We start from the raw sequence: 72089 nt of genomic DNA, 5'->3' as shown, positions 1-72089 counted from the left end.
GAGATAGAGAATTATAGATCAATGGAGTCCAAAAATAAATTAAAAGTAAAAAATAAAAATAATACCCCATTAATGTTGTAAAATAAAATTTACATAACTGGTAGGGGAATAACCACATCCACGTCACTAACGGTAGATCCACGTGTATTCACATGATCATCATCTCCACCGTCGATTTCATCATGTAATCTCTTACGATCGGACGGTGAGGAAGAAGCTGATTTCTTCTTGATAAACTCTATACAATCCGCTAACGCTTCAATATGGTACGGATCATATAAGTAACATGACCTACGTACACTTTCATGACCATGATTATTATTATTACTACTACTACTATTATTACGACGATAATCATGATTATTAGTAGATAATCTAGATGATGATGATAATGTTGTTGAAGAAGAAGAATTATTGTTGTTAGCTTTGGAGAGGGCGGTAGCCATGATTAACCTAAACACGGCCTCTCGGAATCTATCTAGCAATGAGGATGACCCCGGTGATGAAACCCGGCCATTCGTGGCGGTTGATGATGTAGGAGAGGTGGAGGAAGTGGTGGTGGTAGGTTTTGTGTTTAAGGGAAAACATAGATATTGAGTCTTCATAGTATAGTACAATATGTTGATGAATAATAATGTGTGTAATAATGTGTACTTTGGTTTGTAAGTAAGCTATATATATATATGCAAAGGAAATAAGGAATCAAAAGGTATTATTTTGGTTTGTTATATGATGAAATTTATAATATGATATATTATCATATGGGAAGGGAATATAAGAGACAGCTCTCCTTTTGTATAGGTAGTGTTGTTTAATTTGTGACTTATAATGAGGAGGTTTGACTTAATTGTGGAGTATATTTATTGAAATCTGATTATTTGTGTGATTGGCTTCATGTCATTACGAAATTAAGTGTATTTAAATTATACATTCATGTCATCACATGTGATAATTAACAACTTGTAAGCTTTTACTTATTAAGAATTAATCACAATTTATTGTTGATGAGACTTTGACAGAAAACTGTCATAAGAAAATGATTACGTAATTTTATTGCGTTATATTGAGTGATTGGATTTTTTTAAGATGCAAAACATTCTATGTTTAGATCGCGATAATTGTTTAGATTTATTGTACTATGGAAAGGGAAACGTTAATTTTTCCCAACTCTTAATTGATACTAATAAGAGGAACCTCAAATTACAACGGTATCGTTACAAAGTTTAGGGGAGTGGAGTGGGATGCACAAATTAAAAGATATATGATGGAGAAATTGACTTTCTAAATTTATTGATATGTTTAGGTTTCAAAATATTATGTTAAAATTATCATCACTTTAATTCCCATGTACTTAATGGTGAAAATTGATTATCTAATTAATCATACCATTTAGATGTTCTAGTACTATAATCAGATCATTAATTAAATAATAAATTTTCATCTAACACACTAACTAGTAATAAACTCTATTGAAACAACGATTTCCTGAAAAACAATACGTATTTTCTATGTTCAAACAAATAACGACTTTCTATATCCAATATAATCAATATAATTAAAATAAATAAATAAATAAATGAAGTATATGAATGCATGAGATTCAACCAACTCTACCTTCTTTCAATTTTTACTCCGTATAATTATGGCCACCACCTTGAATATGAAATAACCGTATCTTCCGCAACAAAAGCTGGAACTTTTAATCTGGTCACAAGAAATTCAAATGAAAGACACCGCCCTATTTGATTGTCTTCTACACAAGTGTGAGTATATGACCACATTGATACATAATAAAGCCCGCAAATTAAAAAGTTCGACCTTGAGGGTTAGGTTGCACTAAAATGGGTACGGAATTGGACACGCACACAAACCGGATACGCAATACTAGGTGATCATTGCATATCGCATAAAGAAACACCTAATGCATATCAAAGGCTATTCAAAGGTGATTAAATTAAGCTAAGCCGAGGTTAGTTAGCTGAAAGAAAAGGTCATTCACATGAGTGAAGATAGTAAACAAGTTGACTGATTATGTAAATCACGTGTTTACATGTGCAACTCCCCTCCATTTATGTATTTTCATGCCTACGCATTCATTGTTATTCAATTAAATTCAACCGAACCTTTATTTTCGACCACTTAATATTTTTAATTAATTACTTGATAATTGATCGGAGAGAAAAAGACAATATGATTTATTAAATGAATTCCTAAACTTCAATTTAGCTAGTTATCATATGTCAGAGGACAAACAAATTAAATCATTTACTTGATCGTCAATTATTGGTTAAAGTATTAATAATAATATGAATTTAAGCATGTCAGCATATTATTGGTAAAAAAAAAAATAATAATAATAATTAATTAATTAATTAAAAAATAAAGAGCTATATCCAGTTAATTCCCCAGATAAATAAATTTTGTTTATCTAGGGGTATAATTGTCTTTTCAAATACCAGTGGAGGAGTATATGCGTCTTTTCATGTACTAGTTGAGGGGTATATGTGTAATTTCCTCACCAAACAGTAAAAGCAAAAGGCAAACAGTAATTGGACAGCTCACCAAAAGTACTGAATAAATGACCCTGTTTTTTCAATATATTTACAAAAATATCATCAGATTAACAAAAATTCGTTTATCTCGCAGATTAACTTGTATTTTCCCAAAAATAAATAATTAAAAAAAAAAAACAAACCCCACCCCCTTCCCTAGCAAGTAGGGGTGGCAATATCATCCAAACCCGATGGATAACCATCCACCCGATCCAAATGTATGGATGAAAACCCGAACTTAAGCGGATGATGGATGGGTCGGGTGACGGATCGGGTCGGATACGGATGATGATACATCCAACCCATCCATCTACCCATTAAATTTATATATAAAAAAATAAAATCTTTTTTAATAATTTAATGTCTATTGTAGTGTTAGGAATTGATATTTGTTTTAATTTAGTAAAAAGGAACAAGTATTAGAAAGATGTATCAAAGTTTTAATAAAATTGATCACTTTTTTTTTCAAATCTTGATTTTAATTATGAAAATGAAAAGATATATTTATATATTTATTTCACCCGAATTATCACCCGATTCATCCATGGATGACGGATGGATCAGATGTGGATGAAAAAAAAAATAGGTGATGGATGGATCGTTGGTGGATGGAGGCGGATGAAGCATCATCCAACCCACCTCCGATCCATTTCCATCTCTACTAGCAAGCACCCCACCCCCGTCGGAACCCCCCTTCGGGAACCTCCTTCCCAGACCCCTGTGCCGTCGACGAACGTCGATCAGGTGGCCCCTACCTTCGAAACCCTCCCCCTCCCCTCCATTGCCCCTCGAAATGGCCCCACTTTACTCCCATAATCGCCACCCTTTAAACTTCCCCCCTCCCTTCCCCCACCTCTGAAAACGACCCACGTTTTTAGCCTTACTTGTATTTTCAGAATTTGATATACCAACGACAACAGACACATCTTTATAGCTTAAACCTAACTTCTTTATCACTTGGTTATTCTCATACTGTTCTTGAGCTTTGTTGTTAGTAGCAAGACTAGCAACCTCTCTAACCAGCGCCGAAAGTTTGTGATAGGCGTGTCGCGTACCTAACAAAAATAAACCTAACTAGACCACTACTATGTAGACGGGCAAGCAAGGGTCGGATCCTAAGAGACTATGGTTCAACTAATTAAATAGACTCAAGTAAATACTAAGCAAGTAACCCAATCAAATAATTGAGAATTAATAACTAAATATCAAGAGCGACGATTAAACTAAAAAAAATGATAATCAAATACTAAAACACATCCAAGATCAAGCATTACCACGAATACAATTAATGCAATAATAGTTTTACCCCTAACATATAATTCAATTGATTAAAGAGGAAAAGTAATCCCTGAATATTACCAATGGTCTCTCCCGAGTTATCAATGGCTTCCCTAATCACAATCAAGCCTACTTCCGTGGAATCATGTAAATTAAAGTCTTTGAGCACATTACTCTAACTTCCTAATCATCCATTCAACTACTCCCATGATGAACTTCAAACCCTTAATTGATTTATTCAAACCCGTCAAAACCCAACTCCCGTTGCGATTAAAACAATGGATTAATAACAATACCAATTATCCCTAATATAGTATTGGCATGAGCACAATCAATTAAGCATATCAATTGCAATTATCATTAGAGAATTTAAAGAATTAAATCAAGCATTAATCATATTCGGGTTCCGCTAGATCTTGGAATAGGGAAACTACTCACACATATTAATGAAATCAAGAATAATAATCAATAAAGAAAACATAATTAACAATAATAAAATAGAGAATTGAGAGAAGAAATCAATACTTGGAATTAATTATGAAATCTTTAATCTTGAAAGAAAAACCCTAGAAAATAATATGGAAGAACGTAATACCCAAAAAGAAGTCTAAAATAATATTTGAAAAAGTGATAAAGTGATAAATAAAAGATTATCTAAAACCTATTTATATCCTAGCATAAAAGTAGATATTTTTATCTAAATAGGACTCTCAAACGCCACCGAAACGAGCTGCCACAGGTAGGTTGTGGCACGAAGAAAACCGCCACAATAACCAGGCTGTGGAGCGGGCTGTCTTCGCCTTTCCTTTGCTCCAATAATGGACGCCCACAGCCAGGTTGTGGCCATAAGGTTGCACGCCACAACCAAGCTGTGGAGTAGGCTGCCGAAATGCTCCATTGGTGCTAGAAACGCTCCATATAAAGAAATATCTCGCGATCAAAATGAATTCCATGCAAATCGAGCCCTATTCCTATAAAAACAAAAACAAACAAACCGAGAAGAGTAGTATCGAAATAGAAAGAATAATATCTCAAAAAGATTAGGAGAATGAAGAAAACACAATAAAACATGACCAAATATCAAATATAAATCGTGTATATTATCGTGTTATCAGTTTGCCCAAGTTGTGTTTAAATTTTTCTGTCTTTCATTTAACACATTCTCCACATTATCTTCAAAGGTAAAAAATATAAAATCTTCTACTTCCTTATTAAATCGAACCCCTTCCATAATGTGAATAATGACCACAGGAAAAAAACAAAAAAAAAAAACAAAAAAAAAAAAAAAAACAAAAAAAAACAAAAAAAAAAACTTGTGAAACTGATCCAAAACCAAATTTTTCTTCTGATCATTTTTCTTCTTATCCAAAATTTTCTTCTCTGTCTGTAAAAAAGTAATGTAATTGGATTACTGCAGTTTCCAATGGTTCAGGTCCTACCTTAACAGGCCGTGAAAAATCATAGCTGATTTTTGGGGTGGGAAACCAATTTTTTGTCCTATCTTATCTTGCATGAGCTATAATACAAATCATCCATTTTGATTTCCCACGTAACTTCAATTGTTTCCCTTATAAAGTAACATAGAATTATTTATCCTGATTTTGGTTTGACAAAGACGGTATGCCTTGAATCAATTCTACCCCCAATTTTGTTCTAATATCAAATCACTAAATCTCTTATCTAGCCCTTTTGGCTAAGCAATTGACATTGAAATTAACTTCGAGTATGCTCCTTCAATAAATAATATGGATTTTTCATCATATATCCCTGTGTTTTTTTATTTATTCACCATATACCCATGAAAATTTTTGGATTCACTATATACCCATGAGTTATAACAATAATATAATATACCTCTTATAAAAACAAGATGAGTGGAATTTGATTAATTATATATAAGGGCGGATCCATAATTTATTTATAGACCGGGCCGAAGTTATAAATAATTTCAATTAATTAATCCATAAAGAAATACGAGTATAAGAAATCTACACGAAAAAAGTGCAAACAAGGGGAATTGAACCATTGACCTTCCCACATCTATACACATCTATACATCAAGCAACTAACCAACTACACAAGATTTTTTATTTATATGTATCAAAATCTGGGCATAGGTGGGCCAAGGCCCAGGTAGGCCACCCCTACATCCGCCTATGATTATATATGGAAACTACCTTAGGTCTCTTCCCCCATCCTCGAAATCAATTTTCTCCTTTATAAAATCCCTAAAACTAGTTCAAATCTCCATAACCATATCCGTAAGGATGATTTTGGGATAAGAAAAGGAAATTTGGAGTTGTTTTGGGAGTGGGAAAAAGAAATTTAGGTGATTTTGGATTAAAATTAGCCCTAATGATTCAAAAAGTTACAAATCATTAGTCATTAAAGAGTATATGATATATTTTTGTGAAAACTCGGGGTATATTATAATGAATTTTAAAAAGTTCATGAGTATATGGTAAATAAACAAAAATCTCATGGTATATGGTGAAAAACCCGTAAATAATAATTGATAGTTTGGATTATTAAAAATAAATTAGTGAAAGTTGGAATTATTAATACCAATTTTTCCTAAAAATTATGAGTATTCTAATATTTAATCCATATCAACACACCTGATTATATATATGTAAAAAATTGTAAAATTTAATTTTTTTTTTTTGTAATATACAATTTATTAAGTATTAAAATTTATCCACTTTTTCGTGTATATATATATATATATATATATATATATATATATATATATAATTCATTAATATACAAAATTAAGTATAAATGCATAATAACCTTTATCACTTTTTCGCATATATATTCACGTAATTTGTTAATTTATAAATAATTTTCATATGTTTGTTTATGTTATTTGAAATCACTTATAAAAAAAGATACATTCAACATTGTCCCTACTTTTTCGTTTTGGGTCTTTCCTCATCTTTTGTATTTTCATAATTTAAATATATCAATAACAGCCCAAACATATTTATACCTTATACCCAATGTCTCTATTACATCGTTATTCTCAAATTGTTGTGTATTGATTCTTTTTATCTTTCATTTAAAACAAGACTCATTACTAACCCGACTCAAATTCAACCCGACTTTTTATTGACCTGACCCGAATTTAAACTCGACCTATTACTAACCCGAATTTTAGGATTTAGGAGTTTTTAGGATAAAAAGAGTACTCCGTATTGACTATTGAGTTTCAGGCTTTTTTCAATTTATTAACATGGATTCCAATTATGAAACAAAGTGACCTTTCTCATCTTATTTGACGTATCTCTTACATAATCCTCGTAAAAAAAAAAACTGAACTGGACAACAGCCAAAAAAAAAAAAAACAAAATCTTGAATCTTAGTATATTAAAGAAGGTTGCACTCTAATGGCGAGATTGACGAAATTTTCCACCATGATAGTGATTTTGTCTAATTAAATCAGCCAAATGTATTTTTTTCTTTTTTGAAAGATAGTGATTTTGTCTAATTAAATCAGCCAAATGTATTTTTTTTTTATAAATTTATCTTATAAATAACCTTTTTTTTTTTAATAGCAAAAACATTTCGTTAATTAAAAGTCACACGGCATCTACAATAGAGATTCGACGTTAACAAATAATAAGATTATAACCCGTAAATAAACTTCCATATAACTACTTATATTTTTTTTTTTCAAATTTTAGTATTCACTTGTTTATTTTAATTTTTTTAAATGTTTTAAATTATACAATTTGATTTGGAGCTTTAAATTTTTTTTTTTTAAAATTTTATTGACTTGAACTGAACCCGACTCGAACCCAAGAATGACCCGACTTGATTATAACCCACAAATTATTGACTTGAACCGAACCCGACTCGAACCTAATAATGACCCGACCTGATTATAACCCATAAATAATTAACTTGAACCGAACCCGACTCGAACCCGAACAGGACCCTAACTCGTTTAAACCCGTAAAAACCCGAATGTAACCCGACCTGTTATTGACCCGACCTAAACCCGACCCAATCCTGATAAGATGTATGACCCGACGTGACCCGACTCAAGCATGACCCAACCCGAACCCGACCCGCATAAGTCCCGACATTAACCCGTACTGACTCGACCCAAGATTTACCCGAATTGACAGCTCTATATATATATATATATATATATATATACATATATATATATATAATTAAGTATAAATGCATAATAGCCTTTATCCACGTTTCCGCATATATATTCACATAATTTGTTAATTTATAAATAATTTTCATATGTTTGTTTATGTTATTTGAAATCATTTATAAAAAGAGATACATTCAACATTGTTCCTACTCTTGCGATTTAGGCATTTAGCATATATGTATTCATCTTGATTTTCATTTGACAAATTAAAATGGAACGCCTTGAAACAATTCCACCCCTAATTTTGTTCTAAAAATCCCGAATAAAATCACAATACCTATTCTCTATTCCTTTGGCCGAGGAACTAATAACATTGAAATTAACTATGCTCCTACAAAACTGATTAGATTACAATAATTAACCATTATAATTAAGGAGTAATCTATATATATTAGGTTTAATACGCTTTTACTCTCCCAACGTGATTCCTTTAAAAAGTTACAATAATATAAAACAAAACGAGTACTCAAACGTAACTTAGTACTAATGGAGTTTATAAAATCATAAATGACCAGCTATTATAGGTTTAGAATTTCATGTTGTACTTTTTCTTTTCCTTAATATTTGACATAATTGATATATCTCATTACTTCAAAAAAATAAGGTACTATAAGTAGATCAAAATTAGATAATAATCTATTTCAAATCACGATTATCTATTTCAAAAAAAAAATTAGACAATAATCTTGTAGGTGCTTTAGACTTTCTTGTCATGCGCCTAGCTTTCTTGTGGAGTTCCACGTCCACCTAAAAAAATTCATATACCAATTTAATATAGTAAGTAAGAATATTATGTACTATTAACCAACTTCAAACTAACAAATAAATAAGGGTAGAGTGCCCGCCAATCCAGAAATTTTAAAATTACGTAATATTATTACTTTAAAATTCATATTTATTCATTAAAGCCTACATAATCCTTCGTTCCTATAACATTATTAATCATTTTATATGGTGAATATGTTATTGTGAAGTAGCCACATAAGAATTTGTAAAATGGGAGTAACTAATTTCAATTATGTTATAACTTACAAAGTAGTTATCATTATTTTTTTCAAAAAAAAATGGTAACACCCAAGCTAATGTCGGCTATAATGTGTATAGGTATACGTGAATCCAGTAAAAAAACCCCACAAAATCAAAAGAAATATCACTAGAAAAACAACCAATCTGGTGCAAAGAAAATCCTTCGAGGTTATCACTATAATGACGAATCAATTTGTTTGCGTTAACAATAATGATGAAAAATTGATCTTCTCTCTCTCTCTTTTTTTTTTATTTTTTACAACAAATTGATCTTCTCTATAATAATACATTTCTTCAATTTAAAATTCTTTTGAAACCCAATAGTAAAGTCGAAAACCACATATCAAAAGCAAATCATCACCAGGAAAAAAAAAACCCAAGCTAGTGTAAAGAAAATCCTGCTTTGAGCTTACTGTAATGGAGATTCAATCTTGATAGAATATAAAAACATATTTCTGGGCCTCAATTTTCAGTTTAAGTTTTTGGTTGAGTTGGTCCTCTAATATAGTATCAGAGCCAGCGTGACACAAAGGTGGGCATGTTAAGCTTTTGGTTGAATTGGTCCTCTAACATGTTTGCATTTACATTGATGGTATACTTCATTTCTTCAAATACTCAATTTCTCTTTAATAATGCATATCATCCTACATTTCTTCGATTTTATTTTCTTCAAATCATCTATTTTCTGTTTAATGCTTCATTTCTTTAATTTTCTTATGCATAAATTGTTTATTCATTTTCTTCAAAAAATAATGTGTAAGAGATGAAAAAGCAAGATTGAAAGCGGGTATTACCTTCGTGTAGACATGTCGGGAGCGAACTAAATTATAAAACGAAACTGTTTCAAAAATAATACTTCGTAATAATAATTAATAAAACGAAACTTGAATATGAACAACATAGTTAAACTGGCACCACCATCCATTGATTTCATCTTTCCAAACACATACATGATCCATGACCAATTGGTTGTTGGTGTAGTGGTGATTGAGACTACACTTGGAAAGTTGGAAGAGAGGACTCGTGTTCGATCCCCCGCAACAACAATCGGGAGGGGACTGGAACCTAACCTCCAAAAACTGATCTCCAAATTCGGATTAGCCCAAAGGGTGAACCGGTAGAACCAAAAAAAAAAAAAAAAAAAAACATACATCATCCATGCAATTTTATTTTATTTACTGTATTTATTAATGTTGGAACAAGTGTGTTTTGGTGTAAATTTTGTGGAAAACAAAAAGTCCCACATTGGTGGGAAATAGAAGTTTGTCCTCCCTTATATTGGAGAATGTGGAGTATTTGGGTGTGGCCCTTGGGCTACCCACATTTTGTGGAGAGGGAGGACTTACCTACCAAGCCCACTTATCACACTTAATTTTTGCTCAGTTTTTGAACAAGGCTTAATTACGTAATTAGTGCCTTGATTTTTGCTAAACGGTTTTGACTGGTTATCTCTCTAACGTTTATTTCCAGATTAATTAAACTTTGGCCGTTTTACTAGCTGTTTTGACTGGGTAAATTAACGTTTTAATTGACCGTTTTTGGCGTTAATCACGCTGGTGTTGGAACGGTTTTTGCTACCGTTATACCATTGTTTTGCCTATAAAACATCATGTTATGTTCACTGTTTTGATATAACAAAAAATCACAGAATTTTTCTAATCCCTTTTTTCTCTTACAAAATATTCGAGCAGTGTTCTTTATATTTTTTGGTGGTTAGTTGTCCACTGGTTCTGTGCAAATCCACTGGTATTTTCCTTGCTTAGACAGACTGTTTTATCCTGGGGAACATCCGGTTGTTGTACGAGCTGCTTGCACAAATTAAAGGGCAGTACCGTGAATGTTCTAAAGAGAGCGACATAGTCCGCGACTCAGTCTAATTCCCGGTAACTTTGTTCTGTTTTTATTGTTTACAGCAGTTCGGTTTATAACAATTTTAGAACAATTTTTTCTGCCTTTATAATCATCATGTCTACCGAGGAAATAACTATGTCCAATGACCTTAACAAGCCCTTCCGTTTTGAAGGCGCTCATTTTAAAAGGTGGAAACAGAAAATGCAGTTTTTCTTAACTGTTAAAAAAGTGCATTCTGTATTGACTGTCCCTAGGCCTGTTATTCCTGATAATGCTGAACAATATGATCTAGTGTATTGGAATTCTGAAATTGAAACTTGGAATGAAACCGATTTCATGTGCAAAAACTATATTCTTAATGGTCTGTCTGATAACCTGTATGACTATTATAATCTGGAAAACACCGCTAAGGATTTGTGGGATGCCCTGCAAAAGAAATATGACACCGAAGAAGCCGGTGCCAAAAAGTATGCTGTTAGCAGGTACCTGAAATTCCAGATGACTGATGATAAGTCCGTGGAAGTGCAGTCCCACGAACTTCAGAAAATTGCCCATGAGATAATTTCCGAAGGTATGGCTCTTGATGAACAATTTCAGATTGCTGTTATAATTGACAAGTTGCCTCCTTCTTGGAAAGATTTCAAAAACAGTCTCAGGCACAAGACTAAGGAATTTTCCTTAGAGAGTTTGATTACTCGGCTCCGTATAGAGGAAGAATCCAGAAAACAGGACCAGAAAGAAGAAGTCTTACAGCTCTCTGCAAACAATGCTCCTAAGCGTTCTGCTGCAGTTCTCAAGCCCGCTGGTAAGAACTTCAAGCCTCAGAACCGGAAGAATAACTTCAACAAAAATAAACAGAATGTTCAAAAGAACGATGGAAAGCAACAAATTCAACCCCCTAAGAATGGTACTGGTCAATTCCTATGTTATAGGTGTGGAAAACCAGGCCATATGGCACGAAAGTGCAGGAACATGCCTAACCCTGTACCACAGGCTAGCATGATAGAAGAGCCACTTGTGGCTATGATTACTGAGATCAACCTTATTGGTGGATCAGAAGGGTGGTGGGTAGACACTGGCGCTACACGCCATGTCTGCTATGATCGTCGGATGTTTAAAACTTATTCTGAAAACACCGATGATAAGAAAGTGCTGTTGGGTGATTCCCATTCCACTAATGTTGCTGGTATTGGTAATGTTGAGTTGAAGTTTACTTCTGGCAGGACTCTCATTCTGAAGGATGTACTGCACACTCCGGAAATGAGAAAGAACTTAGTTTCTGGTTTTCTTCTTAATAAGGCTGGTTTTACACAAACCATAGGTTCCGATTTATTTACTTTAACTAAGAATGGAATGTTTGTAGGGAAAGGTTATGCTACTGATGGCATGTTTAAACTGAATGTTGAGATTAATAAAATTTCTGATTCTGCTTATATGTTGTCTTCTTCTGTTAATATTTGGCATGCTAGACTCTGTCATGTGAACAAAAGACTCATAAAAAATATGAGCAATTTAGGCATTATCCCTAATGTTTCCCTCAATGACTTTGATAAATGTGATTTTTGTAGTCAGACTAAGATTACAAAAACACCTCATAAGTCTGTTGTTAGAAACTCAGAACCGTTAGATTTAATTCATTCTGATATTTGTGAATATAATGGAACGCTGACCAGAAATGGACAACGATATTTCATCACCTTTATTGATGATTGTTCTGATTATACTCGTGTTTATTTGATGAAAAATAAGAGTGATGCTTTTGATATGTTTAAGTTGTTTGTGACAGAGTTTGAGAATCAGTTCAACAAGCAAATAAAAAGGTTGCGTAGTGATCGTGGAACTGAGTATGATACTGATGCTTTTGTAGAGTTTTATAACTCACATGATATCATACATGAAAGATCAGCTCCTTATTCTCCAGAAATGAATGGTAAGGCTGAAAGGAAAAATAGAACCTTTACTGAGTTAGTAGTTGCTATTTCCTTAAATTCTGGTGCTGCTGATCATTGGTGGGGAGAAATTCTTCTCACTGTTTGTTATGTCTTGAACCGTATTCCAAAGACTAAGAGTAAGATTTCTCCTTATGAATTACTTCGTAACAAACAACCTAACATTTCTTATTTCAGAACTTGGGGTTGTCTGGCATATGTTAGGATTCCTGATCCTAAAAGAGTTAAGTTAGCTAGTAGAGCTTATGAATGTGTATTCATTGGCTATGCTGTTAATAGTAAAGCATATAGATTCTTTGATTTAAGTGCACGAGTAATTATTGAATCTAATGATGTTGATTTTTATGAGGACAGGTTTCCTTTTAAATCTAGAAATAGTGGGGGTTCGTCCTCCTCTTTTATTCCTGCAGTCAGGTCTAACTCACAGGATTTAGATGCTGAACCCGAATTAAGAAGGAGCAAGCGGGCTAGAGTGGCAAAAGACTTTGGCCCGGACTTTGAAGTTCTCAATGTAGAGGAGGATCCTTCTACCCTCCAAGAAGCCTTAGCCTCAGTTGATTCAGATTTATGGCAAGAAGCCGTGAATGATGAAATGGACTCACTTGAGTCTAATCGAACTTGGCATCTGACTGAGTTGCCACCAGGATGCAGAACAATTGGCTGCAAATGGGTCCTAAAAAGAAAGCTAAAAGTTGATGGGACCGTTGATAAGTATAAAGCTCGTTTGGTAGCTAAAGGCTACAGACAAAGGGAGAATGTTGATTTCTTTGATACTTATTCACCTGTTACTAGAATAACTTCTATTAGAGTGCTAATGTCTCTTGCTTCTGTTTTTAATCTTGTAGTACATCAGATGGATGTAAAGACAGCATTCTTGAATGGTGAATTGGAAGAAGAAATCTACATGGATCAACCAGAGGGCTTTGTCATCCCAGGAAAAGAACATCTGGTATGTAAATTAGATAAGTCTCTTTATGGTCTCAAACAAGCACCTAAACAATGGCATGAAAAATTTGATAACTTAGTCATTTCACATGGTTTTAAGATAAATGGTAGTGACAAGTGCATATATGTAAAATTTGAGAATGACATTTGCACTATAATTTGTCTGTATGTGGATGACTTGTTAATTTTTGGCTCGAATATTCACGCTGTGAATAATGTGAAGCTATTGTTAAATGCTGAGTTTGATATGAAAGATCTAGGAGAGGTGAATGTAATCCTTGGTATTAAGATTACTAGGACAGTAAATGGAGTTTCTTTGGATCAGTCTCATTACATTGAGAAAATCCTAAAGAAATATGGTTACTTTGACTGTAAACCTGTTAGTACACCTTATGATCCCAGTGTAAAGTTATTTAAGAACACTGGTGAAGCCGTAAGGCAATCTGATTATGCGAGCGTCATTGGCAGCCTTCGGTATGCCACTGATTGCACTAGACCCGACATTGCCTATGTCGTGGGATTATTAGGCAGGTTTACTAGTTGTCCTGGTAATGAGCATTGGCATGCTATTGAAAGGGTCATGAGATACCTTAAGAGGACCATGAACCTAGGATTACATTATGAGAGGTTTCCAGCTGTACTAGAAGGCTATAGTGATGCCGACTGGAACACCTTATCAGACGACTCTAAGGCTACTAGTGGATATATTTTCTCTATAGCCGGTGGAGCTGTATCTTGGAAGTCTAAGAAACAGACTATTTTAGCTCAGTCCACCATGGAGTCAGAGATGATAGCACTAGCTTCAGCTAGTGAAGAAGCAGGTTGGTTAAGAGACCTGCTAGGTGAGATTCCCTTGTGGGAAAAACCATTACCTGCTGTCTTGATCCATTGTGATAGTACCGCGGCTATTGCAAAAGTTCAGAACCGTTACTACAACGGTAAGAGACGACAAATACGTCGTAAGCACAGCACTGTAAGAGAATATCTTTCTATTGGAGCTGTGAGAGTGGATCATGTACGCACGGAGAATAATTTGGCTGATCCTTTGACGAAAGGATTAGCTAGAGAGAAAGTCCATAATTCGTCTAAGAAAATGGGACTATTGCCGTTGAAATGAGTTACACATAATGGTAACCCAACCTATAGACTGGAGATCCCAAGAAATAGGTTCAATGGGTAATAACAAGTTATGGAGTGATATGAGTTGATTATGTTTAAATAAACATAAAATTCCTGAAGCGATCAAGGATGAGTTAATAGGAACTCTTAATGAAATCTATACTCCATTTAGAGTGGAGTACCTAGCTACAGGAGTACTCTTGATAGATTCACCTATGTGAATGTGGAAGTGAGGCCGCTTCCTATGAAATGTGTGGCAGCATTTCTAGAGCATTCACTATACTGGGATAGACGTGCATGGCCGTAATAGCACGGGTCTTTAACAACACCAAGAATAGGTCGTGTGAGGTACGTTGTCAGAGATAGGGTTCAAAACTTCGAGTTACCCTTGTTAAATCTGAATCGTATTGACTATGCAGAAGTTCAAGTTGAAAAACACTTCTGTGTATGCACAATCTATATGTGTAAGGATTCTGCTCGAAAATGTTTTCAAAAAATTCAAGTGGGGGATTGTTGGAACAAGTGTGTTTTGGTGTAAATTTTGTGGAAAACAAAAAGTCCCACATTGGTGGGAAATAGAAGTTTGTCCTCCCTTATATTGGAGAATGTGGAGTATTTGGGTGTGGCCCTTGGGCTACCCACATTTTGTGGAGAGGGAGGACTTACCTACCAAGCCCACTTATCACACACGCGCGCCGAACCGAACCGAGCCGAGCCGGGCTGGGCTGGGTTGGGTCGAGTCGGGTTTATTAATTAAACTTAATTTTTGCTCAGTTTTTGAACAAGGCTTAATTACGTAATTAGTGCCTTGATTTTTGCTAAACGGTTTTGACTGGTTATCTCTCTAACGTTTATTTCCAGATTAATTAAACTTTGGCCGTTTTACTAGCTGTTTTGACTGGGTAAATTAACGTTTTAATTGACCGTTTTTGGCGTTAATCACGCTGGTGTTGGAACGGTTTTTGCTACCGTTATACCATTGTTTTGCCTATAAAACATCATGTTATGTTCACTGTTTTGATATAACAAAAAATCACAGAATTTTTCTAATCCCTTTTTTCTCTTACAAAATATTCGAGCAGTGTTCTTTATATTTTTTGGTGGTTAGTTGTCCACTGGTTCTGTGCAAATCCACTGGTATTTTCCTTGCTTAGACAGACTGTTTTATCCTGGGGAACATCCGGTTGTTGTACGAGCTGCTTGCACAAATTAAAGGGCAGTACCGTGAATGTTCTAAAGAGAGCGACATAGTCCGCGACTCAGTCTAATTCCCGGTAACTTTGTTCTGTTTTTATTGTTTACAGCAGTTCGGTTTATAACAATTAATAATGTACCTATCTGCTATCGATCTATTGAACTTATTCGAGCATGCATAAGCATAAATTTCCCCGACTAGCACCCTCCCCCCAAACAACGCGATTGCTTCTTTAGCTGATCGGAAAGGCGGTCGTGTATCAATGATTGCTCTTCCCTTGACCAACGCGCCCCTGTGCTCGCTCTCCATCCTGACCTTTATGTCAATTGATCTATAAGTGTACAACTAGTGTTATTTAACAGTTATAGTAGTCAATAACTACAACTTTAATTTGGAAATTAATGAAGATGAAAACAAATGGAGTCTTTTTTATGCCAATGATATTAATTGGTAAAAAGACAAAAGAGAAGTTAAGTTGATGATGCTATATTAACAAAACTTTGTTAATAGAAATGATTAATATTAACAAAAATAAGAGTTAGTTATTTGTATAATTAAGAGAATATTTTATCATCAAATGAAATAAGAGTTGTCCAAAAAATCATATAAAATTAGAATGTGAAAAGTGGATTAAATAAAAACAGGTTAATTTTACGGATTTAAATAAAGCATTCAAACAAAGGCGGATATTATTTACAAAGTGATGCCTTTGGTCTCAAAATTTTCCTGAACCAACTAACCAAACCATTACTAAATGTAAAATACTTCATTTTTGGGTTCAAGATTATTTTACTTAATTATCAATTAATCTTTACTTCGTATTTATTACAATTGACTGGTTCTTTAAAAAGTAATTTTTTTTTTATTATTATTATTATTATTATTATTATTATTATTATTATCCTTTTGAATTATTTCTTGAAATTTATAGACCGTGTACAACATACGTCAGCTTACATACTTTTCATATCGTGTTGCACTCGTATTAGATCAACTTATTTTCGTACCTTATCTTAAAAACCCTCGTGCCAGCCTAGTCATGCCCACCTTTAGTTTGTCCCATGGTTACAAACTTACCATTGCAACTTTCTCCATTTTTCTATTTTCATGCCTATGCTTTTAACAATTTTTTTTTTTGTTTTTAAAAAAACAACTCATTTAGACCATTTAGCTAATCTGCTTTGATACTTTAATACTCCATAATTGATTGGAGAAGAAAGAATATAATTTATCGATATAAAAATAAATACTCTTTAGAAATTGGAACATAGAATAATGAAGTAATGTCCAATCATATTGGTATATGGTGTATAGCACGATTGGTTTCAAAAAAAAAAAAAAGTAGCACGAACTCACGAAGTAATAAACAAAATTGGGAAAACCAAAATGGATATAGCAATCAAAGATATATATGTACCTAGTACGTATGCGTTACACTGTACTATTTTTCTTCATCCTTCAATCTTGATTGAATTTACAATTATTCATTTCATTGCGTGCCTAAATCAACTATTACGTTGATGGTGTAATTTTAACTAATAATGCAAGTTCAAAATGTAGACTGAGATAGCTCGGTAACACATATTCAATTCAAACTTTAGGAGAACGTTCGATATCACCTTCATCACTTGTTTTCTTCCTAGAAAAAAGCCATCCCATAATTGCAACACCCGGCTTTTTCTTTCCATCCTTCCTAAAAGAAGAAGATCTTCCCAACTTGCTTGTTCTTTCATCATTTTGCTTGATTTCTCTAGTTAAAGAGGGTGGACTTGCAAACGTTACAAACTTTTTCTTTTGAAATAATTCTTGTTGATGATCATAACTAATACGGCGATTATTATTATCAAAATGATTATTTTTTGCATTAGTCTCAACAAATTTAAGCTCTTCAATCTCCGGATTCATTGCTTTTGTATGATGATGATGATCTTTCACGACTTCTTTAGCAGCTTTCAAAGTATGAAGCTCTCTCTTTGTTTCTTCAAGTTGTTGTTTAAGTGATTTTAGGCAGTTTGCCATGTAATTGCCTTCTTCTCTTGCTTTTTGTAGACTTTGCTTGGTTTCTTCTAATTCAGCCGATACAATTTCTACCTTTTCTTTCTCCAAATCTTCCTTCTTGGGCACTTGTTGTATCTACATTTAAGCATGTATCAAGTTGGAATTGAAATATATTAGCATGTAATGTTATACTAATTCTATACATCCTAATAACCATGTTACATTATTGATTGTCATGTATATATATTATGTACTATATACTATGATTTAAGATGTTTGGAAAAAATTGTTACATTTTCTAAAATCGTATATAGAATTTGATTTTCTAATAATGTCATAATTCAATATAATGAAGGGAGCAAAAATAAAAAAATAAAAAAATAAAGTGCACAACTATTATACTCCTCCTAATTTTTAGGTTTTTGTATAAATTCGTTACAATATATTCTTAATTATACCATACAAGGGCAGAAGAATGTGACCAATAATTCCAATTGGAGGGAGTTGAATGTTTGTTTATTTTTGTTTTTTTTTGGTGAAAATGAATGTTTGTTTATGTAATATAAATTATTTTGAAAGATTGTTGAATTACTTTTGTCAATTAATTTATATATTTTTAATTAATTATGTCTTGGACAACTTTAACTCATACTAGTTAGACTGGCATTACCACCCATTCTTCCCTAGCTACATAGATTAATTATGCAAATATTTTACTACCTATATACATGCTAAGCTTGCACATTTTCGAGCATATATGCATGCATATTATATCTCATAGGAAAGAGTAAGGATATATGTATAACCTCTTTGAGTTGCTTGGCATAAATCTCCCCGACTAGCACCCTCTCCCCAAACAACGCGACTGCTTCTTTAACTGATCGGAAAGGTGGCCGTGTATCGATGATTGCCCTTCCCTTGACCACCACGCCCCCATGCTCGCTCTCCATCCTGACGGATAAGTGTACACTACTTGCGTTATGTATGTAACAATTAGTAGTCAACTAAAACTTTCATTTGAAAATTAAAGAAGATGAAAACAAATGGAGTCTTTTTATACCAATGATATTAATTGGTAAAAAGACAAAAGAGAAGTTAAGTTGATAAGGCCATATTAACTATACTTTGTTAATAGAAATGATTAAAATTGTTGTAGTAGTGGATCATAAAATGGGGGTAAGAGAGTAGTAGTAGTAGTAGTGGCTTCTGCTTCATTTCTTGGCTTCCACTTCACTATCTTTTGTTATTTACATTGTGGTTGTAGAGTAGTATCGTAATTAGTTAGAAGAGTCCTTTTAATTGCTCTTAAATATTTGGCAATTGGGTTTAAAAGTAACATGGTTTATACCTAATTAATCAGATTTAGATTGTTTTTGGGCCCGCCTTTGATTTGGACATTGCTCCTTTCGCAATTGCTTTGTTAGTATTTTGTCTCATGTTAGTTTGTATACAATTTTGACATACTCTGGATGCTAGATAATTATACTAGTCCCAGTCATTTCACCAAATTTATAGATGGCTAACAATCTAACATGTAACTATAGACGGCACTAGGCTGATCCAGCTCGAAGCACAGCAAGGTGAAGGCACGAAATGGCGTGCGAGCCGTGGACTAGACTTGGAATCTTGGACTACTTTTATTTGAGAGGACATGGCACAACACTATACGATATGACATAAACATACTAAGATTAGTGAATTTTGGATTAGGCATGCTAGCCTAACATGACCTTTTGAAAAACTCAACATTGCATGCATGTTGCTCATGGGCCAAGTTTAACTAAGCCCAAAGCACATAGGCTCAACATGAGGCATAACCCACTACCATCTTTATATGACTACCATCTTTATATGCAACCTACAACTCTAATGATATAATCATTAATAGGTAGATATTTAAGACAGCTAACAACTCTTTTGCTACCTATCATTTCTTTGGCTCTTTGGAGAAGTGATCAAGTTGACATCACTTTGAAAACAAGATCAACTTTTTTTTTTAGAAAAAAAGATTAACTAATTTTAAAAGACTAAAATCCCGTCAAAAAAAAATAAAAATAAATTAAAGACTAAAAACACTTAAACAATTTCTAAAATCCATTTCTAGAAAAAAATATTTTTTTATCTCTATCCGTATTTCCATAACAATGCTTAATGCGGAGCAAAATAAATTTATAACCGTTATAGACTCAACAATTCTCGTCTAATTTTGACCAATGTGGCAAGGTCGAATGGTCAATAACACATTTGAGTCTACCAATTTGAGTTGACGGTAATAATAATTGCCTCCCGCACCTCAAGTCCTCAATTACCCGTTTACCCCCGTCACTAATTCTCGTCGCCGGCGCCTTTTTCTTCCTTAATTTCCCGGCATTACACAATTCAAAGTTGAACAAATCTTAGAGAGAGAAATTCGACCTCTTCTCTCTCACCTACAATTCACTTCGATCTCCCAACAACAAACAAGGAAAAAAATGGTAATGAAATTTTTGCTTATTAATCAGCTCGATCTTAATTTTCTGAATTTGTATGCCCTAATTTTTCTGAAAAAAAAATGGTAGATCCGATTCATTCTGCTACAGAACAGACAAGGAAAGACGCGTTTAGCTAAGTACTATGTTCCTCTCGAAGATTCCGAGAAGCATAAAGTTGAATACGAGGTTTGCTTCACTTGTCATCTCTACTTGTTTGATTTTTTATTTGATTTGGGGTTGAATTTGATTTAAATTGGGTTATTTTTGTATGATTTGTGTTCAGGTTCATCGACTGGTTGTAAATAGAGACCCAAAATTCACCAATTTTGTTGAGGTTTGTGTTCTTTGCGTTTCCCCCCTTTTCAAGGTTTATTTTTGGCGGATTGTTATTTGTGATTGTTATGCCGTGATTTTAAGTTGTATGAGCATTCTATTGTGATATGATTTGCTTAGTATAGTTTGTGAAATGCGAATTGGGTATGAATTTTTGGTGTTTTTAGATTAGCTGTGAGTTTCTTGATGTTTTGAGTGAACAATCAATTATGGATGTAGAATTGGTGAAAATTGTTATGCTTTGAAAAGTATAATTTTCCAGTGTCCAAATTTTAGTGTTTTTTAGGTTAGTTTAGTTTCATGATTTATTGAGCTGAACCTTCTAGTATAGTTCTGAAAATATGACAAATAAAGAAAGAGTGGAAGAGCAAAAAATACTTATAGCTTGTTTGGGTACAAATTTAGGTATGAAGGGGAGGGAAGGGGTAGGGAGGTGAGGGAAGAGAAGGGGAGGTGAGGGAGGAAGAAATTTAACTCCATTGTTTGGATAAAGGAGAAAGGACAGAAGGGGATATAGTCACTACCACCATAAACATATGAATTGAAATTGTTCTTTGGTACCAGAAAATTCAATCTGAAAAATTGAGATGGATCGGAGTAAGATTTGGGAGTGGTGATATCATAAATACGTGAAAAAAACTTCCGGAAAGACTATTGTTCCAGAAATCAAAAGTTTGAAGTTGCGGGGCAGGGTGGAGGAGAGGGTATGGTTGTGTATTGAGGTCGTATCTTGGACTCGAATATGATAAGACTTCGTAGCCTACTGTTTACTCCTAAGTCATGGATGGCAAGCTAAATTATGGTTTTTCAGTGCTGAATTGTTTAGGAAAGTAAACTTGGTCAAATCTCTAGTTCTTGTGAGATTTGACTACATCCTATATTTCTTCTGCAACGGAAGTGAGGGCAGTTCTAAAATGATTTAATCTGTCTTTGTGGGGAGGGAGCAAGATGTTAAGAGTTGATTTTATTTAAAAATGATGGTTAAAGTAGTGTTAGTTAAACCCATTTTTTCAGTGTCTTCACACTACTTGAGTCCTTATAAAAGGCAATCCCTTAACTTTCTAGCTTATTGTTTCGTAGCAAGAAAAGTGACATACCACAGTTAGTCTCGCAAATATTGCTTGATGTTAGATGAGTCGGATCGTCATTGCATAGCCTTGGCAATGTGCCATTATGTCTTGCAAAGTTCTGTAGGGTAAGTGTTTCTAGAGATTGTGTATTTTTGACTGATCCAGATAGTATCCACATGAAATGGTCCACTTAGGCTGCACACAAAGATTGGGACTTTGGCACTACCTTGACAGTTGACAGAACATCAGAAGTGACATTTGTATTGCAATGCAGAACATCAAAGCAATGCGAAATTTGTCATTAGTGTGTTTCTCAGATGTTCTATCCTTCATTCATGATGTAAAGGCACCCAAAAAGCATTTTTTTGCTCTCCATCAGCTTAACTGAAACATAACCTTTCTTTACATCTAGAGAGAGCTTGGAGTGTAGGGATCACCATCAAAGTGTTATGTATGGGGAATTTTTCACATCAGGGCCAACCACTTCATCAAGAATATCAGTTGTAATTCCTTGATTTTGTAGATAAAGTTATGCATGAGCTCTGTTAATGACTTTTGTAAGAATTACAAGAGTTTTGGCCTTTGGGCATGAAACTTGTCTGACCCTTTTTTTAGTTGTAATTGGCACTCCTTTGGTGTCCTTACTATTCTTTGTTGCATATACAAAACGAAAATGTCTTCCCCTCTACACCCTTGCTAGTTATGGGCTAGAAATAATTGGATTGTGGTATCCCTGCTAATTTTTTAAGTATTAGTCACCTTAGTCTACACATTTGGTTGCCTCATTCTTCATTTCATTTAAGCTTTCAGGTTAATTCATGAGATTGTTATACTAGTCATAACATGCACATTGGCATTTTGACTTATTGTTACTATTTTCTCAGTTTCGTACGCACAAGGTTATCTACAGGCGTTATGCTGGGTTATTTTTCTCCATGTGTGTTGACATCACTGATAATGAGTTAGCATACCTGGAGTGCATTCATCTCTTTGTGGAGATACTGGACCACTTTTTCAGCAATGTTTGTGAGCTGGATTTAGTCTTCAATTTTCACAAGGTTTGTGTTATATTTGTCAATATCTATTTCTGTCATGTTTCATCTTAATTAAAAAGTTTTCTTTAATCCATCTTTATCACTAAAGTTTATGGGAAGCGAATTTATGGAATGATTAGTTATCATACCAAACTTGTATGTTAGTGTTCTCCAATAAGGTGATGGTACATGATTTTATATGCTCTGATATCCAATTGACTTGAGAAGTTATCTATGTGAAGATCGTGAACCTTATTGCTGCTTACAACTTGTTGAGTTATTGGCACTTATCAATTTTAGGGGCTTCTGCTTCTTGGCAAGCGTCTGGTCTGTCTCTTCTTAGTTCAGAAAAATTGTCTTACTACTATCATTTATCTAATCAAGTATTCAACCTCTGGTGTTTATTTGAGAACATGGCCAGTGCACATTAGTAAAGTACCTTCCATAGTCCCATGTAAATTGAGTATATATTAAATTACACAGATCTGTAATCTGATATAGTTCTCTAGGTTTGGTTGTACTTGTGTTTGTTCAGTGATGTGTGATTTTTTAATTATCTCTTTTAATTTATGTATAGGTTTACCTGATTCTTGATGAGTTTATCCTTGCTGGCGAGCTTCAGGAAACGAGTAAGAAGGTGAGTGTCTTACCGTTACTGCTTCAATTTCTTGTTCATTTTTTTGGCTTCTTAGCTGAGGCCTCTACCTGATTATCTGTTTCCCTTTCGTCCAGCACGTTACAATACAGTTTATCACTTCATGTATCGAGTCTTTTAACTCACGATTTTGCTTTCCCCAAAGCTTGCTGAATGAATAATGGTAGCTTGAATCCTCCTCTTCTGAAATTCAAACTGTTGTATTGCAGGCTATCATTGAGAGGATGGGTGAATTGGAGAAACTCGAGTGATCTAATTTTGTTGTAGAAGAATAGCCTGCAAGCTGCTCGTTATGGATTGATGATTGAATTTAACTGAGCTTTCACATATCCTTGTTTGGGGAACAGATATATTCGGCCTGTGTATAATACATCTTGTGATCACAATCCATTTGTTTACAGTTAACTTGATGCTTGGCAATTTTCTGTATTAATTTTGTTTTAGTATCTTTTGCCTCTATATGAATATACAGTATATGGTTTACTCCTCTCTCTCTCTTTGTGGAAAGTCGATTCTCATCTCTTACCGGGGAGGCGGGGAGTTTAGGATGTGGTAACAACTACCAAGAGGACTTGTGTAGTTGTGTGAGGTTACTAGCTCTCAAATTAAGCAAGGCCATGCGTGCATGTAAAAATTAGATACAATCATACAATAATTGGAGTACATCAGTTGAAGGGAAGTTATTACTCACTCTGTTTTTTAAGTGTTACTTCTATTTTGACAACCTACTCTTGTAATTTTAATCATAGTTTGGTTAAAGTGTAACACTTAAAAAAGCGGAAGGAGTATCCTTTTCTTTACCTTGTAATTTCAATGATGTTTAGGGAAAAATAAACTAGTTAGTCAAATCAACTAAAACAACCAATTAGTCAAAAAATTTTTACAACCCACTATTTCAATCAACTACAAGCTATGGGGGGGCATTAATGGAAGAAAAAATTGGAGGGAGAAATGCTTAACAAATCTTTTGGTTCATTTCCAATGAATGTGATGGTTTTAAAAATAAAAAATACTGTAACTAAAGTTGCTTCTTAATTTAAGAAACGAATCTAAGGGAATACTAACGAATTAATAATTGTATTATAATTGATCATATCAAGGTTTTATTTGCGTTTAATTTGGTCTGAATTTGTACGGTGCTACTATTGATTACTGCTCACATTCGGGTTACGAAATAAGCACAATAATTTTATTTCTCACAAAATTACAAAGCGGCGATGGATCTAGTCAATCTACTCAAAAAGTTGTATGAAACAACGAATCGAATAGGTGCCGAATTATTATACATATTTATTTGGATCCTTAGCTCTTTCCCGATCAATTCTTATTTGATTTTGTTAAATTCGTTTCCATTATCGTTATTCGTTGCTGTATGATTTTATTTAATGAAATTTAGTGTCATTTAAGACTTTAAAAAAAAAAAGTAGAGAAATAAAAAATAAGTTTTTATAGGTAAAATAATCTAAATTCAAACCAATCTAATTTAATTATTATTTTTTTTAATACGAAAATCTAATATAATTTCTAATAATAATTTCTTCAACAAAAATCAAATGAATAAAATAAGACTTTATTCCTTTTATTGTTAGTTTTAATTTTAACATTTAAATACGTACTCCGTAGTAATTATTCACTCATAATAAAATCCAATAATCCTGTAAAAAAAATAAATAAAAAAAATAAACCAATAAAAATGAAGGACTATAAAAGAAATCGAACTGTCAGTCCCTGAAAAGCTCTTCTTCAACTCTCAACTCCCGAGTTTGGGACATCAAAACCTCGTTTCAGAGAAACAAACACAAATTATACGAGGAGAGAGAAACTCAGTGTGATTTCTACAACCTAAAACTCCTTAAATTCAACTAATTATCTGTTATTCAATCTTCTTGACCTAATTTTCCCCCCAAATTCAGCAAAAAAATTCATCTTGAAAGCAGAGAAATTTTTCCCAGAAATCGAAATTCACAATTCGGCATTTCAAACGCAGTCTTATCTGTGCTGGGTTTCTCCCAGGGTCACTCTGAAGTCAAATTGATTCAGAGTGTAAAACCCTAGAAATATTTCATCAGATTTTTCTGAGAATTTTTTAGGGCTTTTCCCTAAATTATTTTCCCGCCATGAGTCCAATTCAGAATTTTGAGCAGCATTCTAATCTTCTCATCGACCATGACCTTCGTAATTTCTCTAATCTTCTCATTTTGTTTTTAATTGCTTTTGATTGTGGTATAATTTGCTTGCTTAGTTGATTTTGTTTTTTGTGTTTTGGAAGTTCATTTTTTTTTTAATTTTATTTTTATCCATAATAATGTCAGTTGAAGCTATTAGAGTATTTGATTGTATTATGTACTCGTTTTTCTTATGTGCCATTTCTGTTTAAGATATTTCGTGTGCCGTGGTAGCGGTATGAGATCGAACTGATTAAAGAGTTTTTAGCTGTATATCACTGTAATTCTAGAGCTCATTTTTGCTATGATGTTGATTTGGTTATAATTTGTTCTAAGCATTACTTTGTGCCACGATCCCGGCCCTTGAATATAGGGCTGTGGTATTGAATTGATAGGAGTATATATATTTATTGTATGTTTACATTTTGATTGTGCTATGATACATTTTTTGTATGTTGTTCAAAAGAGACCAACTTGATTTGTTCTCCTTTTGTTTTTTGGGATCATGATAGCAATACAAACAAGACTACAGATGGCGATGGAGGTACGGGATAGTCTAGAGATAGCACACACGGCTGAGTACTTGAATTTCTTAAAATATTACTTTCGGGCGTTCTCGGTGATTCTTCTTCAGATAACAAAGCCACAGTTCACTGATAACCCTGAACATAAGCTCCGTAACATTGTGGTTGAGATTTTAAACCGTTTGCCGCATAGTGAAGTTCTTCGACCCTTTGTTCAGGACTTGTTAAAGGTTGCAATGCAAGTTCTCACTACTGATAATGAAGAAAATGGATTGATCTGTATTCGAATTATATTTGACTTGCTTAGGAATTTCCGGCCTACACTCGAGGCTGAAGTACAGCCATTTCTTGACTTTGTGTGTAAAATATACCATAATTTTAGTTTGACAGTGAGCCATTTCTTTGATAATGGGGGTGCAATGGTAGCCGTTCCCCCTATTGGCACGCCTGGAGGTGGTGATGATATTAAGCCAATGGATACGTCTGATCAGTTGACTCCTTCCAGCAGCAGCGGGCTTAGTGGTGCTGCTACTGGCTATCATGGATCTGGTCAGCTAAATCCCAGCACAAGGTCATTTAAAATTGTTACTGAGAGTCCGTTGGTGGTCATGTTTTTGTTCCAATTATATAGCCGGCTTGTTCAGACTAATATCCCTAATTTGTTGCCACTTATGGTGGGGGCTATCTCTGTTCCTGGTCCCGAAAAGGTGCCTCCCCATTTAAAGACTCAATTTATCGAATTAAAGGGCGCACAAGTTAAGGTAAGCTTTCCATATTTGATGCCCTTGAAAAGCTTGATGGTAGTGTTTTCCTTGCCACTCTCAGCTGTTTGACATTTGATGATTGTTGATCCCTTTTTTAACTTGGGGTGAGGTTGATTTCTAAGATGCAATAATATTATTGATGGTGATAGATGGTTTATTTTCACGCAATTTCTTGTTTTTTTTGGAACTAGGTTATCGTACTTTGGAGCCATGATATTTCTGTGCGAATAGTCACATTTTGAAAGCAGTTTAACTGAATCAATAATTCGTGTAACTTACTCATTAGAGTAATATTTCGTAACCCTCAATTATTAGTTAGTGGTAATTACAATAGATGAGGCATTAACAACTGCACGTATCGTCAAATTGGGCTGTATTTCTGCTAAAATTTACCACTCATTAAATATCATATTAATTTTCATTTTTGTTCTGTGTAAAATTTTGTGATGTAAACTATAGAATCAGAAAGAGAACAATTTGCTTAGGAAGTTCCTATCAGGGTTATGAAATGTCTGCTAAGACAAGCATGAAATGCATGTAGTGCAAAAGGCTACTAGATACTGTAGATGACTAAAAAGGAATACTCTGGAAAAGATATCCCTTACGACGAAAGGCAGAGTAAAATGATCAAGCCCACAGGATGATAGAACACCTTATCTATGAGATCTATAAATCAAAACAAAAACCTTAAGCTAACACTATGAAGTGACAGAACACCTTTTCAAAAATCATTTATGTTCTTGTTATTTACGTCATCCAGAAAAAGGAGAACTTAACACTATGACGTGACAAAGCTGTTTCCTTAAGAAACAGTCAATTCCCTTACAATCTTACATCCTCATTGACCATTTCTTAAATTCTTAAATTCCTTTACAGTCTTATAGTCAAAGCTGACTTGTAAATCTGCGTTTCATTTCTGAAATTCTTTAAAGCTTAGATCATTTTTTAGCAAGAGATGTTTAAAAATTAAAACCTCTCATTTCACCATGATTAACAAGATATGCTAGAAGTAATGTCTCTCCTACGACTCAAGAAGTACTTAATTAAACAAGAATAGGAATAAAATTTTGAACTTTACATTTCATGCAAATCAATGTAATGAGTTGTCCCTTGATATGACACTTTTGACAAATCCGTAAAACATTAGCAAGACAGCAATTGTGATTGCAATCTGTATCCCTAAATGGATCCTAGACTGGAACTATTTTCTATCAAGGGCCATCTCTTCAATATTAGCTAGAACAATACGTACTAATCAACATTCTTTCTTGAATATGTTTTCATTTCCTGTACTCTATTGTAGAGATCTTCTCTCATTGCCTTACCGAGCATGGATGCTGCAATGTACATAGAAATATTCCTGTCTATGCATATCTTTTCATAACAGTCTTCAACTATCACTGGTAGATTTTCAGCTAAATTTTGAAAATAATGTAAAACTATTTTTTGTCATTGAAATAAGTATTTTTTTTCATAAAAAAATGTTTAATACTGTTAGTATCGGGATTGTTTTGAGAAGATACCTCCAATGTTGGAATGTTATTTGGTAATTCAAAGTTGGGATCATGTTTCTAAGACTAGCAAAAGTTAGGTTAATTCCTTTGTACTCCCTCCGTTCTTTTTTGTTCTACTCACTTTCCATTTTAGTCTTTATTTTTTTTATTTTTATTTTATGTTCTTCTCATTTTGCTTTATTCTATTTATGCCATTTTTCTTTTACCATCCTACTCCTTCAACCCCAAAATAATTACACCTTTTCATATTCTCTCTCTCTCTCTCGCTTCACTTTTTTCTTACACAAACCTTCATTTTTACATTTTCTCTCTTACTTTATCATGCACCCACTCACATTCTTATCAATTTCTTAGATTGTTTATCTGCAAAGTGAGTGGACATAAAAAAACTGAGGTATGTCTTTTCAAAAAATGATGGAATATATGGAAATTTCTAGAAGTAAGCTCTATCTGTTAGTAAGAAATGAATTCATGAAGCATTGTGTGAGACTGTGAGTGGATAATTTGTAAATGTTGCCCCTATTTAATTCTTGACAAATATTTAATTGATTAAATGGTATGGATTATTCAGATAGATGGTAATGTCTTTTTCCATGGCTGCAGACTGTTTCTTTTTTGACATACCTCCTGAAGAGTTTTGCTGACTATATCAGGCAGTATGAGGAGAGCATTTGTAAAAGTATTGTTAACTTGCTCGTTACATGTTCTGACTCTGTCTCCATTCGGAAGGTGTGTGCTCTAAACTTTATAATGTCATTTGTAATTCAATGCTTTGTTTTCCTTATTTAATCTTTTCAAGTTGAATGTAATTGTGCATTGCTAATGCAGGAATTACTGGTAGCCCTGAAACATGTTCTTGGAACAGATTTTAAGAGGGGTCTATTTCCGTTAATTGATACCTTGTTGGAAGAGAGGTATTATTTGAACCAAGTATTTTACGGCTTTACTTTCTAATGCAGTTGGTTATTTCATTGACATCATTTTATGTAATTTTTGTACTTAAAACATACAGAAGGTGTTGTGCACCCACATAAGACCATTGCCTAGCTATTTTTTTTCCTATTTATATAATTAGTCTGTCCTCTGTTTGTGCTTTCTTAGGGTTCTTGTTGGGAGTGGACGGGCCTGTTATGAAACATTGAGGCCACTGGCTTATAGCTTACTAGCAGAGATAGTACATCACGTTCGAGGAGATCTCTCCCTGCCACAGGTCTCTGTTTTCGAGCTGAATTGATGCCATATTTGTCTTTTTGTTGAGTTGAGTTGATAAATGTTTATTGTTTATGCATTTGACTTTTATTGAAGTTGCTGCTCTTGCTGCTGGAAGGGAAGTTTCTTACTGCAGTATTTAGCTGGATTCTTTGCATGTTTTGCAGTCCTGCGCTTGTAGTTGCTGTCGGTATGGCTGTGGGCGGTTTGTGGGCAGTTTTTTGGTTTTGCAACTTTGGTTGCTATAAGTGATACTTTTCCATGTCATCCTTACATCAATGTCCTTTTTAAAACTGAATTGATAGCAAAGCCAGGGGAATACACACTGTGCGCTAGCTAATAAAGGGGGATTTATAAAGTAACTGGTTAACAGTGTTAAATCTGCTAATTGCTCATTTCCTCTCTGTGAGATTTTCTTAAATTAGACATTCTAGACCAGTAATAGACGGGTTTTCTAAAAAAAGTCAAATGCAATTTCTCCTAATGGAGCTGACCACAGAAGGAAAAACTTTGCAACAGCAGGATCTACTTCACAAAGCCATGGACACTAGTCACACTACCTTTGCAAGGGTGCTGCCCTTGATTGCTCCCCTTTTCTTTTAATCCTTTAGGCTATTTCCGAGAGGATTGCGAGTGAGGCTTATAAAATTTTAGTGTATGAAGTTACTTCAACATAATATAAAATGACTAAATTTGCATGAGTTGTCATCACCAGTTGACACCAAGAGTAAGAAATTGCTAGTGATTTGGTGAGAATAGAAGCATGGGACTTTGGGGCCTTCATTGATGGAGGTTTATGGTTAATTGTGATACTTGTTTATGCTCATCGCCTCATCCACATTAATATCTCCCAATGCCTCTAAAGAGCCACTCTCCATATCAGCTTAATCTAAGTAATCTATGCTCAGTATTCTGCAATGTCTAAGTTAGAGGTGACTGGATAGTGTTTGCTTTTGTTAGCTTCATTTTGTTCATATATCTTTATGTTTATTAAATTTCATGAAGTCAGCATGTACATACTTTCCTCCCTCACGCACACACATGCACACAAAATGAAGAGAAAATTAAGGTGAAGGTAGTATGATATTTATATCTCCCGCAAATTTTGATTGTTGACATTAGTGTGGTTTCCATGCAGCTTTCACGTATCATATACTTATTCTCAAGCAACATGCATGATGCCTCGCTAACATTGAGTATTCACACCACATGTGCTCGCCTGATGCTGAATCTGGTGTGTGTGATATCGTTATTCGGGCTAGGTGTTAAATGATTTGTGTATTTCCTTTGTCAGACATGTGGTTTATGACTATTTTCGTTCTTGTGGATTTTAGGTTGAACCAATTTATGAAAAGGGGGTTGATCAAACGTCAATGGATGAAGCACGGATTTTGCTGGTTTGTATTTGTAATTTTGGATTAATTTATTGGTTTGCTTTACATAATTTAATTTGAACTCTTTATTTGATTCTTTGCCATATTGTTGCCTCTTCCTCCTTTTGTTCGTTAGATTGGTATCAATCGGTGGCGTATCCAAGAATTCAGAAGTGTGGGTTCGAAATCATTAAGAAATAAGATATAGGTCCTCCGTTCGTTATAATTGCAACATTGGTGATTTCACGCTTGCCAATGCACATTCTATAAGCTAAATATCTTAAGTTATATTAATTTTGTAAGAATTATAAATAATTGATACCATAAGAATATTTTTCGAGACAAATTTAACAAGATCCCACTTGACTATATATATCTTTTCCAACGTATGAATCACAAAAAGCGATCAACGGAGTGTATATATGTGTAAATATTGTAAAATTACATACGTTGCAATTAAAAGAGAACATTGGAAGTATAATGGATAACATATTACATAATACAATGGAATACAATTATAAAAAGGGATCCACAAAAGCATTCAGATTTTCATATGCTTTGGAGAAGAAAGTTAGGGAGAAAAAAATAATTAGGGTAAAGGGGTTTGATGTTTTGAGTCTTAGAATGAGTTTTTTTTTTTTGGGATATTGGGAATTTAGAGAAGTAATTAAAGCAAAAGGGAAAAAAAAAACATTTGGAGTTTTATATACTTTGGAGAAGAAAGTTAGAGAGAAAATAGTTATGGTTAAGGGTTCTGATATTTTGAGTCTTTGAATGAGTTTGTTGGGGGGAGTTCTGAGAAGAAATTGAAGCAAAAGGAAAAAAAATTTAAAAGGCTAAAATATAAAAAGAATGTTCCTGGGAATCGAACCCACAAACTTGAAGGCCAAGTGCACAAGTGTTAACTCCATCCTACCACTGGGCTATGCTATTTTCCCTATTCTACTTGTGCAGACAAATTTTTTTTATTTTTTTTTGTTTTAAATTTATTGTTTCAAATAATCAGTGTGTTCAATGAACCCATTGGAACATTGTGGATCCACCACTAGAATCTATCAGCAACTAGTGAATTCCTTGTCTTGGTGGTTCAATTTTGTAGCTTTATTACTTATCAGGGTCATCTTGTTGATGTATATGCTGTGAATTAATGTTGGAATTTTATGTTAAATTTGTCTTATACATTTCACAAGTTCACACCAGCTTTCGGGGATTATGTTATATGGTCTTTTCAGGTCCGGATATTGGATTCTTTTGTTGGGAAGTTTAGTACTTTCAAGCACTCAATTCCCCAGGTAAATAATACTGTTAAGCTTCTTTATTCGTATAATTTGTGAATACAATTGTTGCTTATTGTTTGTCTTGGTACCTGTATGTGCCTGCCTGCTGTAACACATTGTACTTTAGATGATCTACATAAATTAGAAATTGTTGAATATTGTATATAGCTAGTGGACTTTAAAGGCTTCCCTTTCCTTTTCTTCTGTCTCGTTGGCTAATAACAAAGGTGCTTAAATGAAATAATACTTCCTAGATTTTGTTTTTTTTTGTTTTTTTTTTTTAAAAAAAAAGAGGTGGGGTGTTGGACGAGGGTGTTTATGGTTTACTCTAATTTCTTTTCTCTGGAGTGTGGAGGTGGATGAAATTAGTTCTGTTTTTCCCCATTTTATGCTTAGTTGAGTTGCCACCTTTGGAGAGTTGGGAAATATGAGTTAAATTGGTTGGTAAAGTGTTTGCTATTATTGACACCATGTCTTTCTTTCTAGGACACGTTATCTTTTGCCACATTGTGCAGTGGTCTAAATAAATTTGCTCTTGTACTCTGGTAGTGGTTTATGTTGCTAAACTTTCACTTAAGATTTTTTTGCTCAAAGCTATATTCTAAGTTCCTTACATTGAGTATTGAGGCAATTACACTAGGTTTAAGTTTCTTTGTTGGCCTTTGTATCCTATATTATTTTTTCTCTTTTTTGCGGGGAAAGGGTGGTGCCGTGGTGCGGTAATATATTATGATGATGTATTTGATTATTTGAAGAATTTTGTTAACCATTAAACCTTGGAAGTATTAAGAGATGTTATACATTATCCATGCCTCCTTAATTTGGTACACTCTTATCAGATGTTGCTGGGGTCTGGTGATGTATGCATGCTTGTAATAGCAAAGGTTACTAGAGAAAGTATACTGAAAGGTGTTATTATAATTGCTCTGGTGGCTAAGTTCTGGTGGTAAGGTTGGGCTAGAGTAAAAGTATGTAGATTATGTATACGATGTATTTATAGGTCTATTATGGATAGTTTGATTCACAACAAAAATATAATGTTTGTCAAACTTTGTGGTGTCAGAAATCCGTTTTCTCAGATTTCGACAGATTTTATGATTGTTGAGATGAACAGAATTTCTAAACTAAATCTTCTGAAGTTATTGCTATAAGTGTGACATCTGTTGTAAGATCTAGCAATCAACTGATTTCCAACTGGGAAGTGGAGACTATATTTGTAATGAATTCGTGATCAACCTCCTCTTAGCTTATAAATCTTCTGCCCTTGTTAAATTTTTATTTGCATATTTGGTAAATCTAAATATTTTTAATGCCCTTTTTAACTTTATTGGTTGTTTGATGTTCATGGGTTATAGCTGCTCGAGGAGGGTGAGGAAGGAAAAGATCGAGCTTCATTGAGGTCAAGGTTGGAGCTTCCAGTTCAGGTTATTTCTGACGTAAATAACTTTTAGTTTGATTAAGGTTGATTGACTTATCAATTGGAATGAAATGATTTTTGTACTCTTCACTCTTACATAAATCATTTGGTACTCATTGGAACCTGTGTTATCTATTACACCTAAAAAACTATGGTAATTCAGGAAATTAAATTGTGTTAGGTTGGTCATTTTTACTCCATTCACAAACTCATTTTTACTAATGAGATAAAAGTCTGAGCTAGCCTCCTATAGGTTGTTGATCACCGCACAATGCTGCTAGTCCTGCTCTTACATCAGCTCATGGGGTTTAAAATTTTTTCTCAACTCAAAACATTTTTAGGATTGTTTTATTAGCTGAGTTGTTATCTTTACCAAGTTGTTGAAAGGGGGTTGGCTCTTCTTCTGACCAGTCCTAGCATTTAATCTGGTTGCAGGCTGTATTAAACTTGCAAGTGCCGACTGAACATGCCAAGGAAGTCAATGATTGTCGACATCTGGTCAAGACCTTAATTATGGGTAATCTGTCATTTCAATATCAATCAATGAATCAAAGCCTTAATCCCATTAGCCGTAATCTGTCATTTTTATGTTGTCTGTTATATTGTCGATTCCCCTCTTGCTCTAAAAAGAGCTCATTTCTGTGTGTGCAGGAATGAAGACTATTTTTTGGACAATAACTCATGTTCATACTCCTCATATGCAGGTTTTTTGATTTCTTGAAAACAATGTAAAGTTGTGTGATGTCTCCACCTGCATCTGATGGATTGTTACTTGTTTTCTAATATTAATTTTCAGGCTTCAGCTGTTCATGGGGCGCATCAGCAAATGTTGCCAACAAATGGTTTGCCTGCATTCAAAGGCTTGAGGGAAGATGAGGTATTAATATGAAGCTTTGAGTTAGTGTATTGATTGAGATCAACTTGGTTTGATGATTTGTTTTACTTCCTTTCTTTTGGTAGGTATGGAAAGCCTGTGGTGTTCTGAAAAGTGGTGTGCATTGCCTGGTAATTTTTAAGGATACTGATGATGAAAAGGAAATGCTTGGGCACTTTTCCCAAACTTTAGCTATTTTGGAACCTCGAGATCTGATGGATATGTTCTCACTTTGCTTGCCTGAGCTTTTTGAATGCATGACCTCGAACAATCAGCTAGTTCATATATTTTCTACGTTGCTGCAAACACCGAAGGTTTTCCGTCCATTTTCAGATGTTCTGATCAATTTTCTTGTTAGCAGTAAGCTTGATGTTCTGAAACAACCAGATTCCCCCGCTGCAAAATTAGTCTTGCACCTCTTTCATTTATTGTTTGCAGCTGTTGCAAAATATCCTTCAGAGTCAGAACGTATACTATTGCCTCATGTTCCTGTTATTATTGAAGTGTGCATGAAAAACACCACTGAAGTTGAGAGGCCTATTGGCTATCTACAGCTGCTTCGAACAATGTTTCGTGCACTTGCTGGTGGAAAATTTGAACTTATATTGCGAGACTTGATTCCTTTACTACAACCTTGTCTGAATATGTTACTTGCCGTGCTTGAGGGACCTGCTGGAGAGGACGTGAGGGAACTTCTTTTGGAATTGTGCTTAACTTTGCCTGCACGTTTAAGTTCTTTGTTGCCGTTCCTTCCCCGTCTTATGAAGCCATTGGTTTTATGCTTAAAAGCAAGCGATGAACTTGTTAGTTTGGGGTTGAGGACTCTAGAATTCTGGATAGACAGCTTAAATCCTGACTTTCTTGAGCCCAGTATGGCAAATGTTATGTCAGAAGTAATTTTGGCATTGTGGTCTCATTTAAGACCTGCGCCATACCCTTGGGGTGGAAAGTGTTTGCAACTTCTTGGGAAGCTAGGTGGACGTAATAGACGTTTCCTGAAAGAGCCACTGGCACTGGAATGCAAGGAAAATCCAGAGCATGGGATTCGTGTGATTCTTACCTTTGAGCCAGGAACCCCATTCTTGGTGCCTTTAGATCGCTGCATAAACCTTGCTATAGCTACTGTCATGCAAAAAAATGGACAAGTAGAATCGTTCTATAGAAAGCAGGCCTTAAAGTTTCTTCATGTGTGCCTATCTGCTCAGCTGAATTTGCCTGGAAACATTTCTGATGAGGGTTTTACCCTGGACAAGCTGTCAAAAATGTTATCGTCCGGAGATTTGTCCTGGCGAAGATGTGAAACTTCAGATGTCAAGGTTAGTTTTCTTTGTTAAGCTCATATTGCTTACAATCATCATTTATTTGCAAAACCAGCTCAGTGTCAGAAATTAGGATTTTATCTTCTTATTCCGCTTTTTATTTTTATTTCACAATTGATGTTCACTTGTCTCTGCATTCCTGCTGTTATTCTGAGATATTTTTGTTTAAACATACCCCCCCTCCCTCCCTTCTCAAAGACCTTATCTAAATACTCTTATCTGTTTTTTTTAAGGCATAAAGAACTTTTACAAGTGTTGAATGTGCAAATTCTGTGTACCTCAACCTCAACCTCATTGACTGTGTAAAGTCCTATGAACAGTTTTATTTCATTATGTTGTATATTTAGGGGGATGGGAATGGGGGTGATAAAGTTGGTAGTTGCTATCTTTAGTCTATCTTCTTTGGGTAGGATATCAGTTTTTTTCTTTTTAAAATTATTATTATTATTAAATGATTTTTCATTTCAGGCAGAGTATGGTGTAAAGACAAAGACTCAGCTTATGGCTGAGAAATCTGTTTTCAAGAGTCTTTTAATGACTGTCATCTCATCCAGTGCTGAACCAGATCTTCTTGACTCAGAGGATGATTTTGTAGTTAATATCTGTCGTCATTTTGCTCTGATGTTTCACGTTGATTATTCCTCTACCAACACTTCTACAACATCTACAGTTGGGGGTCCTACGCTTTCGTCAAATACAAATTTAGGTTCTAGGCCTAGAGGAAGTACAGGATCGAACCTTAGAGAGCTGGATCCCTTAATATTTTTAGATGCTTTGGTTGATGTGTTAGCGGATGAAAACAGGCTGCAAGCGAAGGCTGCTCTGAATGCATTAAACACATTTTCTGAATCCCTTCTGTTCTTGGCTCGTTCAAGGCACAATGATGTGCTAATGTCAAGAGGAGGTCCTGCAACACCTATGATTGTCTCTAGCCCATCAATGAATCCTGTGTATTCTCCACCACCTAGTGTCCGTGTCCCTATTTTTGAGCAACTTTTGCCCCGTCTATTGCATTTATGTTATGGAGTTACATGGCAAGCTCAAATGGGAGGTGTAGCAGGACTGGGGGCCTTGGTGGGGAAGGTCACTGTTGAGACTCTTTGTCACTTTCAAGTTAAAATCGTCCGAGGTTTGATATATGTCTTGAAAAGGCTTCCAATATATGCAAATAAGGAGCAGGAAGAAACAAGCCAGGTTTTAATGCAGGTGCTGCGTGTGGTGAACAATGTTGATGAAGCAAACAGTGAATCCCGGAGGCAGAGTTTCCATGGTGTTGTTGAATATCTTGCGTCAGAGCTTTTTAATGCAAATGCATCAATAAATGTGAGGAAAACTGTGCAGTCATGTTTAGCCTTGCTTGCTAGTCGGACGGGTAGTGAGGTGTCTGAATTGCTTGAGCCTTTGTATCAACCTTTACTTCAGCCCCTTATCATGCGCCCTCTTCGTTCAAAGACAGTTGATCAACAGGTAAACTTGGCTTGTTTATTTTATCCTTGAAGCTGTTTTATTTATAATCCCTTCTTGTTGCATGCAGGTGGGAACAGTTACTGCATTAAATTTCTGTTTGGCCTTAAGGCCGCCTCTCCTGAAGTTGACCCCAGAATTAGTTAGTTTCCTGCAAGAAGCTTTGCATATTGCAGAGGCTGATGAGACTGTGTGGGTTGTGAAGTTTATGAATCCCAAAGTTGCTACATCTTTGAATAAGCTTCGCACAGCTTGCATTGAGTTACTTTGCACTGCAATGGCCTGGGCAGATTTCAAGACAGCAAATCATGCTGAATTGCGTTCAAAGATCATATCCATGTTCTTCAAGTCCCTGACTTGTCGTACTCCAGAAATTGTTGCTGTTGCCAAGGAAGGCCTGAGACAGGTATTGTGCTCTTTCGTAGTCCGATCATGATTCTGTGATGTCTGGTTTGATACTGTGAATGAGTGATCGAGTTACATTGGATTAGGTGGACTTGTTTCTAACATTGATGTAGATTACTAGAATATAGTTTCTTTTTTTTTTCCTTTTTTATATTATGTGTATGACATTGTGACTGCCGCATGGTGATATATCTGTCTCTGACCTCTTTTTTGATATATGTGATATATTTTCTGATAATATTGTTTATCGCATCTCTAACAGAGTCATGAAACATGTGTGGATTTGTGTTTTTGTTATACATGACCCATATTTGTTCTATATTGAATTTGTTAATTTGGTTGTGCGCTGTTAAAAATTTTGTGAAGCTTTCTCTCTGTAACCATTGAAAATATTGATTTGGTCAATGTGAATATTAATGTTACTCTTCTGCTAATTTCATTGCCAAGATGTTGTGTTTGTTTGCATAACCTGACTGGCAAGAAAACACGCCTCTAATAGAACCAGTCAAAAGTAAAGACACTTTTGCCCACATATATAGGAGCGTGCAAGGAATCAGCCCAAGCCTGATATCCGTTTCACTTATGCTAGAAGGCTCAAGAGTTAATCAGAGAATGTTGAATTGGAAAGTTGTTAGAAATCAGTTTTGGGGAAGAGGGTAAAATAGTAATCTTGCAAATAAACTAGTTTGTTATTTGATTCTCTGTATTAGCTGTGCTCAACTTTGTTAGCTTGCTTAATTTTGGGTATTAATAGGAGTTTGGGTTAAGGGGAATGCATCAAGAAATTAATTGAGAAGTTGTTTTGGAGAGCTCCTTCCTCTTGAGTATTATCGAATACTCTGTTTGATATTACAACTATCCCCTTTCTCTCTGTACTTAGCTTACTAATTTGCTGTCCTCAGCAGAGCGCTGGAAATGTAATAACAAGTTGTATATTGATTTATTGTTAGAAACGGTTAATATTCTGTATAATTAATTCATTCTACTGTAGAAAGCATGAAAACATTTTGGGACTTCTTAGAAGAAATAATGGAAAACATTACGCCTCTATTTTCACGAATAAGAAGGAATTATTTCATTTCTGTTTATTAATATAGGCGAGTATTAAATTTGTATGAAAGAATGGCCTTTTAATGATTTATTTAAATTAATCTGCATTAATATAACATCATTGTATACAATTGTATAGTCTACTCTATTTTTATTTGCAAGGTTACTGTAAAGAGAGTTTTTTATTCTTCTTCGTTTTAAGCTGGTTCTCCAATTTAAATGGTAGCACCCAAGAGTAATCATAGAATTATATCTGTAGTCTGTACTATTTGCCTTATAAGGGTCAATTGTAGGATGACATCATTATATCCAAAATAGCCAAAACTTAATTTTGAGTTCATTCATCTTTGGTTAGCTATTTATAGTTAGGTTTTCACTGAAGTGGTGTAATTTGTGTGAATCAGTGTTTAAATTTAGATTCACCTGAATCAAGTCAGCATTTTCTTTTGTTTATGTGATGACAAAGTAGCTGAGTTGAATTCTGTGTCTTGATTTTTTTTTTTTTCAAGAGCAATGTTTTTATTAGTAAATATGTTCATAGTAGGTATGATCAAAAGTAGAATAAGATTAAAGTCTCCGTTGAAAAGGGTTAGGCTACCCTACTTTATCGGCTAGCCATGGTGGGGGTCTCTTTAGCTGCTTAGGTGTAATATCACATTATTCGTTAATTTTGCCTCTTCCTGATTTCCTTTTCCTTCTATTTTATTTATTTATTTATTATTTAGGTTATTCAGCAACAGAGGATGCCCAAAGAACTTCTCCAGACCAGCCTCAGACCCATCTTAGTTAACTTGGCATATACCAAAAATCTCAGTATGCCTTTGTTGCAAGGTCTTGCCCGCTTGCTTGAACTTTTATCTACCTGGTTTAATGTTACCCTTGGTGGTAAACTGTTGGAGCATCTTAAGAAATGGCTAGAACCTGAAAAACTTGCACAGAGCCAGAAATCATGGAAGGCTGGTGAAGAACCAAAGATTGCTGCAGGTAAATGAAAGATTGTCTAATTCAAAGTATAATTTTCCTGATTGTTCACATTTTTTATTTTAAATTATGATCAAATATCTCTGTTTATTGCCAGCTATTATCGAGCTGTTTCACCTTCTCCCCAGCGCTGCTGGAAAGTTCCTTGATGAACTTGTAACTCTAATTATTGACTTGGAAGGGGCTCTCCCACCTGGACAATTCTACAGCGAGATTAATAGTCCGTACCGTCTTCCACTTACAAAGTTTTTAAATCGCTATCCAACAGCTTCTGTTGAATACTTCCTCGCTCGATTGAGTCTGCCACAATATTTTAGACGGTAAATTTACTACGCTCACTTTGCATGCTGATCTGTTGCTGGCTTTTTATCTTGAATGTTGAACCATTGCTGGTTTTTGTATTTAGGTTTATGTATATAATAAGGTCTGATGCTGGACAGCCCCTAAGAGAGGAACTTGCAAAGTCACCTCAGAAAATAATAGCAAGTGCATTTCCCGAGTTTCTGCCAAAATCAGAGCAACCAACTGTTTCAGGATCTGCTGCTACACCTTCCACTCAGCCGGGTGATGAAGCCCATGCTGCTCCTCCTTCTGAAAGCTCTAGTGTACCTTCAGTTAGCACTGGTGTTTCACCAGATGCATTCTTTCAAGGACTTGCTTTGATCAAAACTCTGGTCAAATTGATGCCCATTTGGCTGCAGAACAACCGTAATTTGTTTGATGCTCTTGTATTAGTTTGGAAGTCACCTGCAAGAGTTGCGCATTTGAATAAAGAGCAGGAGTTGAACCTTGTTCAAGTAAGTTTTTTTCTCTTTTTTTTGGGTGGGGGTGGGGCGTGGGGTAATGTGTAGGACTTTAGATGAGGGGTTTTTGTGTATTTGTCAATTTGTTGTGTTATTATGTGGAAGTCTTTTTAATTTTCATGCCTCTATCTTTAACCATGTGTGGATGAAAGAAGAATTGGCTTAAAATTTTTGTTGCAGCTGCACTCTTCCTGGAGCTGCTTACACCAATGCTACTCCATTCATCTTATCTAAGCAAGTTTTGTGGGGTGTGCTAGCATTTTATACTCTTTGTGCTTGGACGAACTTCTTGTCTTCTCAATTTGCATGGTTAGGAGTTTAGGTCATGGGAGCATCTGTCTCATTTTGTCATTATTCTGATTGATGTTGCTAGCATAAGTTTTATAAGTTTACGGGATCGTTATTCTCAGAGCTGGATACAGCTAGTGCGCTTAGCAGAGTTACTGGTTTTCTAGTACAGTTGTTGCTGACGGTGAAATTTGTGGTTTCTGCTTTCTAGGATACATTACGCTAGTTGATGATTGTTTTCTCTGACGCTTTATTTGGATAACAAATAAGGAAGGAAAGGAAGGGGAGGGAAATAGGAGGAAGGGAAGAGAAAGAAAGGGAGGGGGAGGTGAATTCCAGTTTCCCTCCAAATCTCTCCGATTTTGGAGGGATTATGTTTATTAAAGGGAGAGGGAAAGTGGATCCCTCCCTCTCCTTTCCCTTCCTTCCCCCAATTCTTTACCCAAACAAGAGAGTTTGGCCCTCTCCCTTTCTCTTCCCTTCTTTTCCTTCCATTTTCTTGTATCCAAACAAAGTGTTAGTGTATGTGTCTGGAGTTTGATGATTGTTTTCTTCAGTATTCTTTGTTTAGTTGTTGTAGTCCTTTAGGTATCTGTACGGAAAGTATTCTGGGATAAGAACAGCTGTTTATATTCTTTTGGCCGCTGAATTGCTTTAGAATTATTTTGTAACAAGGCGTTCTGGAATTCATGTGCAGGTCAAAGAAAGCAAATGGCTTGTGAAATGCTTTTTGAATTATTTGCGGCATGACAAGACTGAAGTGAATGTGTTATTTGATATTCTTTCCATATTTTTATATCACTCACGGATTGATTATACTTTCTTGAAGGAATTTTATATCATTGAGGTAAGTTTACTCTGTTAAAGGGTGTCTTATTTTTATGAAGTATTGCGTCCTTGTCTTTTTATCCTGGAACGTGAACGAAATTTTAGTCTATTAGATGCTCCTAGTTCTCTTTTCAGCTGTTTTGTACTGTCTAAAGAAATTGATTTATCTTATTCCCTATTTTCTTTTCATCTTATGCTAATTTTTATGCTGTTGTCCAGGTTGCAGAGGGATATTCACCTGACTTGAAGAAAACACTCCTGTTACACTTTTTGGACATTTTCCAGTCAAAACAACTGAGTCATGAACACGTAGTGGTGATAATGCAAATGCTTATATTGCCGATGTTAGCTCATGCCTTCCAGAATGGTCAAAGTTGGGAGGTTGTTGATCCAAGCATTATTAAAACAATCGTTGATAAACTTCTTGATCCTCCTGAAGAGGTGATAGTCTGTTCCTGGCTGGTTCCTAATGAGGAATGTTGTATTAATTATACTGTTGCATTGTTATGTAAGCAGTATTGTGTAACAGTTAAGAAGTTAATTTCCTTAATGAATAGTCTATATTGGGATCTTGTACAGGTTTCTGCTGAATATGATGAACCATTACGCATAGAGCTTTTGCAGCTTGCCACACTGCTTCTGAAATATCTTCAAGGCGACCTTGTTCAGCATAGAAAAGAGCTTATTAAGTTCGGTTGGAATCATCTTAAACGTGAAGACAGTGCTAGTAAACAGTGGGCATTTGTCAATGTTTGTCACTTCTTAGAAGCTTATCAGGCCCCAGAGAAAATCATACTACAGGTACACTAAAGTGATAATACTCTTGTCAGAGTTTTTAATAGTAGTGCAGTATTATTTTATTCTTTGCCAGAATTCTGACTTATTACAAGTTCATGCATGATTGGGGGTTTTCTTTGTAGGATCTTTTATTGTAATTATTTATTATGTAGTGGATACTCGAGTACTGTAGGTCTTTGCTGAAAATCTAGACCCCAATTTATCTATCTTTTTGTAGCTCTTTAAATGCCATTTTTTTGCCTGTGCTTTAAATCAGGTGTTTGTTGCTCTTCTGAGAACTTGCCAACCAGAGCATAAGATGTTGGTGAAGCAAGCATTGGATATATTGATGCCAGCATTACCACGAAGATTACCTCCTGGAGATAATCGTATGCCAATTTGGATACGATATACTAAGAAAATCCTCGTTGAAGAAGGCCACTCAATTCCTAATTTGATTCACATTTTCCAGCTCATTGTCCGTCATTCAGATCTTTTTTATGCCTGCAGAGCACAGTTTGTACCTCAAATGGTAAATTCTCTTAGTCGACTAGGTTTGCCTTACACAACGACTGCAGAGAATCGGCGTCTTGCTATTGAATTGGCTGGGTTAGTTGTGAATTGGGAGAGACAAAGGCAAAGTGAAATGAAGGCTGTAGCTGGGACTGATACTTCAACCCAAAATTCTGATGTTTTAAGTTCCGGTATGGCTGGTGTCGACTCCAAACGTTCCACAGAGGGATCAGCAGTTCCTGAGGATCCGAGTAAGCGTGTAAAGATTGAACCTGGAATCCAATCCTTTTCTGTTACATCTCCACCAGGTGCTGCTTCCATTCCTAACATTGGAACCCCGGGGTCTGCTACTCAGGCAGATGAGGAGTTCAAACCAAATGCTGCAATGGAAGAAATGATAATTAATTTTTTGATTAGGGTAAACCTTCTGTGACATGGCCTTACTGATGATTCCATGCGTTATCTAATTCTTGTCACTTTCTATCTATGATTTGACTTCTTTGGTTACCTCATCGTGCTTGCTTCTCCTGTCCTAATTTATTTGTCATGATTACTCTTTTATCCCATGCTTTTACACTTTTATTGGTTCTTATAATACTAATATTAGCGATAATTGCTGATAGGTTACACTTTCAATCGGTTATAATTTATAACGATTTAGTAAAAACTTATATGTTATTCTTGTACGAAACTATTTGAACGGAGGCAAAAGTAACTATTAGAAAAAGATGGAAGTGTAAGTATATTTTTGCTCATATTTGGATTGTCATTCAATTTCCCCATTTTGATAAGGAAGGACCAATTAGGACGGATTGATTTTTTGTTTTCTTAATCGGATGCTAGGATTAGCAAATTTAATATGGAATTCAATATTTTTCATTTTTTTGGGCGATCTAGGAAACTTGAATGCAGATAATATGAAGTATATGGTATTTTCATGTCTGATCTTCTCCTATAAATTTATCATTGTTGGTGCCTTTTGGTGGGATGATCTTCATACACCTTTCTTTCTGTTTGGAATCTGCATTATATGTAAAGTATGTTGTGGAATATTTTTCCTAATGTAAATGTGGTTGGAGCTTTCACATTGATTCTTGACTGTGTTTTCTGACCATGAATCTAGTGATGTGGTGTTAAGGTATCATATTTGAGAAAAGTATCAATGCAATGGATAATTGGATATGTATTTGTGTCTTAGTTAACTTTCTTGAACTACCTTCTCCAAGAAGCACCTTACTTAAAGGATAACTGTGAATTTTCTATTTAGTTTATTACTCTAGTTCTATTGCCTATGTGATACACTACATTCGTGAATCTCATGATTATACAATGTTTTGGATCACAAAAGTTAGGGATTTATTCTTCTCACATGTTATCCTCAGTTGTCATACCATTGTCTTGTTATTTTATGAACCAGGTGGCCCTGGTGATAGAGCCCAAAGACAGGGAAGCAAGTTTAATGTACAAACAGGCTCTAGATCTACTCTCACAAGCTTTGGAAGTGTGGCCACATGCTAATGTGAAATTTAATTATCTTGAGAAGTTGCTCAGCAGTATTCAGCCATCTCAATCAAAAGATCCTTCCACTGCTCTTGCTCAGGGCTTGGATGTTATGAACAAAGTTTTGGAAAAGCAGGCACAATTATTCATAAAAAACAACATTAGCCAAATATCTCAAGTAATATAGTTGTTACACCCTTTTTCTCTTTATTATTGGTTCGTTGTAATTATCACTTTGTAACTTTATTCTTTTTGTTGATATATTACTTCAATTTGCTGCAGATTCTTGAACCATGTTTTAAATACAAGATGTTAGATGCCGGGAGGTCATTGTGCTCGTTGCTGAAGATTGTTTTTCTCACATTTCCCATGGATTCAACCAGCACTCCGTCTGAAGTGAAGATATTGTACCAGAAAGTTCAAGAATTGATAGAGAAACAAATTGCAGCTGTCACTGCTCCTCAGACATCTGGAGATGATACAGTGGCCAGTTCTATCAGCTTTGTGCTTTTGGTCATTAAGACTTTGATGGAGGTGCAAAAGAACCTAGTTGATCCTTCCTTGTTGGTCCGAATACTTCAGCGCCTGGCACGTGATTTGGGATCACTTGCAGGTACTCAAGCTAGACAGGTATCTATTTTATCCTATAACCTCCTCCCCTCTGAACCTATCTTTTATCTCTCACTCATTTTTGCAGTACTTTTGATGTCCTATTGACTATTGATTACTTGGCCATACTCCATATATTAGCATTTGGTGATACGTTTTTTCAATATAGGGTCAAAGACTGGATCCAGATTCAGTGACCTCATCTCGTCATGGTGCTGATGTAGGAGCTGTCATCTCTAATATAAAATTGGTCTTGAAACTTATTGGTGAACGAGTCATGCTTGTGCCAGATTTTAAAAGATCTATTACACAAATTCTCAATGCTGTTCTCTCAGAGAAGGTTACTGATGCAAGTGTTCTACTTTGTATATTGGATGTGATAAAAGGGTTGATTGAGGATGACTTCAGTAAACCAACTGCGTCTGGCACGATGACTAGTTTTCTTAACCCAAAAGATACGGTATCTTTTCTTCAGAAGATTTCCCAAGTTGACAAACAGAATTTTTCCCCAAGTCAACTTGAAGAATGGGACCAGAAGTACCTGGAGCTTCTCTATGGAATCTGTGCCGATTCAAATAGGTAAGTATTCACCATCAGTTTTCGTTTTTCAGCTGGTAGCCTGGCAATTGCGATATATCTATTAATGATGTCATCCTTTGCAGATACCCTCTTCCCTTGCGGCAAGAAGTATTTCAGAAAGTAGAAAGGCAGTACATGCTTGGTTTGAGGGCAAAGGATCCTGAAACTAGAAAGAAGTATTTTTTGCTGTATCATGAATCTCTTGGAAAAACATTATTTGCTAGGTTGCATTACATCATTCAAATTCAGGACTGGGATGCTTTAAGTGATGTCTTTTGGCTTAAACAAGGCCTTGATCTTCTTCTTGCCCTGTTGGTAGAGGATCAGTCAATTACACTTGCTCCTAACACTGCGAGATTGCAGCCTCTTGTTACTTCAAATAATAGTCCTGAAGGTTCTGCAATGCAGCACCAGGTGTCTGAAGTTCCAGATCCTGTTCCACTGACGTTTGAAGGTCTTGTTAACAAGCATGCTCATTTTCTGAATAAGATGAGCAGACTACAGGTCGGTTGCCCCCTCTCCTACTAACTCTGTAGTATGTTTGCTGGAAGCTTATTTTTCTATCAAACTCGACATCGTTTAGCTTATATAATTACAGGTGGATCCTTGATATTGGAACTTCGGTTATTGTTTCGCTATCTCCTGTTTAGCTCTATGCCTACAAATTAGTTTTTTTTACACTTTATTGTGGCTATTAATCTAGATGCTTATCTGATGGGTTTCTGTGACACTCTGCCTGTGGCTATTAATTTTTACTAGGTTACTCATTGGCCTATATTCATTCACCTCTTCGTCTTTTTTGACGTTTAAGCCTTGAACTGGCTATAGGGGGAAGCCTTAGCCCCTTTTTCTGGCACCACTGAAGTCACTCAAGTCATGCTTTGCCTCTTCATTGCAATATCTTCTCCCACCTTATTAACCTTCCACTGAAGGATTGAGGCCTTACCTGTTACCTGGGCTGGAAAGCCCTCTGATCACTGAACAATTTAAGTGCTGGCCTACCATCTGACGTCCCTTTTTTCATTTCTTGTTCTTTCTCTCCAGTTTTCTTAGTGTTTTTGTCTCTTTGATTCTGATTCTTCTGCCTCAAGCAGTACTTCATGTGATTGGCATACTATACTAAACAATTACTCTTGTTTCCTTTCCTTTGGTACGTCTATTAATATTTTGTGAAAATATAAGACAAAAGCTAAGCTTGATTTCCACCTTATTTGGTCTAGTGAGGTCTTGAGAGGCATACTATTATTCTAATTAGTCAAAAACTGTTAGGAAATAGGTCTCTGACAGATTCTACATTTTTTATTTCCATAAATTTGAAAATTAATCAATAGAGGAAAATTCAAAGTGGCAAATACTTTACAGTATCATTTTATATACAAATGGCCAAGTAAAATTAGCAATAACTGCCTCTGTTCCCCTAATATTGCAACAATAACAATTTTAGGAAGTTTCACAAATATTGCAAAATTACCATTTTTGCACATGCTCTCTCTCTCTTTCTCTCTCTCTCTCTCTCTCTTCACATGGGTCCCTATCTTTTTATTTATTTTTTATTTTTTACTATATCTCTCATCTTTTGTTCCGTGTCTCTCCCCCCTTCTCTCTTGTTGCAATGTTAGGGGAACGCAGGAAGTATAACAATAGCCAAAGTAACAGTAATAAACTAATAACAATAGTAGTTAGCAGCAGAAGCAGTAGTATTATTGTCTAGTATCAGCAGAATCATTAGTGTTGGGGGGGGGGGGGGGGGCTGCTGAAATGAAAAGGTAGCAATGTGAGTTTACAAGAGCAAAATCCATGTGGATCTGTGCGTGCACCCTGCTGGTCTTTTTTTGTGTACCTTTACTCAAGATTTACAAGAAAATCTGTCTATGAAACTGAGTTTGCTACTGCTTAAACCAGAATATGGTAGTTATTTATGCTATTAGGGCGAAGTTAATTCAAATCTATCTTCTCTTGCAGGTGGCTGATCTTCTTGTGCCACTGAAAGAACTTGCTCACACAGATGCAAATGTTGCATATCATCTGTGGGTGTTGGTATTTCCTATAGTCTGGGTGAGCTTAAACAAAGACGAACAGGTTGCTCTGGCTAAGCCTATGATTGCTCTCTTATCAAAGGATTGTCTTAAGAAACAACAAACACATAGACCAAATGTTGTGCAAGCTCTCTTGGAAGGACTTCAGCTTAGCCATCCACAACCTCGGATGCCTAGTGAACTTATTAAATATATTGGAAAGACGTACAATGCTTGGCATATTGCATTGGCCCTGCTAGAAAGTCATGTCATGTTGTTCATGAATGATACCAAGTGTTCTGAATGTCTTGCTGAGCTATATCGTCTGCTTAACGAAGAGGACATGAGGTGTGGGTTGTGGAAGAAGCGGTCTGTTACAGCTGAAACTAGAGCTGGGCTCTCACTTGTGCAACATGGCTACTGGCAGCGTGCTCAAAGCCTGTTTTATCAGGCCATGGTCAAGGCAACTCAAGGGACCTATAATAACACTGTTCCCAAGGCTGAGATGTGCCTATGGGAGGAGCAATGGCTTTATTGTGCTGGCCAACTTAGTCAATGGGAGGCCCTGGCAGATTTTGGGAAGTCCATTGAAAATTATGACATCTTACTCGATAGTCTATGGAAAGTTCCTGATTGGGCTTATATGAAAGATCATGTTATCCCTAATGCTCAAGTAGAAGAAACACCGAAGCTCAGAGTGATTCAGGCCTACTTTGCACTCCATGACAAAAATGTTAATGGTGTCGGAGATGCAGAAAATATTGTTGGGAAAGGTGTTGACCTTGCTTTAGAACAGTGGTGGCAATTGCCGGAAATGTCTGTGTATGCTAGGATACCCCTTCTGCAGCAATTTCAGCAGCTAGTTGAGGTTCAGGAATCTGCTAGAATTCTTGTAGACATTGCAAATGGAAACAAACATGCTGGGAACTCTTCTGGTGGTGGACATGGGGGAATTTATGCAGATCTAAAAGATATTCTTGAGACTTGGAGATTGAGGACACCAAATGAATGGGATAACATGACAGTTTGGTATGATTTGTTGCAATGGAGAAATGAAATATACAATGCTGTCATAGATGCTTTTAAAGATTTTGGTTCAACCAATCCTCAACTTCATCACCTTGGCTATCGTGACAAAGCATGGAATGTCAATAAGCTTGCTCATATTTCTCGTAAACAAGGGCTTTATGATGTGTGTGTCACCATTCTTGAAAAAATGTACGGCCACTCTACTATGGAGGTGCAGGTATGTGAAGTCATAATTGCTTTTGATGGCTTTACGACTATTATTGATGGTGACCTTATCTTTGAAGTCCCCCCCCCCCTCCTTTCTTGCTTTCTCTTTTTGCCAGTTTATTTTGCTCAAATATTCTGGCCATGTTATCATTTTGCCTATTACTGATTTACTGGTAAACCTAATGAAGGATCTTTACTGTACAAAATATGTTGGACACTGTATTCAAATTTAGTAAAAAAACTCACGACTCCACTCATTGAAGCAATGCGGTGGGATGATACTTGGCCTATATATATTTAAACTCATGACTCATGATTTTGAGTCAGGAAGCATTGCCCAGGGATGATACTTGGCCTAATATATCCAAACTCATTTAATGACCTTCTTAAGTAGTCTTTCATTTGGGTTTTTGGGGATCATGGGAGGAGAGAGCCCCCATGACTCCTCATCAATGTAGATAATCTTAAAGGCATTGTGACTCTTATAATTCCTGTGTATTAAAGTTTATCCTTGATATGGATCTGTACATCGCAATATTAGATAGGAGTGATGCTGTCATCTTACCGACTTGCTTTTTTTTTTTTTTTTAATGTATGCCTACAGGAGGCCTTTGTTAAAATCAGAGAACAAGCAAAAGCTTATCTTGAAATGAAGGGAGAAGTAACCAGTGGATTGAATCTGATCAATAGCACCAATCTTGAATATTTTCCAGTCAAGCACAAAGCAGAAATTTTTCGTCTGAAAGGAGACTTCTTATTAAAGCTAAATGACTGTGAAACTGCTAATCGAGAGTATTCTAATGCCATCAGTCTTTTCAAAAACCTGCCAAAAGGATGGATTAGTTGGGGAAATTATTGTGACATGGTATGCTATTTATTTTTGGCTTCTAATATCTATATTTTATACATTGTTTCTTACTGTGTACAATTTTCTGCTCTTTATTCAGGCATATAAAGAAACACATGATGAAATTTGGCTGGAGTATGCTGTTAGTTGTTTTCTTCAAGGTATCAAATTTGGTATTCCCAACTCAAGAAGCTATCTAGCTCGTGTTCTTTACCTTCTCAGTTTTGATACCCCTAATGAACCTGCTGGAAGAGCATTTGACAAATATCTGGAACAAATACCTCATTGGGTATGGCTTTCCTGGATTCCTCAATTACTGCTTTCATTGCAGCGAACAGAAGCTCCCCACTGCAAGCTTGTCCTCCTGAAAATTGCCACAGTATATCCACAGGCAAGTTTCTGCGCCCCTTTTAGATATAAAAGAAACATAAATAATAAAGATGGAAAGGTCAAGAAGTTCTCCATGGTTGTGTAACTATTTTTCTATAAATTTCAGGCTTTGTACTATTGGCTGCGCACATATTTACTTGAGCGCCGTGATGCTGCTAATAAATCCGAAATTGGGAGATTGGCTATGGCTCAGAACAGAATGCAGCAAAACCCTTCTTCTGGTGGTCCTAATTCACTTAGTTTGAATGATGGGGCTACAAGAATGCAAAACCACGGTGTTATATCATCAGAGAATCAGGTTCATCAGGTGTCTCAATCTGGTAGTGGTATCAACTCTCATGATGGTGGAATTATAAGCGGTCAAGAGTCAGAGAGATCTGCTGCTGGGGAAGGAGGCACTGTATCCGGTAGTGAATCACATCTGCCGCACAATTCATCAAATATCAATGATGGTGGTCAAAATGCACTAAGGCGTAGTGGTGCTATGAGTTTGATGGCTTCTGCTGCCAGTGCTTTTGATGCTGCAAAGGATATAATGGAGGCTCTCAGGAGCAAGCATACTAATCTTGCCAGCGAGCTTGAGGTGCATAATTTTATGCTTTTATTATGTTTCTGTAGACACTAATCACTAATCTGATATAACATGTGCTGCACTCAATTTACCTCTCTATTTAAGGTTGTTAGCTTGCAACTGTTTTCTGATTACTTTTCATTGTTTTCAGTATTCGTACTGTAATATTCTCTATTATTACTTTTAAAGAGTGATATATATTACTCATCTCCTTTATTTAATATATCGACACTCATAGATAAACTTTATGTCATTGTGTGATATTTTGCTCATAATTCATGTTATCGGGCTCTATCTATGATATAAAATTATCTCATGTAATGCTGTACACCATTTCATTGTATATTTCATGCCTTAATTTATGTGCTGTGATGAAGTTTGGAACAAAAAAGTCATGTATATAGATGGTGTGGATGAGTGTGAAATTAGTAGAGAGAGGGATGAGATATTTTCATTTCATGAGTAATGATGTTCATAGGGTGCGTATGAGGGAGGACAAAATTTGGTGATCTTGTGTTGGTTTATGAACACAGTTGTTGGTCCTAGATGCACATTTTGTGACAATCGGCTCTACCCCAATCAAGGATTGGGGTGTTACACTGTCCCTGCCTGTATCATGGTTTAGTATAATGATGTGTTTTTCTTGCTTCCAAGGTCCTTTTTAATGTGCTCCTGGCGTTTGACATATAATTTTTCAAGGTTTCTAATTTTGTTTTTGTTTCATATACGATTCATTTGGCAGATTTTGCTCACAGAGATTGGATCAAGGTTTGTCACTTTGCCAGAGGAGAGACTTCTAGCAGTAGTTAATGCTCTGCTTCATCGGTGTTATAAATATCCTACTGCAACTACTGCAGAGGTTCCTCAGTCTCTTAGGAAGGAGCTTTCTGGTGTCTGTAGGGCTTGCTTCTCAGCTGATGCTGTGAACAAGCATGTAGAATTTGTGCGAGAGTACAAGCAAGATTTTGAACGTGATCTTGATCCAGATAACGCTACTACCTTCCCAGGAACACTTTCTGAACTCACTGAGAGATTGAAGCACTGGAAAAATATTTTGCAAAGCAACGTTGAAGACAGATTTCCTGCTGTGCTGAAGCTTGAAGAGGAAAGCAGGGTTTTACGTGATTTCCATGTTGTTGATGTTGAGGTTCCTGGGCAGTATTTTACTGATCAGGTATGAACAATACTCATAAGAAATACACGGCATGACCAAGCCAAGAATAAACTTTTTTCTATATCAAATTCACTTTGCCAGTAAATTTTTTTTTGTCATAGTTTCCTCCATTGCTTTTTTTCTTCCTTAATTTGTGAATTGCTGTTTTTTTTTTTTTTTCTTAATATGTCAACTGATTCCTTTTCATAATCGTAGGAAATTGCACCTGATCATACAGTAAAATTAGATCGGGTTGGCCCCGATATTCCAATTGTACGAAGGCATGGTAGTAGTTTTCGTCGCTTGACGCTAATTGGATCAGATGGTTCACAGCGTCATTTTATTGTCCAAACATCCCTTACTCCAAATGCTAGGAGTGATGAACGCATGCTTCAACTGTTCCGTGTGATGAATCGCATGTTCGATAAGCACAAGGAGTCTAGAAGGCGGCATATCTGCATCCATACCCCAATCATAATACCTGTTTGGTCCCAGGTGATTTATCCTCACCAGTTTATTTTTTCTTATCTTATAGGAGTAGAGGTACTAATAAGTTGCTTGTAATTACATCCTTTAGATACATTCTCTTGAAAGCTGCAAATGGCTGGCCCCTTAATTTATAGCATTGGCTTGTTAGGGATTTGTTCCTGAAGTTTGTTGCTTCCATCATCCACCCTTACTTTAGTATTGATTACTTTGGATCAGGTTCGCATGGTAGAAGATGATTTGATGTACAGTACATTACTTGAGGTTTATGAGAACCATTGTGCGAGAAATGACCGTGAAGCTGATCTTCCCATCACCATTTTTAAGGAGCAGCTTAACCCGGCTATGGCTGGTCAAATATCACCAGAAGCTATTGTTGATCTCCGCCTCCATGCTTATAATGAAGTAACAAGGAGTCGTGTGCCTGATAACATATTGTCACAATTCATATACAAGACATTACTAAATGGAAACCATATGTGGGCTTTTAAAAAACAATTCGCAACCCAGTTGGCTCTCTCGTGTTTCATTTCATACATGCTGCAAATTGGGGGGCGTTCGCCTAATAAAATTCTATTTGCCAAGAACACGGGAAAGATTTTTCAGACAGATTTCCACCCAGCATATGATGCTAATGGGATGGTTGAATTTAATGAGCCTGTGCCATTCCGTCTCACTAGAAATATGCAGGCTTTCTTTTCTCATTTTGGTGTGGAGGGACTCATCATCTCTGCTATGTGTGCTGCATCTCAAGCTGTTACAACGCCAAAGGTAAGAAATCTACCTTCATCTGTTTATATTATCACCAGGGAACTATGAATGTGCTGTACATTTGTTTCACCATCTTGTTTGTGTTTATTACTTGTAATAATGAAGTGATGTACTTTTTTTTTTTTTTAAAGAACTGAAGTGATGTACTTTGATGCAAAGGCATATAAATCTTTTTGGGTGTTTAAAAAAATGATTCTGGGTTTGTGGTTGGGCGTTCGGGGGTGGGAGGGGGGGGGGGGGTTCAGCAGGATGAGTGTGCCAAAACATTCAGCAAAAGGTAAGACATCCTTCCCAAATGTGCAATGGAAATTTGACCCAGATTGGTAGAAAACCTACCTAGGACCTTATCTCTAGAGGAAAGATAGTGGCTTTTTATGCGTTCATTAAAGGCATTATCCCTTGCACTTCAATTGATATATATATATATATATTGACGCACACTTCAATTGATATAAAAGGCTAAGGGTCCAGCTATTTCTTAACATATTGATGACATGTTTACTTATATTTAGTTATGGGAGTCAGTTCATTAATTGAGTAGATAAATACCGCAACATTCAATAGTATAGCTAATGTTCAAAATAGCTCCATCTTTGAAGTTTAGAAATTAGCAGGATTACATAGGAGATATTGTGTGCAACTATTATGCTATGGTAGATTTGATGCCTTTACTCAAAATTATGTGTAATATGCAGCAAAACCAGCATATGTGGCATCACTTGGCTATGTTTTTCCGTGATGAGCTGCTGTCATGGTCTTGGAGAAGACCACTTGGAATGCCTTCGGCTCCCGTTCCTGGTGGTGGTCTAAGTCCAGCAGATTTCAAGCACAAGGTGACAACAAATGTCGAGCATGTTATTGGTCGTATCAATGTAATAGCTCCCCAGAGTTTGACTGACGAGGTAATGGGACAGGATTTCATCCCTTTTTTAGAAAATTTTTCAACATATACAAGAAGATACTGGACCAATATAGACATATAGTTGAATGATAGATTATTTGCATGAGCGTTTAATCTTTGTTGATATGATGAGTTTGAAGCTAGGTAACATTCCTAGGAGAGTAGGTGTGTACCATGCCATACTTTCAGACATATGTTTTGCATATATATGCTCCATCCATCCCATAGGGTATGCTAGTGTGTTCCCATGTAGAAAGAAAAAAGAGGCTAAATAGCTCATTGCATATGCAAAAGCTTTCAGATTGAGTATATTAAGATACGAAGATAGAATGTATTCCCTTTTCTTTTATACTAGTAGATTCTTGGATGTAAGCTTGTTCTCCCTACAACTTCCCTTACTGTACTGGTGTTCATGGCTGAATCTCTTGACCTGGAGTCTCCATGATGTGTATCTCCTTAATTCCTTATGCTTGTTGGGAAATCCCTCATTCCTTTGGTTAAGTTACTAAAGTGTTCTTTTGTGCTGGATTGCAGGATGAGAATGCCATGGACCCCCCGCAGTCGGTTCAAAGGGGTGTGGCAGAGCTCGTTGAAGCTGCATTGAGCCCTCGAAATTTGTGCATGATGGACCCAACTTGGCATCCATGGTTTTAATCTTTGCACAATGTACAGTTTTGCTAAAATGATCATGTTTGATATAGGCTCCTGCCAATTGTATATATAATGTACATATGTAGTTCTATAGTTGAAATAGGTGATGGGGAAGGCGAGTACTTGCAGAATTGCATGTTTAAATTATTCATCCGTCCGTAGTTGTCCCCTTAATGTTTTATTATGATTTATGAACAATGGAATTGACACTCACCTATATTGAGCTTAATTCTATCCTACCTTATAGTGGTAGTTTAAGTCAGGTATAGATATGGTAAAGCTGGAACTCTCTTTTAATCTCGATTTTATTTTTTATTTTTTTTTTATTTTTTTTTTATTTTTTTTTTGACAAAGAGAACTTTATAAATAAATAACAAATTACAACCTAAGAGAACTAAAGAAAGAAACTAGAACCAACCAAATACACCTAGCTAAAAACGCACACTAAATAAAACCTTGTGTTCTGTGGCGGAGCTGATACCCCCTAATCAACCCACATATGGCGTATATCACTTACCAGTAGAGGAAACCCGAAGTTAATGAAAAGGCTAGAAAGCCTTGCAACATACCAAATAGTAAAATACCATGAAGCTTGAACAACAACAAAATTATTACCAAAACCTTTATCTAGACTAAGAGTTGCCATTACGGAAGACTCAAATATAGTTCATTTTGTTGATTTATTGGCTTATTGCTGACTTCATATGTTATAATTACAATTAAGCCATTATCTGAAGGATGCCAATCATGTTTATTTTTTTATTCAATTTATTAAAAACATGCATATATCTACGAAAGAAATTGAATTATATATATATTGTTAAAAATATTTTACTGATGGTAAGATATTTATCAGTGAAGGGATGAAGATAGGAAGTAAGTAGTAGAATGGTAGGAAAACTCTTTTCTTGTTTTTCAACTTAAGTTCACAATACGTGAACTTTCATTTATATAGCCAAAATAATTGAATACAATAATATACATTATTGTACTTAGAGGTGGCCAGTGGGCCGGGTTGGACCCAGCCCACCCTAACTCGCACGGCTGGTGGGTCACGTGGGTCCGACCCGGTTTCAATCCGGCACAGCTCGGATTTAATCCGGGTTGTGTCGTGGGTCCAAAATTTTCGACACAACCCATTTCAACCCAGCTCAGTTTAACCCGTTTGATTCGACCCAAATCGCACAACCCGTTTTGACTCATTTAATTCGACACACCTAGCCCGTGAACCCACCTAACCCGACCCACCTGGCACAACCCAGCCCGCACGGCCCACCCGCACGAATGACCCACCCAACCCGCACGAGCCAACCCACCTAACCCGCACGCATGACCCACCCAACCCGCACGGCCCGCACAACCCGCACGGCCCGCACAGCCCGCACAATTCGCACGACCCGCACGGCCCGCACGGCCTAACATCCATTTTTAAAAAAACGGCTAGTTTTTTGTATCTAACGGCTAGTTTTTTGTATCTAACGGCTAGTTTTTTAAGTGTATGATCATCCATTCTATTTTTCCTATAAATACCAATTCCATTTCACTCAAATTTCCACACAAATTCAAGCTTTCTTTCTCTCTTACTTAAAAATTCTTATTGTTCTCAAATTCTCAAGTGTTATATAGAGTTATATTTTTGTTAAAAAAAATCTCCTTAATATTATTATTAGTATTCTTAAGATTCTAAAAAAAAAAAAATTTCTTCTCCATATTATAATTAGTAATCATACAAAAAAAAAAATGAGCTCAAGAGGAGGAATGGGAAGGAGTCAAAGTGGTGGTCGAAGTGGTAGCCAAAGGAGTGGTGGTGCAAATTTTTCGTATGAAATTAATACGGAAAATTTAAACCAATTTGTCAATGAATATGGAGATTATGGTTTAGGAGATAGGCAAAATATTCAAACGTCTCCACCACAACATTTCTCCCACGAGTCCCACCAATCATCAAGTTCAACTATGCCACCTCCATCGCAACCAACATCTCAACCTTCATCTCAAGGTAATTTCTAATTAAATTTTTATTGTTATGAATATTTAAAAAAACTATTATTAATGATTATAAAGTTAGTTTAGTTTCCAATTTTCTATGATTTACAATTAGTTAATTACCATGAAAAATGCGTTTAAATAAGTATAATTAAAATATTTAAAATTTAAAAGCTTATTTTCATAAATAGCATTTAAAAATTAATAATAATTTGATTTATGAAAGGTGGTGGCGGTGAAAGTAGAGGTCGAGCACATTTTTCTTGGGTGTGGAAACATTTTGAACGAGTTGAGGTCACACCCCCGGGATGGCAACCTGGTCAACCAAAGAGGTTCACGTGTACATGCCTAGTTTGCAAGGCGCTAGGTGCAAATGTCAAGTCATATAATTGGAAAACGGGAGATGGAACCGGAACCTTAAGTCGGCATTTGCAAAATAAACACGACTTGTTCGAAAATGGCCCCCGTCCTTCGGGGGGTGGCGTCCAAACACAATTGGGTGGATACATGAACCAACCCGGCGGAGGTACACCTTTCATTTATAATAAAGATAGAATGATTGATGAAATGAGTACTTTAGTTATTGCTAATGAATACCCTTTTAGTTACGGTGAAAATGCAAACGTTGAGCATTTTAATAAAGTTGCATTACAACCTGCATTTACTCGTGTCCCCCGAAATACCCTAAGACGTTATACACAAACTTCTTATTATAAGTATAGGAGTGGTTTGATTGAATTATTTCGTACTTTTGATGGTCGTGTTAGTTTTACAAGTGATACATGGACTTCTAGTTTTGGCGAACCTTTTCTTTGCATTACTGCTCATTGGGTGGATGATGATTGGTTTATTCAAAAACGTATACTATGTTTTCAAGCTATGGAAGAAAGGCATACCGGTTTTAACATCAAAGTTCGTATTTTGGATTGTTTAAAAGAATTTCACTTGAATAATAAAGTTTTTTCTTTGTCTCTTGATAATGCAACTGCAAACACAAAGTGTATTGACTATTTGAAAAATGACTCCGAGTTGAATTTGTTGTTGGGTGGTAGTCTCTTGCATGTTAGATGTTGTGCTCATATTTTGAATTTGTCTGTTCAAGAGGGTCTCGCTGAGTTGCAACCATTGCTAAACCCAATTAGAACAGTTATAAAATGGATTAGGATTACTCAGTCAGTTAGAAGAAAGTACATAGCTATGTGTAAAGAGAGAGGTCTTAAGAAAAGACAATGGTCTATTGATACCCCTACCCGTTGGAATTCTACTTTCAAGTTGTTGAGTGATGCTATAAAGTATCGTGATATTTTGACCCAACTTTACAATGAGACTCGTGTTGATCCTACTGAGTTAATAACCGAAAGTCATTGGACTAATGCTTCTTTTGTTCGTGATTTTTTAAATGCTTTTGATAGTGCAACTCATATTTTCTCTTATATTTATGAGCCTAACGTTCATTTAGTCATAATTGAGTGTGTTAAAGTTGTTCACACCATCGAAGAGCATATGAAGATTGATGGACTTCGTCCCGTTCTTGATAGCATGAAACGTAAGTGGCATACTTATTTTAGTGAATTTCCAATCATTTATGGAATTGCTGCTATTCTTGACCCCGGTGTCAAAGCTGAAGGTTTGGAAAATCTTTTAGAATTTTATTATACAAGTTTAAGTATCGATTATGATGTTAGTGAATATATTAACAAATGCAAATCTGTTTTGGGAGACCTTTATGATCATTATGCATCTATTTATGGTTTTGATTTGGCAACACCAACTACTACTAGCACTTCCGATTCTAGATTTGGTTTTCTTGATAAAGTTATGAAAAAAAAACACAAAGCATCTACATCATTCTCATCATCATCTTCTTCAACACTTGCTATTAATGATTATTTGTCATATCAACATGAGACCAACAACAACTTTCAAATTATAAAATGGTGGCAAGAACATAAAAAAAGTTTTCCTATATTGGCGAGAATTGCAAAAGATATACTTGCAGTTCCCGCTTCATCTGTTGCTTCCGAGTCTGCTTTTAGTGCAGGTAGAAGAGTGTTAGATGAAAAAAGATCTCGCTTAACTCCGGAAAGCATTCAAATTTGTGTTTGTAAGAAAGATTGGGATCAAGCTGAAAGAAGAACTCAAGGTTTAAAGGAAGACGAAGACGATGAAGATGATCCTGTGATGATATTGGAGTCGTCAACGGATGATGCAGCTTCCGGGGATGATGATGCAACAAACATGGGTGGCTAGAAAAGTCTAAATCAGGTACGCTAAGAACTACGTGGGCTTTGATTCTTTCGGGATACGTAGGCAACTTATTTTTCGAAAATTACAATTTAATTGCAAAATTAAATTTTAGTTTTCTAAAGATAGGTCCAAGCCCCCCCCAAATTTCAAAAGAAGTACAATATAAGAACTACGCTGGCTTTGATTCCTTATTTTATAATATAAGGATACGTAGGCATCTTAATTAAGAGCAAGCCATCAAATTGTTAATTTTGTAAAAATTAAAACACCACACAACCCACCCGACCCTAACCCACGAACCCACCCGACCCTAACCCACAAACCCACCCGACCCTAACCCACCTAACCCACAAACCCACCCGACCCTAACCCACTAACCCACCCGACCCTAACCCACCTAACCCACAAACCCACCCGACCCTAACCCACTAACCCATCCTTCGACCCACCCTAACTCACTAACCCACCTTGACCCGTCTAACCCACGAACCTAGCTCGACCCACCCATGACCCGTCTAACCCACAAACCCAGCTCGACCCACCCACGATCCGTCTAACCCACAAACCCAGCTCGACCCACCCACGACTCGTCTAACCCACGAACCTAACCCTGGTGTGTCCAACTTCTCCGACCCAACCCACGACCCGGCCCACCCTACCCTACGTGTGTCGTGCCGTGTGTCATGAAACCCCAACCCGCGACCCACCTAACCCTAACCCAGCTCGCACGACTCGCACGGTGGACACCTCTATTTGTACTTTATACAAATTATTGTACTTAGTAAAGTCTTCATTGACTTTAATTACCACATGTGAAGTTCAATTCAATCATGTTTCTCAACACTCCCCCTTTGAACGTTCACATGGAATGGGGTACAAGTTGCCTCATTAAAAACCTTGCTAGGTAAAACCCTTATGGGGTAAATACCATAGCTAGGGAAAAAGAGTACAACGATATAGTATTATATGCTTTGGTATACTGCCTCGTTAAAAACCTTGTCAGGAAAAACCCGGTGGGATAAAAACCTAATCGAAGGGAAAAAGAGTGCAGTACATATAATACTCCCCCTGATCTCAGCATAGTTCACGAAGATGTCGCATTCCGATTTTGTGAACTAACTGTTCAAATTTCTTCGAAGGAAGTGATTTGGTGAAAAGGTCGGCAAGATTTTCACAAGACTGAATTTGCTGGATATTTATTTCCTTGTCCTTTTGCAGATCATGTGTGAAGAACAGTTTTGGGGCAATATGTTTCGTTTTATCTCCCTTAATATATCCTTCAGTTACTTGAGCGATACATGTTGTATTGTCTTCAAAGATAATGGTTGGGTCTTCTGTTATTGTGTTCATTCCACACTCCTTTTGGATATTACTGGTCATCGACCTCAGCCACACACATTCCCGTCCTGCTTCATAGAGGGCTATCAACTCTGCATGATTTGATGATGTCGCGGTCAATGTCTGCTTTGTTGATTTCCATGATATTGCAGTGTCGCCATAAGTGAACACATATCCATTTTGTGACTTGGCATTTTGAGGATCTGATAAGTATCCAGCGTCTGCATACCCAATGAGAGCAGCATCTTGTTTTGGTTGGTAATATAAACCAAGGTCTTGTGTCCCTCGTAGGTACCGGAGTAAGTGTCTAACTCCCTTCCAATGCCTATATGTTGGTGCATTGCTGTGCCTGGCTAACAAATTCACAGAGAAAGCTATGTCGGGTCTAGTATTGTTAGCTAAGTACATTAAGGCTCCAATTGCACTTAAGTATGGTACTTCTGGACCCAAAATCTCTTCATTTTCTTCTCGGGGTCTAAATGGATCATTTTTCATATTCAAAGAACGAACAACCATTGGGAAGTTGGTTGGGGTTGCTTTGTCCATGAAGAAACGTTTCAAAACTCTTTCTGTATAGTTTGATTGATGGACAAAAATGCCATGACTCAAGTGCTCAATTTGTAGTCCAAGGCAAAATTTAGTTTTCCCAAGGTCTTTCATCTCAAATTCTTTCATCAAGTATTTTGCAGTTTTCTCGAGTTCATTTGGGGTTCCGATGATATTTAAATCATCAACATAAACTGCAATGATAGCGAATCCTGATTGTGATCGCTTTATGAAAACACAGGGACTAACTTGGTTGTTTTTGAATCCTTCTCTCATAAGGTATTCACTCAGACGGTTGTACCACATCCTTCCAGATTGTTTCAATCCATAAAGTGACCTTTTTAGTTTTATGGAAAGCAGTTGTCTAGGCTTGTGGTTTTCTGGTAATTTTAGTCCTTCGGGGACTTTCATGTAAATGTCCGTATCGAGTGACCCATACAAATACGCAGTCACTACATCCATTTATCGCATTTGCAGTCCTTTTGTGACTGTCAAACTTACCAGAAATCTTAATGTAGTTGCATCAACCACTGGAGAATATGTTTCTTCATAATCAATCCCTGGAATTTGAGAAAATCCTTGGGCTACAAGTCTTGCTTTGTATCTAACTATTTCATTTTTCTCATTACGTTTTCTCACAAATACCCATTTGTATCCAACGGGTTTTACACCTGCTGGTGTAAGGGTTATTTTCCCAAAAACTTCTCGTTTTTCAAGTGACTTTAACTCAGCCAGCATTGCCTCCTTCCACTTTGGCCAATCACTCCTACGTCGACATTCTTCTACAGTTCTTGGTTCAACATCATTTTCATCAGACACGATGTCGATTGCGATGGAATTTGCAAATGTTTCATTAACGATAACATCTTTCCTATTCCACTGAGTCTTTGTAGAGACGTAATTCATTGAAATTTCATTGTTATCAATGTTTTGAACATCTTGTTCATTCCCCGTAGGGTTGTCTTCTTGTTCGTCCCCTTTTGGATTATCATCATTTTCTTTACTTTCATCCACATTTGGTTTTTCTTGACCTTCTGACGGGGGAACATCATTAGTCTCATTTTCTATTCCATCCAATCTTTTCAATTTTCTTGGCTTAGAATCTTTTGAACCAAGTGGTCTTCCACGCTTTCTGCGTGCCTGAGATTCATTTTCTATGGCCTTATTACCAGTTGGGATTTCAATACGTGCAGGGGCATTTTCTGCTGGTATATGTGATTTTGTCACCTTCTTTGTGTCTACAAATGCATCAGGCAATTGATTTGCAACACTTTGTAAATGAACAATTTTCTTAACTTCTTGTTCACACATATTTGTTCGTGGGTCTAACATCAACATTTGTGTTGCATTCCAAATGAGTTCAATTTCTTTCTTACGTGGGTCCACTTTCTCTCCCCCTAAGGCTGGGAATACTGTTTCATTAAAGTGACAGTCCGCAAATCTAGCCGTAAATAAGTCACCAGTCAATGGTTCAAGATATTTAATTATAGAGGGGGATTCAAACCCGACATAAATTCCCAGCCTTCTTTGTGGACCCATTTTTGTTTGTTGGGGTGGAGCAATGGGAACATATACAGCACAACCAAAGATTTTTAGATGTGAGATACTTGGTTCTCGACCACAAACAAGTTGTAGTGGTGAGAATTTATGATAAGTTGTAGGTCTCAATCTAATTAGCGCTGCTGCATGTATTATAGCATGTCCCCAAGCAGATGATGGCAATCTTGACCTCATTAATAATGGTCTTGCAATCAATTGTAATCTCTTAATTAGTGATTCAGCTAGACCATTTTGTGTATGGACATGAGCTACTGGATGTTCAACATCAATTCCAATTGACATACAATAATCATTAAATGTTTGGGATGTAAATTCCCCAGCATTGTCAAGTCTTATTTTCTTTATTGTATGATCCGGGAATTGTGCTCTTAATTTGATGATTTGGGCAAGTAATTTTGCAAAGGCAACATTTCTACTTGAAAGTAGACTAACATGTGACCATCGTGTAGAGGCATCAATTAAAACCATGAAATATCGAAATGGTCCACATGCTGGATTAATTGGCCCACATATGTCTCCCTGAATTCTTTCCAAGAATTTTGGAGATTCAGTAGCAATTTTGTTCATAGATGGCCTTATTATTAATTTGCCAAGTGAGCATGCAGAGCATGTTAATTCATCTGATCGGGGAATTTTGACATTTCTTATTGAATGTCCAACTGAATGTGCTATTATTCTTTGCATCATCCCAGTTGCTGGATGTCCCAAACGATCATGCCATAAAATAGTCAAATGTTTGTCATCTAACTTCTGGTTAGATACCATATTGATTTCCACGGGTCGTATGTTTATACGATATAACCCTGAAGAGTATGCTGGCAATTTCTCATATATATGTTTCTTGCCATGTTTTTCTGCCGTGAGGCATATATACTCTTTTTGATCTGTTGTCATTGTTTCTAGATGATAGCCATTTTGGCGTACATCTTTAAAGCTTATGAGATTTCTTCGAGATTTACTCGAATATAAAGCATTATTGATTATTAATTTTGTTCCATTTGGAAGCATTATACAAGCCTTTCCAGATCCTTCAATTAATTTAGCTGACCCGGAAATGGTGTTTACATTTGCTTGAAACAACTTTAGTTGTGAAAAATAATTTCTATCTTTTAAGATAGTGTGCGTTGTTCCACTGTCCAAAAGGCATTGATGTTCGGAACTAACTTCAGGTAGATCCATATCTTCATAAAATAAATTTGAGATTAGTTTAGAATAATATCATACAAACTTTTATTGATGATATTAAAATACAGGGAACTAAGAAAATACATTAAAACATAGCATATGTTACATTAGTAGATGAGAAACCTAAGTATTGTTGTTTTCTACAAGAATGAAATCATTTCCAATTTCAACATTATCCATGAAATAATCAGACACATCAAGGCTGGGACAAGGAGCATTTTCCTCATTAACATAATTTGCTTCTGCATTTTTCTCTTTGCCTTTTACAGAAGCCTGGTAAAGAGGTCTACCAAATGTTTGGCCGTTCGACAAGTACGTCCCCAATGTCCTATCATGCCACATCTGTAACATGTGTCTTTTCCTTTCGAAGGAGTTTGTTTGTGGCTTCCAGATAACTGTCCCTTCTGTTTTTCAAAATTTTTGAAATTACTGTTTCTTTGAAAATTATTTCTACCACGACCACGGCCGCGTCCGCGATAATTCCCACGGCCTCTTCCACGGCCATTGTAATTTCCACGTCCACCTCTTCTTGTAGCATTTGACTCGGGTGGATTGGAATTTGTTGCATTTGCCTCATGATGAGTGGCCAAAGACCCAGTTGGTCTGAGATTATGATTTTTCAACAAAAGATCGCTATTTTGTTCCGCAACAAGCAATACACTCATTAATTCATTAAACTTCTTAAAACCTCTTTCACGATATTGTTCTTGCAACAGTATGTTGCTTGCATGAAAGGTAGTGAGTGTTTTTTCAATCATTTGTTCATCGGTGACTGGATGATCACAGTATCTCAATATAGATACTATCTCATGTATGGTTGAATTGTAATCTATTACAGATTTGAAATCCTGGAACCGTAAATTTGTCCAGTCAAATAATGCCTTAGGAAGGAGCACCCTTTTGTGGTGTCCAAATCTTTCAGTAAGGCAGTCCCATAATTCTTTGGGATCTTCAACCATCATGTACTCAGTTTTAAGGCCTTCATGTAAATGATGCCTTAGTAACACTAAGGCTTTTGCCTTTTCTTGTTCTGTAATGGGTTTTTCAACCGTCATTGCAGAAGTGGTAGTATCAGTTGTTTGACCAGGGGGACTTTTATTTTCTTTAACAGTGTGCTCCAAGCCTTGAGCTTTCAAATTCATCATTGCGTCCACTTTCCATTCCAGAAATTTCTTTCCAGATAAATCAAAGATGCTGAACTGTCTTTTCATAAGGTCTCCCATTTTAGCTACAACAAATTTCGTGATAATTAGATTATAATAACAAATTATATGTACAACTCACATGTTTAGTTCTTCCATATTTATATTTAAGTTAATAAGACACGTGAAAATTAAATTTAATAATAATAAACCATAAGTAATATAGTCTTTTCTCCCCCTTGGTTTATTATTGTGAGTAATTATATGATTAGACAAAAATTAATCATGTTAGTTGCAAAAAAAAAACAGCAAAACGACAACAATGACAGTAGTAACAATAATTATAATGATAACGGTAATATTATACAATGATGATTAATAACAACAAACATACATAATAAAACAAAAACAAGCTTTTAATATACTAAAACGACAAAATAAGTGAGTTTTACTTATACATAATGACAAAAATTAATATTGCTACTAATAAAATTACAAGCGCCGTAATTAGAAGGAAATATTGTTTTATCTTCATTAATCTTCCTCAAAAGTGAAGTTGTGGGTGTTTTGGTTGTCGTCGTCGGGGAACATATCGGAGAAGAAGGGGGTGAAAAAAAAAATTTAGGTGATTTTTAGATAAAAAGTGGGAAGAGATAAAGGATTTGTGGTGAAATTGGGGGAAAATCCGTCTTTTATAGAGGTAGGTTTATCCGAGACTGTTCTGTACAACTGTAAAAATATCATATAACAATCTAATATATTGACAAAAATTATGGTCTAAATATATATATTTATAATTGTAAAAGGTTATCACACTGGGAATGCAAGCCATAGTGGTCCGAGAGCCCTAATATCTATAAAAGATCATGGGTTCGAAAACGGAAAGAAACACAAAAAGTATGTAAAAGTAAGAAAAATAATAAGTATAAAAAGGCTGCATCTTTTTGTTAATCTAGTTAATAATAATATGCATGCAAAGCAACTACTACTTTCACCGTTATTTTTGAGGTATATATAATACAGTAAATGTTTGAGTTTCTGGTATAGATGATCCCAAATATGGGCAACTATAGAGCATACTCCTCGAAATATTTAGAAGTAGATAGTATTATTTGTTATAAATTTTTAGAAGTAGGTATAAATATACCTGGCTGAAAACTGATGCTGATAACGTGTTAAAAATATTTTACTGATGGTAAGATATTTATCAGTGAAGGGATGAAGATAGGAAGTAAGTAGTAGAATGGTAGGAAAACTCTTTTCTTGTTTTTCAACTTAAGTTCACAATACGTGAACTTTCATTTATATAGCCAAAATAATTGAATACAATAATATACATTATTGTACTTTATACAAATTATTGTACTTAGTAAAGTCTTCATTGACTTTAATTACCACATGTGAAGTTCAATTCAATCATGTTTCTCAACATATATCATTTTTTTTTTGGTTGTCCTACCATGTCGGAACCTTTCATTGGTCCTCTCCGCCCGAGTTAGAGGGCTAGGTACTCTAGATGAGGGAAGAAAGGTAAGGGAATACCTACCCCAAAGTGCTTCTAGTGGAATTTGATCTCACAAACTTAAGTTTGGATTGTGACCAAGCTATGCTTGATCAAAACGAAAGATCAATTTGTAAATACAATATATCAAATATTGTACGATATCTTACGCATATTGCAAGAATTTACATCTTTTTAAAAATACGGTATATTAATTTGTTGTTGATACAAGGACGATTTCCGTTTAATTCATCTGAATATCTAATTGAAATTGAACCATTGATAACCTTTGCCATTCTTTGCCAATGAACAAACAATACTCCACCAATACTAAACCCAAAATACTTGACTAATCCCATCATCTAATCATGGGGGAAATCACTACAAAAATATAATTTTATTAACGAAAAAAATAAAGTTAAAAATTCCGAATAAATTTGACAATTATCACTCTTTTCCTTTTAACATGAACCACATATCAGTCAGGTGAATTGCTAAACATCGCCCGCAAATCTCCACATAAAGCCCACAAATTTGAAATGAAATGACATTTTTGCCCTCAACATCAAAAACACACTTTTATCTTAAAACACATTGTTATGGCTAATAAACGGGAAGTGGCGGCACCGGAGGCGGGAGGCGGTTTCGCGGTGGAAGTAAACAAAGTCGCCGGATCGCGAAGGAGCCGTGGTGGCAGCGCCCCACCCAGCCGCCACAACCAAGGCTACTGGCGCTTGGCCAGGACGCCACCGCCACGGTGGCGGCGTCCACAGAAGACGCCACCGCCACGGTGGCGGCGTCCACAGAAGACGCCACCACCGTGGCTAAGGCGTCCTGCCCAGGCGCCGCCACCGTGGCGGTGGCGTCCTGGCCAGGCGCCAGTAGCCTTTTTTTTTATTTTTTTTTTCAAATTTTTTTTAATTTTTTTTTTTCAATTTTTTTTTCCTATTTTTTTTTTTAAAAATGTATTTTGTTTTTTGGATTTTCTTTACAATTTTTTTCTTTATTATGTTTTTGTTTCCTAAATTTTTTTATTATTTTGGTTTTTTCTTTCTAATTTTGTTTATTTTTTGAATTTACTAAAGCATATTTTCAAAATAAATTAATATTTTTTTTTGTTTTTTTTAAAAAAATTTCAAATTTATCAAAATTCAAACAAAAAAAAAAACCAAAACGAAAAAAAAAGTTTAAAAAAAAAATATACCGAGGAGGTGGCGCCTGGCCAGGACGCCACCACCGTGGCTGGGGCGCCTGGCCAGGACGCCGCCACCATGGTAGTGGCGAACTTGCCAACCGCCACTGCCATGGTGGCGGCGTCCTGGCCAGGCGCCCCAGCCATGGTGGCGGCGTCCTGGCCAGGCGCCACCTCCACGGTGGCGGCGTCCCGGCCAGACGTTCGCCGCCAAAACTTGATTTTTAACCACTTCGGACCTCGTTTTCCGACGACGACGGCGGCTCTTTGGTGTCCCTCGACGATCCGGCGCTGTTCCACATTTTGGGTGAGAGAAAATTTCGTTTTAGGTTAAAATTAGAACAAGGGCAAAGTTGTAAAAATTTTATAAATTGTGGGCTTTATGTAGAAAAACGCGGGCGATGTTTAACAAGTCCCATCAGTCAGTCAGTCAGTCACTACTCCCTCTTCACCACCTTCTTTCTTGCATACCACCATAGTTAATGGTTTATAAATTACTCATTTCTTGTATACATTTTTTTTGGTATCAATCAGGAAAATGGGAGTTTGCCATTTATCCCTTGATTCAATCTTACCATGGAAATTGCTTCAAAATTCTACCAAACAAACCCATTCATATAACAAACTAATACCCACTTCACCATTAACAAAGATGATTAATCAACACAATCAAACTAAAATCTTGAGCATCAATCATTCTTCCTCTCCTGGTTCCCAGATAACTACAACAAATTCTGGGTATCATTCAAATTCTACTGATTTTGATCCTATTTTGTTATTTTGTGCTGAAAATGGTTATGTTGAAGAAGCTCAGATGTTATGGGATGAAACCCTAAACAGTTCTTTTACTCCTAGTTTTCATTTAGTTTCATCTATTATTACTGCTTGTGCAAAAACTGGCCATTTTGATCTTATTTCTGATATTTTGACTCAAATTAAGAATAGAAGCTTTAGCTGGTTGCCACAGGTTTATGCTCTTGCAATCAAATGTTTTGGGGCCGGGGGCCGGCTTGATTGTATGGAACAGACATTGAATGATATGGTTTCAATGGGTTTTCGAGTCGATTCTGTAACTGGAAATGCTTATGTAGTTTATTACAGTATGTTTGGTTCTTTGGCAGAAATGGAATTTGCATATGGTAGGCTAAAGAAGTCTAGAATTATCCTAGAAGAAGAAGGAATTCGCGGTGTTTCTATGGCATATATTAAGGGAAATAAGTTTTATGCATTAGGGAAGTTCTTGAAAGATGTGGGTTTAGGTAGGAGGAATGTGGGAAATCTGTTGTGGAACCTTTTGTTGCTTTCTTATGCTGCTAGATTTAAGATGAAGAGTTTGCAAAGGGAATTTTTGGCAATGTTAGAAGCAGGATTTCGGCCTGATCTTACGACGTTTAACATTAGAGCTTTGGCCTTTTCCAAGATGAATTTGTTTTGGGATCTTCATCTAAGTCTTGATCATATGAGGCATGAAAATGTTGTTCCTGATCTTGTAACTTATGGTTGTTTGGTTGATGCTTATATGGATAAACGGATGGGAAGAAACTTGGATTTCGCATTGAAAAAGATGATAAACTTAGATGAGGCTCCATCTGTTGCAACTGAATCGTTTGTGTTTGAGGCGATGGGAAAGGGTGAATTTCATATGAACTCAGAGGCCTTTATGGAGTTCAATAGGGATAAAAGATGGACTTACAGAAAGCTTATTGGAGTACATCTGAAGAAACAACATCGGAGTAATCAAATATTCTGGAATTACTGATCAAACATGTAATTTCTGTTACCAAAAATCAACTAGTATTATCTTTCGCTTGGTAATTTTAGCTTGCATAGTTGTATGTATAATGTTTGTGTATAAAACTTGACTTACCAAATCAACAACTATACTGTTTTATTGTATGAATCAGTTATTATCATCTTTCGTTCAGTAACTTCAGCTTGTTGTATGTATTACTAGTAATGTATAAACGACTTCAGCTTGTTGTATGTATTACTAGTAATGTATAAACAACTTCAGCTTGTTGTATGTATTACTAGTAATGTATAAACAACTTCAGCTTGTACATAAGTTTTATTGTATGAATCAGTATTATCATCTTTCATTCAGTAACTTCAGCTTATAGTTGTATGCATTACTGGTTATGTATAAACAACTTCAGCTTGTACATAGCTTAATTGTATGAATCAGTATATCATCTTTCGTTCAGTAACTTCAGCTTGTATGTATTACTGGTTGTGTATAATCAACAAGTATTATCTACTTATATAACATGTAATACTGTAATGGACTGATGGGTCTTAGAATGTATACTGTTTTAAACGAGGGATTAGATTTGGAACAATGTGATGACTAATTCTAGATGACTAGTATCATTGTTCATTGGTGAAAATAAACACAAAGCAGAATAACTCAAGACAGAGAAGATAATGCAGAATATCAGTTTCATTAAACAAATCTGCTGTGCAAAATAACAATTCAGAAAGTTTCCCACAATCAATCATAATATAATACAGAATGATTAATTCATATCAATCCACATTATTTTTTGGTTTTCCAACTCTAATCACCAAAAACCTAGAAAATGTTTCATAACCAAACCCCAAAATCAGAGCATTCATCCAGAAAGTTAGCCACTTTCTCAGAAACATGTAAAAAACTAAACAATCCACTGAAATTCTCAATCATTCTTCATCCAGAAAACGGACATGCTTCCCTTTTGGAGTTGGCAATCCCTTCAAGCGAAGCGCTTCAGTCGAATCAAACTCTTCAAATTCCTCAACCAATTCATCATCACTGTTATACACAAATCTTTTGTGTTTTCCCATGAATTTTGGCCCTTTTTTCTCTCCTTCCATACTCATATTGCTTATTCCATCACACAATTCATCAAGAAAAGGCACTTTCTCTGCTTCTCCTTCTTCCTCATCATAATACTCGTCATTCTCAGCAACTTCATCAACATCTTGATTCACTTCATCCTCATCTTCGTCGTCGCCTCGAGTACTTGCATTCACTTGGATAGACCAAACTGAAGCAGCATCATCATCAAATGAATCCAGTTTGTCTTGGCTTGCTTCACTCTTTACTTGGTATGTCACCACAGATGAACAGTCTGATGAGCAGTCTGATTTATCAGAAAATTCCAGAAACAATGCCCTTGATATCATCACATCTTTCTCACAGTCTGTTTCATTCTCTTCTTGCTTCTTCTCATCAATTTTCCCACTCACCACCTAAAAACATATACAAATTCAGATTAAAGACCAGAATTTTAAGCAAACCCATTAAAACAAACCAATCTAAATGAACTAATCAAAATAAATAAATAAAATAAAAAATCAAGTAATTTCCATCAAAAATTGACAAGAACCCAGATAGAACTAATAAAATTACAAATTACAAACCCCAATACAAGAAACAACCATAGAATCTGATATACATTGAAATTGACAAGAAAAACATATTCAAATCCACATTATACCCCCAGAAAAGTTCAATTTTTTAATTTTATTTATTTTATTTGCAAATCCACATTAAATCCACATTATTCTATTTAATTAATTAATCAATATCAGAACAAAATGATCATGTAAACCCCATCAAAATTTGGCAAGAACCCAATGAAAAATAATCAATGTCACATTTAAACAAATTTTTATTTTTTCAATATTACAATCTCCAAAACAAGAATTAACAATAAAATCATTACAATAAATTGACAATAAGAACAAGAAAATAAGCATACCAGAGGCAATTTGAGTTGATCTTCAATTGGAGGTTCAGAAACAGAGCTCAACAAATCAATTTCCTCAAAAGCAGAGAAATTCAGAACTTGTGGAGTATTCACCGGAGTCGGAGCAACAAGTCCTGCCGGAGAATTAAAGATAGCTTTAAACCCGGCATTGCGAACCGGACCACAGTTTTCGAGACAAAACTTAGATATCTCAGCTTCTTCTTCAACCTTTTGCAACAGATTCTTGACTTGACCTCTGAGCAGAGCTTCCCCTGATCCAGGAGTTTTCTTGCAAGCATTGCTCCTCCTCTGTTTTGAGAAAGATGAAATTGGGGTCCCATTTAAGCTTCCGCTTGCTAATCCAACTATTGGGGAATCATTTGTTATATCAATCAAAACAGATCGATCTTGTTTCTTAGTTCTTTGCCTTGATTTTGAGATACTCTTTTCAGATTCTTCAATTTTCTCTGAAAATGCTCGAGATTTCACAAAATTAGTCAAATCGAAATGAATTTACCAAAATTAGAGAAACCCAGAAGATAAATAAATAAAATTAATTGAATTTTAAAAATTGATCAATTGAAAAGGGGTTAATCGCAAAAAAAAAAAAAACAAGAACCCAGAAATTAATCAAAACCCAGAAAAATTTAACAGAAATTACTTGATGTTTTGTTGTTGTTGTTGCTGGTTTCACTATTTGCTAAAGCAATAGCCTGAGACCTTGTGATTCTCCTGTTTGATGATGAAGGGGTCTCCA

At 35.7% G+C, this 72089-nt stretch overlaps 5 protein-coding genes across 5 annotated transcripts in view; 3 read left to right on the top strand and 2 right to left on the bottom strand.

Moving 5' to 3' along the window:
* Window positions 1-17133: 17133 nt before the first annotated feature.
* On the bottom strand, window positions 17134-19251 carry LOC110724815 (WEB family protein At2g17940-like). Its single transcript, XM_021904289.1, has 2 exons — window positions 18894-19251; window positions 17134-18222 (listed from the first exon to the last, which is right to left on the bottom strand). The coding sequence occupies exons 1-2, from the start codon at window positions 19035-19037 to the stop codon at window positions 17680-17682; spliced, it is 687 nt and encodes a 228-aa protein (XP_021759981.1). The 5' UTR covers window positions 19038-19251; the 3' UTR covers window positions 17134-17679.
* A 1031-nt stretch (window positions 19252-20282) lies between these two features.
* On the top strand, window positions 20283-24138 carry LOC110724822 (AP-2 complex subunit sigma). The gene is made up of 6 exons (XM_021904300.1): window positions 20283-20561; window positions 20646-20744; window positions 20842-20892; window positions 22846-23019; window positions 23573-23632; window positions 23860-24138. The coding sequence occupies exons 1-6, from the start codon at window positions 20559-20561 to the stop codon at window positions 23899-23901; spliced, it is 429 nt and encodes a 142-aa protein (XP_021759992.1). The 5' UTR covers window positions 20283-20558; the 3' UTR covers window positions 23902-24138.
* A 1057-nt stretch (window positions 24139-25195) lies between these two features.
* Window positions 25196-55201, top strand: LOC110724807 (transformation/transcription domain-associated protein-like). The gene is made up of 35 exons (XM_021904278.1): window positions 25196-25825; window positions 26328-27100; window positions 29221-29346; window positions 29446-29531; window positions 29719-29827; window positions 30965-31060; window positions 31161-31223; window positions 32432-32491; window positions 33832-33900; window positions 34329-34410; window positions 34545-34597; window positions 34690-34770; window positions 34854-36083; window positions 36555-37553; window positions 37621-37956; window positions 39731-39989; window positions 40084-40306; window positions 40393-40783; window positions 41775-41924; window positions 42125-42346; window positions 42485-42706; window positions 42960-43613; window positions 44613-44873; window positions 44978-45325; window positions 45474-45883; window positions 45967-46387; window positions 47846-49144; window positions 49739-49999; window positions 50082-50372; window positions 50478-50954; window positions 51685-52116; window positions 52312-52590; window positions 52801-53352; window positions 54048-54254; window positions 54788-55201. The coding sequence occupies exons 1-35, from the start codon at window positions 25768-25770 to the stop codon at window positions 54905-54907; spliced, it is 11700 nt and encodes a 3899-aa protein (XP_021759970.1). The 5' UTR covers window positions 25196-25767; the 3' UTR covers window positions 54908-55201.
* Window positions 55202-66733: 11532 nt separating this feature from the next.
* On the top strand, window positions 66734-69750 carry LOC110724802 (pentatricopeptide repeat-containing protein At3g42630-like). Its single transcript, XM_021904269.1, has 2 exons — window positions 66734-66895; window positions 68028-69750. Exon 2 carries the CDS (start codon window positions 68140-68142, stop codon window positions 69358-69360), a length of 1221 nt encoding a protein of 406 aa, XP_021759961.1. The 5' UTR covers window positions 66734-66895; window positions 68028-68139; the 3' UTR covers window positions 69361-69750.
* A 273-nt stretch (window positions 69751-70023) lies between these two features.
* LOC110724791 overlaps window positions 70024-72089 on the bottom strand; it is a 2277-nt gene continuing 211 nt past the window's right edge. The window contains exons 1-3 of the mRNA XM_021904258.1: window positions 71994-72089; window positions 71345-71799; window positions 70024-70832 (exon numbers count right to left, since the gene is read on the bottom strand). The exon at window positions 71994-72089 is cut by the window's right edge and continues 211 nt beyond it. Coding sequence (XP_021759950.1) covers window positions 70281-70832; window positions 71345-71799; window positions 71994-72089 — 1103 coding nt within the window. The 3' untranslated portion in view covers window positions 70024-70280. The remainder of the gene's footprint in view (window positions 70833-71344; window positions 71800-71993) is intronic.

The sequence above is a fragment of the Chenopodium quinoa genome, unplaced genomic scaffold, assembly GCF_001683475.1.
Source record: "Chenopodium quinoa cultivar QQ74 unplaced genomic scaffold, ASM168347v1, whole genome shotgun sequence".
Lineage (NCBI taxonomy): Eukaryota > Viridiplantae > Streptophyta > Magnoliopsida > Caryophyllales > Amaranthaceae > Chenopodium > Chenopodium quinoa.
Note: the sequence above shows the minus strand (reverse complement) of the source record. Positions and strands in the feature narration are given on the sequence as shown.

Excerpts from the sequence above, each read along its gene's own strand:
- LOC110724815 (XM_021904289.1), bottom strand. The coding sequence starts at position 19,037 with ATGGAGAGCGAGCATGGGGGCGTGGTGGTCAAGGGAAGGGCAATCATC. Across the intron at positions 18,223-18,893 it reads ATGCCAAGCAACTCAAAGAG|ATACAACAAGTGCCCAAGAA; the intron begins GTTATACATATA and ends GCTTAAATGTAG.
- LOC110724822 (XM_021904300.1), top strand. Across the intron at positions 20,893-22,845 it reads AATTCACCAATTTTGTTGAG|TTTCGTACGCACAAGGTTAT; the intron begins GTTTGTGTTCTT and ends CTATTTTCTCAG. Across the intron at positions 23,020-23,572 it reads TAGTCTTCAATTTTCACAAG|GTTTACCTGATTCTTGATGA; the intron begins GTTTGTGTTATA and ends ATTTATGTATAG.
- LOC110724807 (XM_021904278.1), top strand. The coding sequence starts at position 25,768 with ATGAGTCCAATTCAGAATTTTGAGCAGCATTCTAATCTTCTCATCGAC. Across the intron at positions 33,901-34,328 it reads GGTTGGAGCTTCCAGTTCAG|GCTGTATTAAACTTGCAAGT; the intron begins GTTATTTCTGAC and ends ATCTGGTTGCAG. Across the intron at positions 50,373-50,477 it reads TTGCCACAGTATATCCACAG|GCTTTGTACTATTGGCTGCG; the intron begins GCAAGTTTCTGC and ends TATAAATTTCAG.
- LOC110724802 (XM_021904269.1), top strand. The coding sequence starts at position 68,140 with ATGGGAGTTTGCCATTTATCCCTTGATTCAATCTTACCATGGAAATTG.